This window comes from Lutjanus erythropterus, chromosome 13 (genome assembly GCF_056507025.1).
Source record: "Lutjanus erythropterus isolate fLutEry1 chromosome 13, fLutEry1.hap2, whole genome shotgun sequence".
NCBI classification, from domain to species: Eukaryota; Metazoa; Chordata; class Actinopteri; order Lutjaniformes; family Lutjanidae; genus Lutjanus; species Lutjanus erythropterus.
The window spans coordinates 27522265-27583368 of record NC_139329.1 but is presented as its reverse complement, the minus strand read 5'-3'; the positions used below and the strand labels follow the sequence as shown (position 1 = coordinate 27583368).

General features: G+C 40.4%; 1 protein-coding gene across 1 annotated transcript; it reads left to right on the top strand.

The window, feature by feature from the left end:
- Window positions 1–3249: 3249 nt before the first annotated feature.
- mctp2a (multiple C2 domains, transmembrane 2a) lies at window positions 3250–42708 on the top strand. The gene is given in 23 exon segments (XM_084733747.1): window positions 3250–3365; window positions 4712–5716; window positions 7371–7433; window positions 7522–7633; window positions 10296–10438; window positions 10839–10915; window positions 11019–11163; window positions 11228–11251; window positions 13561–13731; window positions 14464–14594; window positions 14700–14886; window positions 15967–16060; window positions 16156–16258; window positions 16364–16466; window positions 16572–16673; window positions 16801–16875; window positions 17149–17268; window positions 29646–29765; window positions 31650–31691; window positions 37097–37206; window positions 37310–37419; window positions 39566–39663; window positions 41829–42708. Coding segments are annotated over 22 exon segments (3183 nt in total). The 5' UTR covers window positions 3250–3365; window positions 4712–4723; the 3' UTR covers window positions 41889–42708.
- The last annotated feature ends 18396 nt before the right edge of the window (window positions 42709–61104 follow it).

Sequence of the window (61104 nt, the reverse complement as noted above, 5' to 3'; positions counted from 1 at the left end):
TGCTAGATTTAAGGCCTCAGTAGCTGGAGAATCCCTTACTTAAATAAAAGTAGTAATATTACAGTTGGGAGAGGAGGTTAAGTGTAATTCAAACAGCTCACAAGGACCTTCAAGCCTGTCCACTGCTCTCCAGGGTAGGGCAGTCTTAGAATAAAGTTTGCTGTGTGCTCCAGTATACTTTGGATTAAATTTCCAAGTCTCTAATAGTAATAATGTAGTGTAAAACACTTTAGCACAAGCAAAAGTCCTGCATTTAAAGTCTTCAGTAGAAGAGAGAAACCTTTTTTTATGTGTTTAACATTATTACACAGGTTATATTATTGGATTATTATACTGTTAATATCTAAGCAGCTTTTTAATATTGCATTTGGTTGTGGTGAAGCTTTTTAACTGCTTTATATAGTATAATATATCTATAATGATATATCACATTTTATTAATTCATCAGATATTTTGAATGAAAAATCTGAATCTGCAAAGTAGGTATTAAACTTCAGACCAACATTTCTTTGTAAAATGTAGTGTACTTAAAATATAAAGTGCCATCAAATGAAATGAATGAATGAAAATTATTTTGTAAATTACTTCAAACCTGTAAATATACTTTTATTTGTAACGTTATTTGTAACTTTTAGCTTGATTGCTGTCTATGATTTGGATTATGGACCAAATTCTCAAATTCAGTCTTGCAAGAGGACCGAATGTATTTCCACCATATCGCCAGCAGGAGGCACTGTAATACAATACATTACATGGTACTGTGGGTTACTGGCCTGCTGATACACCTTACACCGGATACACCTTGTTAGCTGGTAAAGGTAAGTTGTTGGCAAACCACGTGAAGCTAAGAGGTCACAACAGCTGGAAATGTTAGAAAATGAGCTCAAACTTTTGAATAATTTGAATTTGAACAGACTTTCTCACGGCAGCCGCAGATAAACACAGGTGTCACAAACGATCCTAATTAAGGTTTCGTTCCATTCAGGTCAAACAGAGTCAGGGTGCTGCCGCTGCGCATGCTGGCTCACTGGAAAGGTTCTACTACACTAAACTGAACGGGACCTTTGTTAATATCAACACCCAGTGGCATCACTTGCTCACCCAGCTATTCATATCAATATGACAGTCGTGGAATGGTTCATCGTTTCAAACGGAAATTTTTGTCATAAAGGTGAGAAATGTCGTTCATGTAAAGCACAAAAGTTTGCTACATCGACCAATACGTTAAGGATGTGAGGAAACTTTGTACTTGAATATTTCCGTTTGCGATGACTTCATGACTCTTCTGCATCAGGAAATGTTTTTACTTTTCACATAATTTTACTTTTCATATAATGGGTCTTCTTCTGAGTCTTCTTGTCTGACTTGGCCTTCCTCCTGATCAGCTCTCTCCTCCTCTTGATCATAAAATATGATGCATTGCTGCAGTGGAAACTCTATAATGGCAATTTAAAGTCATGCAAAGTCATGGGTCGAAGTCCACTATCCTATAGAAACGTTTTGAACAAAAAAACACAAATTAAGTCTCAGTTCTTTTACTATTTGGATTTCTTTCAAACTTTGTTATTTCTTTATCTTCACAGTTTCGTTGTCTTCACATTTTATTTTACGTTTCTGTCCCTCCTTTGTGTTTAACAAACCCAGCATTGTGACAATAAATTTTCAGATAATCCAGTGGGTTTTTTCAACTGATTATTCAGAAGAAAGACATAGAATTTTCTCAGTAACAACATACTGGAGAAAGCCAGTACCCACCCAGGTTCCCAAAAACACCTGAATTCCCTGAAACAAATGAGAGGACATGACCTCAGTGTCTTCAATCATAGCTGCATTCCTGCTTACAGTTGTTTGCTTAAATTGGATTTTGAATACTGAACTTTTTTTTTCTCCATTGTGATATTGCTAGTCTTATGTAGGCCTAGAAATAAATGAAAATAACTAAATTAAATCAAATAGAAATGTAAAACACTGCAAGACAAACAGGGGTTTTAGGTCAGCTGTGTAGTTGACAACCTCCATCTTTCATGGTTGTTTTCGGTGTGAAGGCTTGCATGTGCATCACTCAGTATATTTGTCCCCAAGTGCATGTTCTTGGCTTCCTGTCCGTCAGACCAGCTGTGCTGCTGGCTGGAACAGGTCCAGTGTGCATGTGTAGAGTAACCAAGCAGGGTTTTGGGCTGTTTGAGTTGTGTGAGAAGAAGGGCGACAGGCCACCTGCCATAGGGGCTTGCCCTGTTCAGATCCCCAGCCCTGCCTTTCAACTGGGAGCCAAGTTGGGGTTCTTTCATGTGGGCCTGATCTCCTTAAGACATCAGCAAATATTGAACAAGACTCAGTCCAGACTCAAACACATCTGTTGTCATATAGTCTCCAGTGTTCGGCACAGACAAGGAGAGAGAGAGGGAACACCAGTGGGTCTGTTGCATTGGCTTGTATGTGTGGACAGAAAGCTATAGTTTATACTTTGCAAACACAAATGCTCACTTTTGACGAGCTTAGGCTAAACCATGTTCCACTGTAAACAAATATGGGGCTGTGTGAAAGAAATGGAGTTTGGTATGACAAGGCAGCCACCGAGTGCCAGATCCGTGCTCAAGATCAGGGATGAGATAAGATGAACAGATAGCCAACATTTCATATGCCTCAGTCATGTTGTGGAATCCATCAGCAGTATTTTGGGGCTGTTTTGGACAGATAAGAAGGACAGTTGTATTGCAGAATTAGGATAGATTATGGCATTAAGTCTTTTTTTTTTTCAAACACTTGGACCTATAAGAGAACGCATATTAGAAGAAGTGTAATGCATGCAAGTCTTAAAAGAGACAAATAGCCTCAAATGCAAATAGATAGTCAAATATTCATATCAACAATAAACAGACTGACTGGCAGACAGTAAACAGGCTGTTCAACCTGCTGTACTGTGAGCAACTGTTTCATCATAGTTTCAGTGCTTCAGTGTGTATTTAATCTCTGACTACAGTGTCTTAAAATACTCAGTGTTTGTAGTCAGATTTTCTTTTTGATTCCACATACCTGAAGTCATACTCTTATGTACTCTCACCCAGACTGGAGGACTTGGGTTGGACTCAACACTTGACTGTGTCATTCTCAAAGTCGTTGAAACTCACCCTGTGAGACTGGTATGGCTAGTTTCACCCAGTTTGGCCTCTCCACCAATCACCTGCCTTCAGAGTTGTCTTCAACAGGAAAGTTCACTAACTACATGTTTTGTTGCCTGACAGTCTTCCTCTTTTTCATCATAGTTAGGATGGTTGAGCTGCCTTTCTGGAAATTTACTGTTGCTCTCGGTGGAGACTGACTCAGTGTGGATTTGTCAAGCTGTTCAGCAGAGGTTGATTGAGCAGGTATAGTGTGATGTTTTCTTTGTCTAAATCGTATTAGAGGTAATGTGATGTAAAATAATCGAGGTAAAGTAAACTATTCAGACATTAGACCTTAGCACTAATGGTAAGATTGTTCTATGATAATGGAGTCTGCCACCTACGTTTGGTTTAGATGATTCACATGTTGGTACACATTGTCTGTGTTTTATTACAGAAGGTCAGAACACAAAATTTGAAAAAGTGTGACACTAATTCAGATGTCAGATCAACAATACAGACACCTGTGCTAGTTTCTGTGTATGTTGACAATAGAACTACAACTATTACTTGAATAAATGATTAGTTTGTTAGCCCTTAAATTCCTCTCCAACTATTTTCATCCATTCTTCCATTAATTATTTTGAGTGTCCAAATGTCCAAATTCTCTGATTTCAGCTTATCAAATATGATTTTTCCTGTAATCTTTGCTCATCTATAACAGTAAAGTGAATATTTTCTGACAATTGAAGGACAAAACCCTAGTTAACAAATCTCTTAAAGTGCTTAATCTGCCACTTTGTGACTACATCTTTACCAACTGTACATTGTCTCGTCCTGTAAAAACATCACATACAGTAGTAGAGTCTCAATAGTGTGTCTGTGTGTCTTTCATTGGCTGTAGCGGGATCAGTTTTAAAGCTAGAGTGAAGATACTGATATCATATGAAACTAGATGGCCTAAGGCATTTATTGGTATGAACCATGTCATGCCATTGGAGGGGGTTAAAATACCATTCCAAAGTTAGGGAAACGGGCATGGCCATTTTGTGTAAATGTGCAATTTATGGTAATCCCATGTAGCTGTGTCACAATAAACTGCAATAAAAATTGATGATTAGTATTAACATTTCAAATTATAATTATCATGATAGCCACGTTTGCTTACAGTGCATTGAAAAACTGTAAGTGCAGGAGCAGCAGCAACATGGTTCTGTTTTGCATCAGTTAAAACACTGACATTGCAAAAGACATCATGCTATTTCAAATTTTTGAGAGGTTTTCAATATAAAAGTTGGTTATTCAACATCAGTGTGTGTATCAGTACTTTTTGAACATTGTCAGCAACTTTTAACAATACTGTGATAATATAATTGCTGTAATAATTTTGGTCACAATATGCTGTGTAAATGTTATTTTTTCCTGTTCTAAAACTTGTGTATTTGAATATTTCTGCATAGTCGAGTCCAGATTTGGAATTGCTGAGACTGTTTTGGATACAGTGAGCAAAATTTTATTCACGTGTGAGGACATTAGTCCTCATACTAGCGATTTCTGTTGCGTGTATTGCTTTAAGCATCTTGATATAACTTTCTTTTTTCATCCGAAAGGTATCAGTCAAGATGGATGCCAAGAAAAAGACTTTCTTGGAGAACTTGCGTCTGAAAACCAAGATGCCCAACCTGAAGAAGCCACGTAAGAAGCCACTTGACAAGCAGGCAAGGAGGCTGGCTCATCGGCGCAGTATTTCTGTACCAGACCTAAGGTTTGTGCCAGGTGAAGGACTTTCCACAGAGAGCGCCTTGGTGTCCGCTGCCTCTGACGCGATCTTCTTTGGCATTTCTCCCGGCATGAGTGATACTGATTCTATTGCAAGTGGCTGCACCACTGATGGGCCGCTTTTCACAGACAAACAAAGCGATTCAGTCTCAGAAACAGGACTCAGAGTTCCTGTAGATCACACAGCTGCTGCTTTGAACAGAATGAGTGCACCAGTGGAGCCACTGATGACTTCTGAGGAAATTGAAGATCTTATGAATTCAGGTTCAGAGTACAAGGCGAACATGACTCGAGAAGGCTTGTATGCACAAGTGAATAAAAAAGGCAAGGGCAATATACCGAAATTTACTTTTGACCCTATTCCCGCACCAAGATCTGTTTTTACCAATGCAGTTTCACCAAGGCCAGACGTTGCAGAGAGAGAGAGACTCTACGGTGAAGACAGAGTGTTTCCAGGTACAGTTTCCGCAGTGCTGGCCAGAGCAAGCTCACTTGGAGAACAACCAAATCCTTACACAGAAAAGAAGACTATATCATTTGAGCCAAGAGGGACATCATCTGACAAAGGGACTCCGCCAGCAATCAAGAAAGCTCCTGTAGATAGACTGTCTCTGTTATTAGACACTCCAGGTACTCCTTTGGAGAGTGCAGATGGCACCTCTCTGGACTCTGCCTGTGGTACTCCCAGTGAGGAGCGAGTCAACCTGCCCTGGACAACAGACTCGGAGGAACTAGAACGGGAGCACTACTCTCCCATTTTTATGAGAGAATGCTCCATAGATGAGAGCCTTCTGCAAGATGTTCAGTCTGAGGAGGTCCTGGAAGACACAGTAGAGGTAGGTTTCATTGCAGGTTTATTTAACTACAAAAACAGTCATCATATGAAAAAAAAAAAAAGAAAATATAAAATTTGAATTTGTATTAGGATGTCAATGTAGTGATTTCCCGCCACAGTGATAAATCAAACAGATGGAAATCCAAACTAATCCAGTTCTTACACGCTAACTTTTATTCTGTTAGACACTTAGATGAAAGTGGTACCAGAAGAAGATGTTGTGTAATACAGTCACAAAGGTAGTATAAATAAAAACATGTTAACAGAGGTGTAAACTCAAGTCATGTGACTTGAATCACAAATTTGACGACTTTAGACTTGACAAAAAAAGAAAAACACGTCTTGTGACATCACTTGGACTTTTTAGCCTTTTGACTTGGAAAAACATGATACCTTCCCCTGAGCCAAAAGATTAAAAAATATGTCATAGGCTTGCAACATTAGTCCATTAATCGATTAGTTTTATCAATGACTGTTTCATATCAGTAATCAGTTAATCAAAGTTAAGAACTTGGGACGTCTCAGTCTTGACTTGAATACAGACTTGATACTTACTTGTGACTGAAAAACAACAACTTGTTCCCACTTTTGCCTGATAAAATATGAACAGCACAATAACTAAGTCAATAACATCTAATATATTCTCACATCAGTCTTATTTGCATCCTTTCATTTCACTTTCAAATGGTGTGGTTTGGTTTTTCACACACCTCAGCTGTTATGCTGAGTTTTCCACAGCCTCTCTAATATGGTGAGGAGCATGAAATCGACATTCCTTTTGTAAGCCTGAGATTAGGATCGTAGTTTTATGACATTTTATCACTTGCACATATGTAGTCATTGTGTATATTCTATACATACCCACTGTGACAATAACTATTCAGTCTCCTATCAAAAGCATCCTCAGATAGTTGGTGTTAAATGTAAAGTGACAATCTGGGATTTGACTTTATGCAGCCCCTGGGTATAGCTGAAACTTAGACTATTGTGTTCTTTTTTGTCTAGATGTCTCCTAGATAGGGACACCAGTTGAAAAACCTGTGTTACTAGTAAGAGACACAATGTACCTTGGAGAGCTTGACAAAAAGTACAGAAGGAGACAGATAACATCTCACTTTGTTGTCTGTTAGCTGTATTTACATAATGTAGACATATTGGTTGTGTCCCTAAATGACATCAACTATAGTCATGAAGAATAGTTAAGAGTATGTCTTGAAAGGGATAAACACCCTTTTAAAATTAAAGTCATAAATATCATGTGGAGCACACACCCAGACATCTGGCTGGGTTACACCAAAAAGGATTACTTTTTAACTCCAATCAAATCATAGTTTCACTTTAAATTATGTTGCACTAAACCTTTATACTTGCCTAAAATTTACAAAGATGAAATTGAACCCCCCCTTTTATTCTTACTTTGTCCCAACAGCACTCAAATGTATTCTTATTTATTTTTATTTGAGTAAGCAAGAGATTGCTTTTGAACTGTGCAACAGAACTCAGCTTTATTTTAAATTTGGATTTACTCATTTTAAACCTAGTTTTGCTAATTGATTAGAACTAATCTTACATTAAATTAATGTTTATAGGTGCAACCTTGTGTATGTGTTTGCATTTTGGCATCTCATGAAATGTCATTACAACCTTCTATGTAGATGTCCAGTGAACCGTGTGATTTCTTTGATGAAAGCGTGATGGATCCTCTGGAGAACTCTGGAGTGAGTATCACTGGACTGCTGTGTTCATTGAAGTAAATCAAGCATGTGGTATGAGACAGCCTATAAATTTGTGAATGGTTCTCCACAGCCACTTGTGACCACTGGGCCTGAGCTCCAAGTACCTGCCGCAGTCCAGAGGTACCTGCTGAACATCAACCTAAAGCAGGGAAGGAACTTGGCCATCAAAGACAAGCGATCTGGTAGGTCAACAACCTGCAGGTGATCTATAAATCCTGGCCCTTCACAGCCTGTAAGACTAAGAAACTGTTTCACTCAGATGTTGAGAGGATAATTACTAACTCTTTATAAGCTAACATCAAACGGCTCTCTTAACTGTGGGACTTTCTGAAACACCCTCGGATGGATCAGTACAGATCAAGAGATGCTATATCAGATTTCTTGTACATCATAAAAGAATGCAGCTCTTTGTGTGTTAGCATTTGGCTACAGCTAAAGGGTGAGCCCTTGATGAAACACTGCATGTACATAAAATGCGTGTACATCTTGTTAATCTTGCTGTGTTTATGAGCCAATCAGACAACGCAAAGTTGGGAAGGGGAAATGTATCGTTGTGTGCAAAGGCTAGATATAGAATAGGTATGTAGAATAGGCTGTGTTCAGTTAATGCTGCTGTTTACTTGTGAGGATGACGTTTCTTGTCAAGTTGTGTATGAACAGAGAAGACAAAAAAACACTGGAGAAGTATGCAGTCAGACCAGTATGACAACAGACAGACTGGGATAAAGCAATCAGTTCTAATGGAGGACTACATGATCTGTACATGAAGCCACTGGTATTGCAACAACTGAGTTTGGACTTTGAGAGACAGTTTATATTTAACAGGTGAACTTTTGAGAACTGATTGATTTCTACACATGTTTTCAAAGTTTTAAGATAAGCATGCCAGGTGAAGTTTGCTGTTTTTAAATGACAGTGTTCATAATTCCTCCATAGCTGTTGCTAAAAAGCAAAAGTAAAAGCAAAGATTACTGTAGCTGATAGATTTGAAAGAGGAGAAGTTGTAATCACATGGCCCACAAATTATTATTTTAATTAAATAACAGATATCCCAACCATTTTCCTCTTAAATCATTTTACTAATACCTTTAATTTTTATGTTGAAAATGAGTCTTGATTTTCTATAGAAGAGTGGAGTGTCAGAGTCATATGATAATTATAAATGTTGTAAGATAACATAAGAAAACCTGAAAAATTTGTAAGATAATTTATTAATGTAATCATCTAAGTACATTTGGATCTGTGATTTGGTTAATTCTCAAGTCCAAGTATTAATTTGAGCCTGAACTTTGAAAGATGGTTTAGCTTTTAACGCATTTAAAGGAGCTGATTTTCACAAATGAGTGAACTTTTGAGAATTAACTTCCTGTTGACAATGATTTTGACCTGTGACACAGAAACAGGTAGAGAGACTCAAGTGTGAAAGACAAATTTTCACTCACGTGGCCCCATCCCTGAGGCCCAGGCTCAGTAGAGTTTGCTTTGGGAAAGCAGTGACATCAGGTGGCCATAAATGGAACTACAACATGTGAGAAAATTCATGTGTGGTCTCATTAAGTGTGGCTATTTCCTGGCAATGTTTTTGACTTATATAATTGCTTTTACTGAAAGTAGAAATAAGAATAAAACAAAAGTGGTCAGTTTAGAGTGATAAGTGCACTTCATAAAAAACAACAACAACATTGGGATATGACAGCATTTCAAATCAATGTCAATCTTATCTTATCAAGTTAAAAATTTTAACCCTGAGGCTATGCTGTAATTTTAAGCGATATTATACTTAGCTGTAGCTCCTGTAGCTGTACTGAACTAGTGAAAGGACTTTCTTCTTGTAATGATGCTCAACCATTTTTTTTCCTGCCTGGTGGCAGAAGACCCTCCAAGCCCAGTGCCCTGCTCCCTGCTAGTTGAGACCTTACTTTCCCTGACAAGATGGCACCGTGATGATGCAATCCCCACACGCCCCCTGTCTCTCCACTGTTTGCCCAACAATAAACACCGTGCCAAAGGCTCACCAATGGCATACATTGTCATTACATATTCTGAAAGGACCCACGCCACCAGCCCCCACTCCTTAGTTTTTGTTCTCCCCTTTTTTCCCATTAATTTCCATCGTCACCGTTCTCAGTCATGCCAGAGCTTTTCTCCTTGCTAGCTGCCACATTCTCCTCCTGTCAAGTTGCCTGGAGGTTTCCCTGTCACAGGCTGGCAGGGTGGAGCTGCTGTGGGTCCTGCCTGCCTTTGCGAGATGTTCATTTGGAGTGGGGAGCTGACAGGCCTGACAGCCCATCCCCACAGGGCCTTTGTCATGTGATTCAAGCCTCCCTGCAGGCTCTCTCAAGCACCCCTTTATTCCCCTATACAAATGAAGGCATGGGACTGGCTTTCATTTTTTGGCCAATCTGCATGCAATTGCAGAAACAAAGAAGTCCCATACCCCCACCCCACTCGCAGACAGACTTTCTTAACAGGCTTGGGAGATTAACACTGGTTGCTTCGAGATTTTGGTTTCTGGTTGCCTCATGCTGGCGAGTGTTTCTACTCTTTCACAATTAAACAGCTACATCCCTCTGTTTTTGCCATGTGTGGGGTGCACCTCCTCCTCACATATCTCAGTCTCTCACACAACCAGCATGGGGGAAGGGTGTGTACGTGTGTGTGTTTTCATACACAGTGTACATTTTTAAAGTGACAATATGTTCCACGTGAAGTAAACATAGTTTGCATTAAATAATAAATGACGCCATAGACAGTTTTAAAATCACTGTGTATACACTGTGGTTGTAACTTAACACTTACAGTAATTACATTATCTTGCTGATTTGCTCTTTTATTCAATTTTAGGTACCAGTGATCCTTATGTGAAGTTCAAGCTTGAAGGAAAACAGTTCTATAAAAGCAAGGTGGTTTATAAAAGCCTGAATCCACGGTGGAACGAGTTCTTCTCCCATCCTCTTCGAGACAGAGAGCATCCCGTAGAAGTTCGGGTAGGCATTGTCTGTTTGAATAGAAATGTGTTATAGGGCTGCAACCAAGGATTATGTTCATCATTGATTAATCTGTTGATTATTTTCTGAACTCATTAGTTATGCAGTCTATAAAATGTCAGAAAATGGTCCCAAAGCCCAAGGTGATTTTCTCAAAAGTCTTGCTTTATCAACAACCCAAAGATATTCAGTTTACTGTCACAGAGGAGTAAAGAAACCAATTTCTAAAAAATCAAAAGACTGATAATCTGATATCAAAATAGTTGGCAATTAATTTAATCCATTGATAATTGATTAATCATTGTAGTCTAGTGTATTATCTTACAATACAAGAGGTTTCTTGTGCCAGAACACACAAGTTATGTTTATAATCTTAACGCTGTTTGCACTTCTGTTGCAGGTGTATGATAAAAATCGGACTGCTGATGAGTTCATGGGATCCAGCACTATTTGCCTGAAAAATCTTGAGTTGTACAAGTGAGAAATATATTCATATTTTTTAATATTTTTAAAATTATCTTAAGTATATTAATAAATGGTCATAAGTTTCAAACTTCATATAATTTCTATCACTTCACAGGACCTATGAAATGGAGTTGCGTCTTGATGATCCAAAAAGTAAAGAAGATGACATAGGAGTTATTTTGGTTGACGTCTGCTTAATGTTCAGAGATGCCACCATCAAAAGAGGCCCCGTAAGAATATTTCTTATATGAAAAGAATTTGTCTGTCTCGAGTCTTCCCTGAGTTGTTTGTACTAAGTCATGTAATTCTTTTTTTTTTTCACAGAAATGGCCACCAAGGAAGAATAAGGTATGCATTTTCATATAATTACATCGCCTTTTCAACTTTAGTTTCTAAATTGTTTCAAGAATGGCATTCATATTCTTGAAACTTAGTCATTTCCATGGTAGTGCTCACAGTTACCCTGATATAAAGCACTAGGGGGCAGTAGCTCACTGTACTATGGTGCAACAAAGAATGAGGTGTATGCTCAGGACTCAGGCTTTTGTGTGTAACCTTGGTTTCAGCACAGCCTATTTCTTTTGTGGTTTTATAGTGAACCTTTTTTGCAATGCATATTATTTTCAGTGGTATCATTTGCCGTGAAAAAAGTATGGTACAATATTACATTCTGATCAAATCCCAAATAATAATATTGACTGAATATGTTGTCATGAAAGAGCCCTTAGAAGAGTATTATGGAGCAGTATTTGGTTTTGTAGTAAACAAAGTTCCATCTCTTCTCAAGTGGCTTTCAATATATTGCAGCTGTAATTAGATTCAGAGTGAAATAGGAGGGTTGCTGTTTGGGACTCACACTGCAGCGAGTGGGTTTATATTCACACCTATGTAGTCACTACATCTGCCACTGTTCAGTCTCTTGATGGTCCAGTAGACAATCTCAATTTGAAATTAGATGACAAAGGAATGAAGCCATTTTCATACACATTGTAGGTTACCCACTACAGATGGTTAAAGATACTCAAAGGGAGACAGAAATGTGTGATGGGACTCTTCACAATGTTCTGCTGCCTAAATCACAGTGCTAATTTAACAATGTAACAATGCCATTTTTTTCCCATTTCATTTTTGACAAACGTACAATATCTTATTGCATTTAACACCTATCCTGGAAGTGCTGAATACCCAGCTCTTACAGCTCCACTCCCCCTCTTTCAGAACATCGTTTTCTCCCTCTGTGTTACCACCACAGAGACAGGGAATGGCAAGTGCCTAAGTAAAACTCTGCTGTGTGATAGTGTTTCAAACAGGAGGGGGGCGTATGGGAGAAGCGGGAGGGGGGCCTCTGCTGTTCGAGGCATGTTGCCAGTGTGGGATGCCTAAGATCGGCAACGCTGATAATTCCCAGGCATGGCGGGCAATAACCCAGATGTTAGGATGTAATATCACAGCTGTGGATGGACAGTGCTGAGGTACCAGCCAAATGGACCTGGGTCTGAGCTCATCGTGCTTGTCCCCATGCTGTCCCACCATATGGAAGCAATCGCACAGCCCTTTTAGGACCAGGAATAGATTCTCTTTAGGGGCCACTTACAGTTAAGTGGAATTGTTTTATTGGCCGCTGAGATAGAAATGTGTCCAAGATAAACACTTGGGATGACTTGGCTGAGGCCTGTTTTATATCGCTCCTCCACTCCCTCTGTTCCTCTTCTTTTGAAGGGGCTGATATTTATAGGGCTGTGCCTGTGGTATTCCATGTTAATTCAGGTCCCTGAGATGTGCTTTGATCCCCTCCGGATTGGGTGGCAATGTGGGTTGTGACCCCGTAGTGAAGAGGAGGGGCCGGAGTGGCAGGGGAGTTGTAGTGGGGCTGTTTGAAGCAGCGTCGCCGGGGCAGTCGAAGGAGCTGGGCAATCAAAGAGGCTAGAGCAGATTACGGTCCTGCTCTTTAATTACAGTCAGCCCTACACAACCTCTCTGCTGTTTGTTTTTACAGCCCTGGCCTATCACCGCACGGCCTCGCGGGAACTCTAACATGGAAACATATCAAGGCCTCTCTGTCTCACTCCCTCTGTGACACACGGCAGGAGAAGTGGATTATTTGCTGGCCTTGTCCTTGATTTCCAAAGAGTTCTCGAATACACCACATCTCTGTTAGTTGAGTAGAAAACATTTGTTATTTTGCTGGTTAAATTGAAATCGGACGATTTTGCCAACGTGCAGTAAACTCTGATGCTGGCCATACATGCTGCATGTATGCATAATTTGCTGATGAGAGAGCTGTGTGGTTTGCATCATTACTCACTGCTGCCTGCTGTCTCTGGTGCAGTATGCCAAGTGTCCTGCCTCCCCACACTCAGTCTGGGAGCCAGTGATGAGTGGGACTGTCACAGCCAGGGACATCTGGCTGCTTGCTGACGTCCCTCTCTTCCTCTCTCTCCAGGAGCCTCCATGGTGTGGCTTGCCTGTCAGTAGAGATGTGCTAATGTGCTCCAACAGAGATGTGCTGTATACTGTAAACCTTTGTCCTACTTCCATGCACTCTGTGAACATGATGAGGTGCCAGGCCTAGGCAGGAGCAGGTAAACATAGTTTCCACATGCATGGTGCTTAAAAGAAAACTCTGCTAACTTTCTGTGTGTGCGTTTGCCCTGCAGCAGAACCAGGCTTCACCACGGCCTGCTGAAACACAGAAGAACCCGCTGAAGAACAAGATGTGGACTGGGGTGCTTGGTATCACCTTAGTGGAGGGACAGGACCTGCCGCAGTACGGTCATGGAGACATTTACGTCCGCTTTCGCCTCGGTGATCAGAAGTATAAGAGCAAGGTTGAACTTGTTTTTTAAAAGTCTTTATCTTCTCCCACATCTCCAACACTCCCTGTTCTCGTGCTCCTCTTTCTGCTCTTTTTGATGTCGGTGCTTTATACTTCAAATCTTTCTTCCCAGCTTCACTATCTCTTACTTCCCTGCTTCTCGCTCTCAGCAGGTGCCTATCAGTGACTCACCTCCACCTTGGCTCACTGGGCCGTGGCAGAGGCAGCTCATTAGACTGGGCAAGGCTGCCACTCACTTCTCCCTGTGCTTCGGGTGCTGGGCTTCATTGCCTTCATTTGCATACCCAGCATGCCCTGTTCATCTACCTGTACTCGTTGGCCTCCCCCCTGATGATTCTATGGTGCACTTGTCTTGTGTTGTCGTGTTATTTCTTTGTAAACCTCTCTGCTTTCCTCTCTGCTTGTTTGTTTGTTGGACAAAGCTGATTCTAATTGGAAGCTGTCAGTGTTTACAATCCCAGAGTGGCTACTGAGGTGTACACATACAAGCACACACAAATAGAGACACATACACACACAACACACCTCTCTTTCTCCTCTCCTGCCTCGTTCTGGTTGAACTGAATGAAGACTTAATCCACCTGTCATGCAGGAGCTGCTCACTCTGATAATGCATTAAACCTGACATTGCGTCAAAGTGTGTGTGTGTGTGTGTGTGTGTGTACGTCTGTGCGTGTTTCCACATTACTGTATGTGCTGAATCTGTGTCTTTACTGCCCCTCAGAACCTCTGCATTCAGGCCAATCCCCAATGGAGAGAACAGTTTGACTTCAATCAATTTGAAGATAACCAGGAACCTCTGCAGGTAGAGGTGTGCTCTAAGAGAGGGAGGAAGGGTGAGGAATCATGGGGGATGTGAGTATTTCCTGGTGGGTAGTGTTAATTTTGCTCACATTGGCTCCTCACAGAACCGGTTGGCCTTATGTGTTTCAATGGAACTATTTTCCTTTTGTGTCTCAGGTTTGAGATTGACCTATTGAGACTTCCACTTAATGAGAGGCAGCTCTACAATCATGTGCTGAACCCAGGAAAGGGCAGACTGGTGTTTCTGGTCACCCTAAGACCCTGCTGGGGAGTCTCCATCTCTGACATCGAAACAGCGACCTTAGAGAAGCCCACGGAGAAAGACTCAATAGTGGAGAGATTTGTAAGTTCTTTTATGGTTAGTTTAGTTTATCTTTATGTAAACTAAACTAAATTTTAAGACGGTCCCCAAATATTGGTATATAAGCAAGTATCAATATCATTTACTATCAGTGTTGGGAAGGTTGTCTTTTATTTATTTTTAGTTTTATTTAGGTTATTTGCACAGGACTCCTTTCTTGTGAAGCAGTTGTCCAAGAAACCCTTTATGTCAGATGTGCTTTTTCTTATTTGATAGAGTCTTGATTTTATCATTAAAATTTTTATTATAATTTTAAATTGACCACATTTTGAAAATATAATCAAGAAATGTAATCAAGTAATCCTTGACAATGTAACTATAGTCTAATTACACATTTTCAAACGTCAAATTGTTGCTTATTTTTTGTAATCTGATTATGCAACCTGTTACTACCCAGTCCTGGTAATATTAATAAGTAATGTCACTATTAAAAGTAATGTATTTTACTACCTTTGATTACTTTATGATTACTTAACAAATCTTTTAAACTGGGCAATAAAGTAGAAAAGTCCTAAAAAAATAGATTTAAACCAGGCCGTATAAAACTGACAACTTTATTTAAGTGATTCTGATTACATTAACTTACCTGTAGATGTTTACTCAGGCTTGAAGAAATTCAAAGAGAACCAATCAAAAACAATACTCAAAATTTGACTTCCCAATGAATGTAACATTGTAAACTATCAAACCTTTGATGACATTGTATTCAAAACCTTTTCTGTCAGAAATATAACAAAACAAGCTGTTCCTGAATCGCAAAAAGATGCAAGGCAACAGAATGAATCTTACATTGTATGCTGAAAAGAATATATTTGGAGTTTGCTCCTTTGTAATCACCAACATTTTGATGAGTAAACATAATTTAACAGATTAAAACTGCACTTCTTTTGCACTTTGATTACATGTGACTAATTACTACTCAGCTCTGTTTACAATAACATTAGTATAATCCCATTGTGTACTGGCTGTTAAGAATGCAATTTCATGTGGTACCTTCATTAATCATGCTCAAAACATTTGTATTAAATAACATGTTTTTAATTTTTTTCAATTTGTTTTCAGCACTTGAAGAACTCACACAAGTGTATGAGGGAGGTCGGCTTCCTTCAGGTCAAGGTTATAAGGGCGAACGATCTTCCTGCAACAGACCTCAATGGTAAACCATGAGAACGATTCACTTCCCTGTTTTTTATTCTCATGGTCAAGACATTTTCTTTACATTAGATAATAACACTTCTTTGTCATTTGCAGGGAAGAGCAACCCCTTATGTGTTGTTGAGCTTGGTAACAGCAAACTTCAGACGCACACAATCTACAAGACCCTCAATCCAGAATGGAGCAAAGCCTTTACATTGTAAGTAAGACATCTGGAGCAAAAATATTTCTTCCAGATTTATTTTTTTTTATTCCATATTTGAATGTGAATACCATGTTTTTTTTTTTAACTCTTGTGTTACAGCCCAATTAAGGACATTCATGATGTGGTAGAGTTGACTGTTTATGATGAAAATGGAGACAAAGCCCCAAACTTTGTGGGGAAAGTGGCCATACCATTACTGACTGTAAGTTTCTGATCAGCCGCTATATTATTAATGTGACATGATTTAGTTTGTAAAGGACGTGCAAATTAATATCTGATACACAAAATACGCTTTTAATTCTAAAAGGTTCAGAATGGCCAGCAGATTTGTCTGTTCTTGAAGAAAGAACACTTGGGAAGTGCATCAAAAGGAACCATCACACTGGTGCTGGATATCATCTATAACAAAGTAAGAATTGAACAGAAAATGTTCAGGCCTGTTAGAAAGGTGGTAACATTTTATATAATATACTGTGAAATCGAGAAAGTAGTTAAAATTGCATGTTTATTTATTTATTTTTATTTTTTTGTCCCAGGTCAGAGCTGGAATCAGAACCTTCCAACCACAGGAGACAAAATTAACGGAGGAAAACCTGAAGTTCTCGAAAAAGGTCACTGACATTTTTAGCAGAATTTAGCAGATGGAACAAAAAAGCTTGCCAGTGTGTTCTGCTCTAATGAATTAGCTGCAACCCAGCTACACACAGTCGTAGTCTGAATCGGACACAGTCAAAGTAATTTGTTTAATTGGCTTTAAAAATCTAACTTCCCAAGTACCAAATAAAAGGTTGCAAAGCTGATTCAACCTCATTGCAAAGTCATAACCATTATGTCCAGTATCAAATGATACTAACCAGTGTTTTGTTCCAATTATTTCCCATTAGGTTCTTGCCCAGAATATATATCGGGTTAGAAAAATCAGCACAGCAGTTCTGTACACGTTACAGTACATTAAAAGCTGTTTTCAATGGGAGAGCACGCAACGGAGTCTAATAGCCTTTCTGGTAAGTCATTGCCTCACGTTAATGAACTCTCTTTAAGCCTTGGGGCGAACAAGTTTTGTCCCATTTCACTGCAGCCCAGGTTTAACTCTTTCATTTTATGTGAATTAGATGTTGAGGAGAATCTTTGGTTTAGCCGTTTTCTCTCTCCGCTAGTCCTTTTCCCATGAAAAACAATGTCTGCCTTCTGTTTTTATCCCATGCGTATGTGATGGATGTGCTTTATCCTTTAAATCAAACCCCACTTGGCTTTCCTTCAGTTCTGATGACATTAGAGTGTATTTGAAGGGGTGGGGTTTGGGCGTTTGTACATCTGACTTCTTAGCAAAGCCTCCTAACCCGGGGGACGGTGTAAGGAGGATCACAGTCTCAGCTTCCTTGGGTGGAGGAGTGACAGTCTGCCTCCGAGATTTGAACCTTGTTTAAATGTCTCTGTTTAGCTGTTTTTAATGAGGGTATGTGATCTAAGGTCCTAAGCTTAAATAATCTTAAATCACCCTGTGAATCCCCCTCAGTACAGCACATGTAATGTCATGATTAAGAGTGTACACTTGCCATGAAAAGCCCTGCCAGCGCCGTGTCAGGGTGAGGAAGCGGTCACAGACAGGGTGTGTGAAGAACTCTCCTTTCACCGCCTTTCTTCTGTCTGCTCTGTCTCAGAATGACATGCAATTCATACCTGGTGTATTCTATAAGCCCTTCTCACTGATCCTGAGGTGCAAATCCCCCCAGGCAATGGCCGGGCTCAATGTATCACAGCCTTTAGAACAGCAAGGCACACAGACAGGCAGGGAGACATGCAGACAGGAAGATGGAGAACAATGCAGGCGATTGTATAAGGATAGAGTGGGAGGCAGGCTACTATCTGGGAAAAGAAAGTTGGAGCGCAGGAAGAGTAAGACAGTTCGGAGAGAGAGTGTGGTCTTCTACGAAGGCAAGATAGCGAGAGACTCGGAGGCAGGGATATGGGCAGGAGAGCAGGAGGATAGGCAGGCTGACAGGTGACAGGTCAGCGGGATGGGGCCATCTTCTTCCACCTATAATTAGATCCTCCGCAGGCGATGGGAGTGTGTGGTGGCACACTCTAATCTTTCATTTCCACTTCTACTCCACCTGCTGTTTAGGAGTCAGGCACACAAATAGAGATCTTAGAATGAAGGAAGAAGACTCACACATTCAACGTTTTCATCAGGATCATCATTGTTACTGTAGTGTATGTTTGCCAGTTGTGTGTCACCTGCTCCCTGTAAGTGAAGATGGTAATTCCTGTGATACTGTAGCTGCATTTTTGTGGCTTATGTTTCATTTTATTTCCCACAAGGTTTCCAGGTGTACATCAACAAACAAATTCGGCCTATAACGTAACATATAGGCATTAGGCCAGACCGATACTGCATTTTTTGGACAGATGCCGATACTGATTCTAGAAATCCCTGAAAACTGGCCAACACTTCTGACAAAGATATGTCATGGAGGCAGGATGTTATACAGTCTAGGAATAAACTTTCTTTTCCAAAATGACATCAGGGCACTGAAACAGAAAACGTTCACTTTATTATTAATAATTATTAATAACTAAATAACTATAAATAGAAAAAACAAAAAATAAAATATGTGAGTAAAATATGTGTATGTGGGCTCTAATAGCTAAAGCAAGGTATTGATAAACAGGTAACAGGTAAACTAGAAAATATTAAAATACAAATTTTAAAAAGTACTGTTTTCCCTTCCCTTAATAAATTCATAACTTAACACACCGCAGCCCTACTAGTATGAGTGTGACAGTACAGGATTGTGTACAAATCTCCATTTTGATTGCTCGGTATCCCAACCTTCCCATCCCACACGAGTCTTTGTCAAAATCCCATCATACATTCAGGATATTTTATAACAATGTGTTGCATAGTAAATAAAAAATACAGAATAAAACTAAACATTTATATCATATTTTAAGGTGTGATGAATGCTTCTGTCCTGGCCTTAAGCATAACCCGGCCTGCCCTGTTCATCCCAGCAACAAAAACCTCCATAGATAATATCTCTATGAGTGAGTGATTCCACTGATGCATAGAGTGTGCGGTGGTTGCCCCCTGACCGCCAACATCTTTTTGTGTCTGTGTCTGTCTTAAAGTTTGGTTAAATTTGTGCCCTGAATCATCATTCAACAACACACATTTAGCAGAGCAGTTGATGTCTGAGCCACATGTTTCTGATAGACATTTTGTTATTTGTTCCCAGAGGAATTTAATTGATGGACATTCACACATGATACGTAAAAATGTCCCTGTTTGGTTGAAAATTAGATAATTGATTATATTCGTATTGAAATTGTGTCAAATAAGTTTGATATATGAAGTTAAAATGAATTCATTTGTTATTTAGATTTTGTGAAAAACAGGAATCATTCCTCCAAACTCTGGATAAGTCTATAGATGATTCAGAGAAGTCTTTGTCCTTTTATTTGAAACAACCGCTCTGTTTTCAGACACTAGCACTGGCTCACTGGCCGATATTTTTAAAATCAGACACTAACAGAGTAGTCAGAGTACGCCTTTGTCTGCGATGAGGTGTGCTTCAAATAGTCTAAGAGTCAAAGGTGCACGATGAGAATTGCCCAAACAGAGTGAATCTGCCACTGTGTATTCATCACCCACTTATCAGCAGACTGAGAGTTCAACAAGTGAAAAGTTCTTTTTTTTTCAATGATTCATTATATTCTCAACAAGTAATCACGCTCAAACATGCAAATCACATGTAAATATGGTGTGTAATTGATAGTAACAGGAAAAACTCTGAACTTCTACCGTCTGACAGTCAGCAAGGGCAGCAACGAGGTCTTCTTCACCGACTGTCATAACAAGCCTCGTGCCATGCCACTATCCACACTAGTGCCCCTGCCCACTCCAAGGCTAGCCACTGTACAGCCACTCCTCCTCCTCCTCCTCCTCCTCCAAGTCATCATTTGCAATTAAGTTAGTGTTTGGAGCTGTCTAAAGCAGCATGCCACCATGTGCCTTAATGAAAGCAGCTCCCACTCCTATCTTTATATCTTTAGGCAGTGGTAATAAGGTAACTGATTCAGACATTGACAGATGGCCTCTGCTTGCCTCTCAGATGTGCATAATTATACCACTAGTGTCTGCTCTTTTCCACAGTGGCAGGCAGCGCAGGGCTTCTCAGGGTATGCCGGTAGGAAACGCTGCAGTGGTGGGTCTAGCTTTAATATACATTACAATACATTATTTATCAAGCAAGCAGACCAGTCCTACCCTTTTACACCATATACATCCTGTAATGCATTACCGCTGCTGTGGTTTCTACTGGGACTGCGGGACGCTCGCGTAGTGCTTTACCAGGAATACTTAGCCATTATATCACTCAGTCCCACAGGCCAATTTTCTGACCTCCACACAGCATGCAGTCTACATTTGTATCCTGTTTATGTAGATTCATGTATGCATTATGAAGTGGTTGTTGGTGTGTGGTGTGTGAGGTATTCAAATTTTGCATGAGGGATCACTGCTCCAGTTCACGTTAACCAAATGAATAGGAATAGGGAAAAAATTATGTTTTTTTTTTTCTTTTTTTTTTACTTGGAGAAGTCTTCTTTGTTCACATCAAGATAACTTTTTCCTCGTGAGTGGCAATCATAAAGCTGCAAATCCAGGAACATTATAAATTTAGCGTTTACAGATTGATGGTTTATTTAGTTTTATGCTGTTATTGAGTGTTGCTGTGTGAGAAAACTCAGTAAGGAATGGAACCACTTGCAGTATTGTCACTGTTTGCGAGTGCAGAAGGTTACTTGTTTTGATTGTGCAATCTCATCAGCAGAGTCCACACTGTTTGAAGTTTCTTTCGATTTTCAACCAGTGTGCAGCAGTTTTAAAATAGTCTCTCTAATTAGGTAATGTAACAAAAAATGAAAAAAAAAAAAATCTTTCTCACGCATTTAAACAAAGTTCTGGCAAATCCTCATAAACATTTTCATCAGTGAATGGAAATACAAACAAGAAATTTGGATTTTTTTCCCCTCTTCTTGTTTATGCTACAGTAATGAGCCTAGGATCTGCGCTTTTCAAGAGTTTGACAACAGCATGTTCCTTTCTGTGAGGGAGAGAAAATGTGACAGCTAAAATCTTCATAAAATAACGGCCGTTAGATGTGCTTTTCACTAAGACTGAGCGAGATGAATGTGCTATACATCAGCAGTGACTGCAGAGGGGTCACCCAGAGTTCTTTGCTGCACACAAGATTAGGGCCTGTAGATGGAGCTACAGCACTGCTGGAGACATGAACGGAGGCGCTGAGGAGATCAGTTACTTTTCCCAACAGGAGCCATTTGTGGGAACAACTTGGAGTGAAATCCTCCATTCTGTGCATTAGACCAAGAGACACAAGTTTCTTGCACAAAAAAGAAGAAGGAAAAAAAAAAAAGCTAAGTGAGCATGTATTAGCCAGCCAAATTAATCTGCTTCAGAAGTTTAAAGTTGAGAACAATTTTGATTTAGATGAAATGGATGAAAGTTAAAAAAAGAAAAAGGGATCATTTACACTTGAAAGCTGATTTTGAGCTTTGCTGTCATTAGACCGCTTTAAGTATTTAAGTAGAATTAATATTTTAACATATGAGGTACCTCATCTGTCAGGAGTTAGACTAGAAAGAAACCTGTATACCTTATGTGAGTATTTGAACCGTTTTCTTTTTGACACTGCCAGGTAGCAACCGCTTTAGACATCATTTGACAGCCTGTGAAATGCTGATTGCCTCACATCACACACTGTAAAGATGGCATTTGATGAATGTTTGATGCGGTGCAGCTGTAAACACACTTGGCAGCTGCAACGGGCACTTTTTTGGGGGCTGATAGAATCATCGTCTCCCCAGATGAGGGCAGGACAGGGTCAGATCTGGTTCCAGAGGTCTCGGGAGACCACCTGTGTGGAGCCACAGCAGTCGGGGCCATTAACCAGAACACCAGCCTGGCCGAGATCAAAGCCATAATCAGAGTTGTCATAATTGTTCTTGTTAACACTGTCCCTGAAAATGAGATGCTTTGTGAGTCTTGGATCTGCCTGTTTGTGGTTTACTGCATTGCAGTGTGGCCGTGCTTTTTGTGAGAACAGCGAGAGGACTGTGTGTGAACGCCTGTGAATTGTCTCCTTGTTTCTGCTTTGCATCTGTTTTGTCTCTGTTGGAAAAAGTTGGAGGCCTTAAAGGAGTGGGTTTCTTCAGTCTCATGGGGGTTACACTCTCCATCTCTGTGGCTGTGGGAGTTCTCACAGTCTGCGCAGTGGGAATGTGTCTAGTAAGAAAAAAAATGATGGCAGTGATGGGGATGTCTGTATTCATGGTTTCCAGTCTGAGATCTATTAATTATTAAATGATAGGCTATGACTACTTGCAAACTGCTCAGCAGTGCCTCCTGATTTAACACAGTATTATTATTTAGCTGTCCTGAATGGCTGTGTGTCACTTGACAGCTCTTGAGGTTGGCTGAATGCGATGTGTAACCTTGAAACATGTCCCCTTATTAGTGGGATTAATAAGCTTCCTCTGCTAGTATTCACTTCATTAGAGCTGTGAAATCGTTCCCATTTTTATATGTTTTAGGACACTGATTTCAGTTTTGAGAACACGTTTGATTCAAACCAACCGGATTCATTGTTATTTATTTAGCATTATTAAACAGCACAAAGTACGAACAAGTAATGTGTGCTGACTCCTGAGAAGGCAAGGTTTTATCCGTGCATCTGTTGTACTTGTCCTGTTCTCATGCTTTATATTATTCAGCCTAGATGAAGTATGCTCTGTGTTTAACCCCATTGTGTGTGCCATATCATAATGACTGCCTTTAACATACTTGCCACCTTCCTAGTCACAGAGGACACCTCTCCCCAGGCAGCTGAGGCGGCGACCTGTCCGCCCTTGTGTGTGGCTCTTCCGGGGCCGGTCTTGGCCCCGGCGCGTTAACGTGCGTGTGAGCCGAGCTGACAGGGAGAGAGAGTCCGTGCCACTCCCTCCCCACCTCCTCAGGGGAAAAGGCTCGCATGGCAGATCTGTCACCCAGGAGGTCGCTCAGTGTTAACGCTCCCGACACGGATTAAACACTAGTGGCCAGTGCCGGAGTGCGGGGTCAGTGTAGCCACCACTGACAGGCACCACAGGGCCCCCGCTGACTGCCCCGCTCCAGCCTCATACTGGTGCTACTCTGGCCCTGGCATGTGTCAGACAGTTGGGGAGACAACGGCCAGAGCTGGCCCCGTGAGCAAATGCTAATGCCTCGCCTCGCACGGCTGCTTTTCCTCAGTGCTTTGATAAAGCGCTGCTATCACTATTGCACAGTACTGTGCAAGCATCCTTACAAGTTGTGGTCATCATTTTCTTACAGCTAAGCTTTTGTCTACAAATCAGCAAAAACAGTGAACACTGAATTAACTGAAACATCATTTTATTGGTTTTATTTTTATTTTCGAATTTACCCAAGGAATACATTTGTGGTTATATTAGGGCAGGGGAATATAGTGACATTATATAAATATTGTGATATGACAATAGATATCAACTTAGATTTTGGATGTTGTGATTATGGCATAAGTGTTTCCTGGTTTTAATGGCTGCAGTGAAGTGATGTAATTTTCTGAACTTACCAGCCTATTCTGTTCTGTTATTTTACCCACTTATTGGTGATCATTCATTAAAAAACTAATTGTGTTAATATTTTATGAAGCACTTAAAACCATGCCTACATATTTTCACAGTAGAGATAATATATCAATATTGAAGTATTTGTTTAAAAATAGTACCCAGCTGATACTGGATTTTTTGGGGCTGATGCTGATATTAGGGAGTAAAAAAAAAAATCTGATATTGATATATTGGCTGATATTTAAATTTATAAAATCCAAAATGACATCATGGCATGGACACAGTAAACTTTCCCTTGTACTTTTAACAATTATAAATAATTGTACAGTAAAAAAAACAAAAATAGAACAATTAAGAAAAATGATCAAATATACATAAAATACTGCCTACAAAACTAAAGAACTCTGCATTATGATCTGTAAAAAAAATACTGGAAAACATTTATACCAATACAGATATACACAGGTATAACTGTGCTTGGCCAATATTGGTCTGATAATATCAGGGGACCAATATATCAGTCAAGATGTATCATAAACATTGGTTTGAAAAAATTATCAACATTTCAGAGAAATAAACCTTTTGTGTGAACAGAGGTTTGAGATCTTTTACTTCAGGAAAAACATTATGTTTATGCTTTTTTGAGTATGTACATACATCTGATAACGTATAAACGTACACCTGTGATAGGCCAATACTGGCTGACTGATATATGAGTAGGGCTCTAGTCAGAACTATCATGATATTTAATTTAGCCCATATCAATCAGCCCTACATTATATTTATATTCTCCTGAAATGTGTACTTTTGTTGTTTTTTTAATCAGCAATTATAAAGCAAAATAATCGCAATACTTGTAAACAAAGTGGAAAACTATCTACTTACCTTAAATCACCTAAGTACAGTAAATATCAATGTTCCTATGTCTGTATTGGATTTAAAAATTGGATGTAAATTGCATCACACTCAACAACTGTTACAACTGATTTCGGCCCGCTGAAGAGGGACATGAGTTTCCCCATTTTATTGCTCTCACTCGGATACAGCCTCTCTCTGTCTCCCCCTCTCCCTCTGTCTCTCTCTCTCTCCCTCCCTAGTCGATAAGACTTGAGCTGAGCATATGTGAAATATTTATTCAGCGTTAGCTCAGAGCACCATAGCTGCCCACACACTCTACCTGCCCCGAAGAGAAATCTTATCTGTGCTTCCTCTGCCTCCGACACCCCCTGAAAGCCTGTCCCCACACTGGCCCAAGCTCAACACAAATTACATGTCTCATTGCTCTGCGTTTACAGCTACTTTAAAGCCTGCCGCTCCTGTCCCCAGCAAAAGCCCTCAGCCAGACTCTGTTTCAGCCCGGCTGGAAAAAAAAAAAAAAAAAAAAAAGACCTGCGTGAGCTGAGCTGCTACTTGTGCCTTTGATTCATTATTAATCTCTTTTTTTGTGTTTTAATTGAGGAAGTAATGCAGATTAATTTTTACTGCCCTTGATTTCACCCAGAAAAAGAACATCTCCATCAGACTAAAGACTAATCAAGGTTTTTGGAGAGGATTCCTATTCATTTTTGTAAAATAATAATAATTTTAATTTATTTTCTTAATTTTTTATACAGCCCATACTTGCACATAGTCATACGCGCGGATTCTGTCCTTTTTCTGTCTGTTGCGCACAAAAAAAGACACGTATACACACACACACAACCTCAACTTTCAACTTTATTTTGTCCCCGGAGGACAATCACACACACATACACAAACCCTGCAGCCTGTAGTCAGCCTTGTTAAACTCTTTCAGTATATGTTCACGTAATCTGGCATCCATCCACAGCCCCCATGACTGACCCTCATAATGCTGGCTGGCGCTCTTCTCGCTTTGTTTAGCTTTCCAAGTGGAGTGCAACTGAAGAGTGTAGTGAAGATATAGCCAAGATTAAATCTTATGTGTTTTTGGATGGTACATAGTCTTAAAAATAGGGGTATTTTTGAGATCTACAGCATTTAAAAAAACAAAAAAAAAAAAACATAGTGGAAAGGGTGTTTTTAGCGAGCTATTTTGCAGATCTTGTATGGGCCCATGTGCTGTGACATTACATTAAAGCTACTAAAAGGAGTTTTTAACTGGTTATGAAACAGTTTCGATTTATCACTGATGCCTCTATATGACCAACATAAGCAAAGGAAACCATTAGTGAAAAGCTTGGCTATGTCTATACAGTTATTATTAACACCTGCCACCGGGTGGGATTCTCTGTGAAATCAGATTAAACAAGTCTGTGTTTATATTTTCCCAGAGTGAGTGGTATGTTAGCCAGTTAAAAACAAGCAGGAGATTTTTATTCAGATAATTTTATTTTTGAGTTTATATTTTGTGTTTATTGTGGTGGAATCGCTGTTGCTTTTGTCCACGGGGGCTCCCAGAATCAACAAAATATGAAAGTTTCATGTAGTAGCTTTAATCATCAACAGTATTATATGTGTATTATACTGATGTGATGCCTATATTTATAGCCCATTGTCTACTGTAGTGTATAAGGAGAGCATTTGGCAGCCTTACAGTCTGGTGGTGCGTCTGCCAGTCAGTAGTTTGGGTTTGTAGACTGGGCCACCCCCTCCTCTGTTAATCAATTTACAGGATGGTAGAAACTCTTATAGAGGGTGTCTTTGTCCCTTTGTTCCTGCTACGATCCCTTCTCCCTCTCCTGGGAGAGTGTGGGTGGTGGGAGCTGCCATGCTTGCTCAGCTTTAAGTTATTTTATTCACACTTTTAATCGCTGAGTGCTTTATTATTAGGTGCTGGATTCTGCTGGCCAGGGGATCTGCATGAGAAGGCGCAGAATGCATTTAGTGGAATCATATTAATGGCACTATAAAACAAATCTGTCAGGCCGTTCTTAACCCTGCTGGCAGAATTGCTCTGCCCAGGGTTGCCCCCTTCTCCAAGCGCTTACAGGTGGCTAAGGAGAGTGCATCTCCATCATCTACTCCACCGTGTGCTAATAGTTTTATTAATTCATTATTTTTTTTTCTCCCTAGGCACCCCGTGCATAATCATACAGACATTTTTCAGCTAAATGGTGTTTGTCAAGGGAGGTTTCCTACATTAGAGACACTCCTCCCAGACGTTCGTACTAACACGTGTTCAATTACAAGTCGTTCGTTATCCAGTTCTGCTGTGTGTAAACCTAAATGCTCAGGTATATCATTAATTATTACCTCCCTTGCCTTTGTTTGCTGCTTTACGTCCTTTTTGGTTAAATAAATGACTGTTTTATGGCCTGTGCAATGTATTAGCATTGTCGTGTTTAAAAAGTTCAAGGTTTTGCTTGTCCTGTGTAATTTGTTGACGGAGAAAAAAATACGCAGTCAGGCCCTTAAAGACTGCAACGGAGCCCATCTTTGACGGCAATTAAAATGTGGATTATTTTTTTATACAAATTTACACTTGCGCCTGAAAGGTTGCAATTTGTCCAACATGTCCTTTAATCACTCAGATGCTTGCTAATAAAACATAAACCACTTAGAGGGGAATTAGTTCTGTCTCAGTTTCACAGAAGCTCCGGAGAATGCGAGGAGACAAGGGGAAGGTATAGTCCTGCCTCTGCTCATTACCGCGGGATATCTGACGGCTAAGTCTCAGTCTGTGCACCTGAGTGAAGGAATCTGAGAGGTTTTCCCAGATGTTTCTCTCCATCGTTTTTATTAGTGTTAAAAAAGCATGTAAATCCTGAACACATGGGCTGACATACCATGAGGGAGGAATTGAGAAGATATTTCTGACAGTTTTGGTTTATACCCTCATTTAAGCACTCAGTTTAGACACAAGGCATTGTATTTCTGTAGGCTTTTATCTTGTCCACTGAGCCAGAACGCGGTGAGCAGAAATTTGCATTAGTGGGCGATTATGAATACCTGTGACAGATTCTCTCTGCCGGCTCCCTGGGTGGAAATGAATTGGCTCCCTCTGTTGACTTGCACAGGAAGACAGAGACCAAGCAATTAGACTTTAGTGGTTAATGTAGCAGCTTTTGCAGGGAGGGCAAGGAGGTTCAACATTCCTGCTGGGCTCATGTCAGTTTCCAGGCACATTTCCCCCTCTTTTCTTTTTCCTTTTTTATGAGAATACTGGGAATATGACAAGCTACCTGTCCACCAGCCAGCTGAATTCCTCTGGGGTGAAGGGAGCGTCGCTTTAGAATCCCCTCATGGGAACTGAGGTGACAACACATGACGTAGGTTATTCATAACACAGAGATGTACTGCAGCTACCTCTGCACATCATGCATATTCATTGTTTACCTTTTTTTTTTATCCCCCACCAGCTCTAGTTTGCTGCTGGATACGTAATTCAAATGAGCTCTTATGAAAAATAACACTACATATTGTTCATTTCTTTATTTCTTGGTCATCCCGCCATGTTTCTGCATGATGTTCCGACTCACCCACTGACTTCCAGGTTACACTGAGGGATAATAAGCTGTACAGCGGTGAGGCCTGGGGCGGTCAGGCCACAGTGTTGTCTGCATTACTCATGGTTCACGTTTCCCTGGTGGCCATTTGAACCTAGGCCTGGTGTGGCAGTAGGTAGACCGGCCCCCAGAGCAACATGCACGGACTCTGTACGGTTGCTATGACAGGAGCAGTCTGCTGTTTACAGGCCTGCTATTGAGGCCTGAAGGCCCCAGTGCTTCACATCCTGTCTCTGGCTTAACTCGAACATATTGTTCATACTGTAAGCAGCCTCCAGCTCTTTGAGCCTTGACTGTGCAGCGCTACCATCGTGTGGGTTCAACTCAGCAGCTATATTCAATATTTTCAAATGAAGTTTGCAAAAAAAAAAACTTGTTAAGAAAGTTGGATGAATCTCACTGTTGGAAAGGATGCATTAATTAGAGAAAATGTTGTATAGAAAGTATGCAAAAGATTTTAAATTTACATTGTGAAAGATGTCTGTTGTCAGTAAAAGTGGACCATATGTCGGGTGTATTGGCGCATAATCACGCTATAATAGATTTTAAGATTCAACTTGCTGTGGGGGACATTTTTATTTCATCCCTGTCAACCTGCTGGTGTGATCCTCCTCACACATTCCTGATAATTTCAGTTGGAGACAGACTCATTAGGCTGTCACTAAATGGGTTTAAATGCAGCCGTCCAATTAGTGCTCTGCTGTGAAATGCAGTGGGTGTTGTGCAACGTGCTTAGCACCACTTCTTTACAGAATTATGAGGGATTACTCATTCAGTGTGATCCATCTTATTTCTACCAGGGGTCTTGGCTTTTCTCAGTATCATCGCCACGGAGGGGGTAAATGTTGCAAATGCTTCTCCAGTTGCCATATGCGCCTCGTCAGAGAGCCTCGCTGCCTCAGAATCTAAGAGGATTTGATGTGCTAGTTAAAAGACAGCATACCATGCCTATCCATGTCATACTTTCTGTTCTGCAGTAAGGCACTTTGCCAGCACAGTGTTATTGGTGTATATAAATAGGATTTCAAGATATTAAAAGTTGTCCCTGAATGTCTGTTACTTTCAAACCACTAAGAGTAAAATCTGTTGCCATCGGCTCTAAATCTCTGAGGCTTTACAGTCTGTAGTGCTTTTCATGAGATTTAGGATGTGGTTAAATCCATTATATATTTTGTTTTGGGAGCAGGCTTGCTGAGATGTGAAAGCTGAGTCCCTGCTATAGTGTGATGGGCTTTGCGTTACACTGTCATGTCCTGTCTTCTCAGATCTTCCTCGTGACGGTGTGGCACTGGGAACTCTTCATGCTGCCCCTCTTCCTGCTTCTGCTCATTGGATGGCACTACTTCCAGCTCACCACGGGGAGGGCCAGCTCCAACCAGGACCTAGTGAGTGACAAGGCCTCCAAACTCAGTGTTCATCCATACATATCTGTAGACGCATGCTGTTACAGTGCAAATTCAATCTATATGTTAAGCCAACTCCGGTCACACCCCGATGGAATTAAATCCTTAGGCTCACATTGGGAAAATTGCAGTTTTACAGTAATGTCAATTAAAAACTTGGTAAGTCTTTATAATAACCATCATTAATGAATGGTAAATTGATTGATTGATTGATTAATTAAACTTGAGTTTATAGTTACTCCACTGTTAACAAAACAGTACTATTTGTTAATCATTAACAAATGATTTGTAAACCTTTAAGAAGCCATTACATAGAGACATGGACCAGATATTGGTGCCGCTTTGTTAATGGTCAATGGTCAATTAGGAAACCATCTATAAACATTATATAGGTGGCTATTATAAAGTTGCAAAGGATGATTATAATATCTTACGTAACATCTGTAAGTTCCATGAATTTATGTAAGTAACTTACTTCAACCCAAAGCATGATCTTTTCTTAAAGCTACTCAAGTAATTAAGTAGTATTTGTGCCTTTATTTTAATTTGACAATCTACCCAAGTGTTTCATAATTATCATTGCTAACTTGATCATGGAGCCTTATATGTGAAGAAAATATCTCAATAGTTATTCTAAAATTGCAAGCGATGTTTATAATACTTTATAAATGGTTAATAGATTATTATAATGTATATTATAAGTTTAATTAACTGTCAATTTACCGTTTATCAATTATGTTACCCAGTCAGTTATTTATTTTAGAATTGTTTAATAATTGTTTAATAATTGTTTAACATATTAGAGCCATTTTTAGGAAAGAATATCCAAGTTCTTTGATTTCAGCATCTCAAATGTAAATATTTTCTGGCTTCTTTTGTCCTCTAAGACAATAAACTGAATATCTTCTGGTTGTGGACGAAACGAGTCATTCTAGGATGTCACCTTGGGCTGTGGGACACACTAACCAACATTTTTCACCGTTTTCTGACATTTTATAGACCAAAACAGTTAGCTATAGTAGCATTCCACGTGTTTTATGGCTATTTGAACTAGTTTCTTCATTGTTTTCAATAAAAAGAAGCAGTAAGAAGCCACTAAAATGAAATCAGAGTAAATGTATATATAGCCTACAGTCTGTTGATATAGTCCCCTCACATCTGTAAATACAGGACTGTAGTTCTCTTTCCACAACGTTCCACTATCTCTATCTACTGTTATGGAAATTATGTTTGCCCTACACATGTCTGTGAAGGTTAATGCTGTTCACACTTCTGACTGCCCCCCAATTTCACTGTGTTGTAAGCCTTCTCACCGGCCAGCCTGGGGCCTGGCCTGCTCACACACCCTCCCCAAAGCAACATACCCGGCCCGGTGATTGTGTTTATGGCTGCTGGCAAAGATGCCGTCCCTGGGCAATGTTAAAGCCCAGGCTCACCCTCATATCCAGTGTGGAGACTCTGCCACCCCTCTGTGACCCTCTGGCCGGCAATGACACAGCTCTGTTCCCAGGCAATGTCACAGTGTGCACCACATTGGGGTCAGGGATGACTTGATATAAAGTGATCTAGGCAACAGCATCCAAATTAAATGTGTTTTTTTCCTCCTCTTTCTGTTTTTCTGTGTGCTTATGTTGTGGAGAAATGAGATTGCTTTGGTGTGACAGTGCTCTTGTGAGGAAGGCCCTCTTTCACCTCTCCTTTTGTGTGAGGTCACCCCTGTGATGCAGTCTCTATGGAAACAAGCCTCTCCCAATAGGGGTGAATGTACTCAAAGAAAATTTCATTACTAGGTGTTTGTTAAAAATGCTCCAGTGCCCACATGTCCCATTCGTTTGAAATCACCCACTACCCTTTATTTTCTCTTAGGTGAACATGAGCATGGGTGACGACGAAGAGGAAGACGAGAAGGTATTTTATCTTGTCTCTTTCTAACATTTCAAGGGATAATATGTTTTGGTGGCAAGTTATCACTTCTCAGTTTTCACTATAAATATAAATATATCTGCTAAGGTTAACCATAAACATTTCATAGTGACATTACTCATAGTGACATTCTGTGAAAATCTTTTTTAGTATGAACCCTGCTAATATTTCTTTGTGAATAACCAAGGTTAAATCAAACACATAACAATGTGTGCACTGCTTCTGGTGAGTACGAATTTATTGTTCAGCAAATGGCTGTGATTCTTATATAAATGGACACTTGCTTCTTAGAAAATAGAAAATATTTTACCAAAGAGCCACACAGGTTCTAGTCTGTATTTTAGCACAGTCACAATGACAGCTACATCTCAGAGGCTCCTTTCTAACTAAGAATAGAAATATTTTCATGCATCCCAAATGAGGGCAACATCTATGAAACAGTTGTAGCATGTAGCTCTTTATTCTGTTCCTCTGGGTATTCAGTGTCACTCTGCAAATGTACTCCACTGAGATACTGCAGCCCTTTGAAAATCTATAAATCAAATTTAAACAGCAGCGTCAATTAGATTTTCCACAGCTGTTGGGGACAAAATCGGTGGATTTTTTTTGTATCATCATTGTTAAGATGGGAATGACCTTTTACAACCAGAACAAATGAACAAAGTACAGAAACACGGCAGCAAACTTATTCTTTGCCCCAAAGGTTATCAGTCATTTTCACTTGTTCGTTTGCGAGAATTCATAAATGATGTTTATTAATATATCTCTCTAGTGTCTCCTGCAAAACAAAACAACAGGAAATCTTTAAGTAGCCTGAAAATTATACTTCCCCACAGCACATAATATTCAATTACACTCATCCCACTGTTTTCTGTAAAGAAGGAAGAGTTAACAGGGATGTGTATTATTGCTTTATGGCAATGAAGTGTGGAGCTAACGCAAAGCCTCCAAGCAATGACCCTTGTGCTGCGTGTCTAGGCCCAGGATTCATATCCATAATGCACTCAATATATTCTGTTGTGATGACCTGGGGCTGCAAGAAAAGCCAGATTCTTTTAAAAACACAGGCACATCCACCAAATCCTGTCTGAAAGGATGGGCTAATTCACAGATGAAACTCGCATGATATGTCTGCACACACAAAGTGGGAAGCTGTACTTGCTATCATCGCTAGGAAAACAGACAAACTGGTGCTTAAACAAACAGCAGTGATATGGAAAATTCAGCGTATTTATGAATATTGAACTGGACAGGATTGTTTAGGCACTGAATTTAATATAGAATTGTTATTACATTTGTCCTTACCTTGAAACTTCAATATATAATAGAGCAATGTTTACTTTTTTAGTGTACAAAAAATGTCACTGTCTTTAGAAAGGTTTAAGATTGTCTCAATACGTTGCACGTGTTTCTGAACCCAGCCTTCGCCTCTTTAAAGCTTTTTGAAAGGTTTTCCATGAGCTTCCCTAAGCCCTTTCACACTCCGTGGAAATGAAATCTCTCCTTTCATTTACTAATTAAGCAGTCACCCATGTTTGTTTTAAGCTGTCAGCTTTAATTTAAAGTGGCTTATTTGAAAGTCTTGTTATGGTCTTGCTGTCACTTGAATGTGATATCATGCAGTTAGATCAAGCAGTGTAGCTTTACACCTCCTATCAAAGTCTTCTTTAAAAATATTTGGGGTTAAAGAGTGATCAGTGTTAAATTTGATGACTTCAAAGCCTCTGCTTTTTTTCCCCGTGGTCTTTCCTGTAACATGTGAATAAAGGCTTTTCCCTCTGAGAAGGTTATGATTACCACTCAAATATGTTTTTATCCCCCTTTTTCCCCCTTGAGGAAGGAAATATTTAAACCTCAGACAGAGCAGCAAGAATGTGAAGGCATGACGTTAAAGAGAGACGAAAGGCAAGGCAGTGTTACAGCAGGATAATACAGAACAGATTCTCTGCCTGTGAACAAATCTGTCCTCAGGGAAAGAGACAGCTTACAAATTATGTGTGGGCAAAGTGACTTCCCTTTGGCCTTAGGTATCAATTGTGCAGATAGACAATATTTAATCATAACATAAAGAAACAGAGAGGCAAAACAAGTCCATAGATCTCCAATAGAAATGAACAGGGAAGATGAAACAGCCCTTTCATTGCCCCCCGGCTGGCAGCGCTGGTCTGGGGTTGACTTGCTCCCAGAGCTTAGCCCAAGGGAGCTGAGAGGAGGGAGGGCGAGGAGGTGGTTGTGGGGGTGCTAGACTGGGCTGGGGGGTTACTCCATCTCTCACCCGATAGTCCACAGTCACCGCTGGGTCTCCTTGAGCGCACCAGTCAGACAGACTGCCCATGTCATGATCTGTGGCGTGCATGATGAGGGTTACTGCGCACGCACCCACTACCAGCACATTAAAGCCTCTGAGAGCTTTTCTGTGTTTCATCCCAGCAAATTGTTTGTTAGCTTATTTTAGTTCCATGTGAGATAATTTGCTAGGAACACAGGTGTTTTTCATTTAGATGCAATTCTTATCTTTGTCAAAAAAAAAAGAGTCACTAGAAAAATATTCAGTCTGAGAATTCAAATTTGGCACCGTTTATTCTAATTAAAATGATGCTAAATGAGCTTTTTCCAGCCTTTGATAACACACCACGTGTCTGTGAGAGTATGTTTACCTTTGTGCAGGAGATCAAATTGGTTCTCCATTACTGCACCTTAAAAGGAAGCTTTTACAATTTTATCTGAAATGAGAATATGATTTCACACAGGTTTTCTAATCAGCAGACATTTAGGATTCATTTAGTCCATCCCCCGTTTGCCCATCCTTTTCCATTTCAGAAGGAGATCTTTTATTTATTTTTGTTTTCTCTGCACTCATGAGCATGCTAAAAAGAGAAATGAACAAAGATAAAGAATATCATCAGATGATTAATGTAGGAAGGACTTCAGTTTTGGTCGCTAAGGAGATGGAGGATTTCAGGAATCTTAAAGCACATGAATAATGATAATCATGAGAGCTCTGCCTCTTGATGCATACTTCAGAGTACATCTATTTGTCTGTTTTTCCTTTTAGAAATGAAAGCCAATATGGTTTCCTCCTTTATTTCCTGCCGGAGCTGTATTTCTGGCAAAATTTACCTTACATGTGTATCCACTGCAGTTAAATAATGTCTCACATCTCTTATTAGATTTGAATTCTAAATCATGTAATTGGGCCGCTTAAACTAGTTGCAATGAAAATATGAAAAGGAATGTGAGCCTAACTGATGAGGCTCCATATTGAGTGAGCTATAATTTCCCAATGCATGTCTCTCTGGGTCCATCAGGAGCTCAGATTGTAATGGCTTTTAGCAGACTGTAACAGTGTTCCTCGCTTTCAAAATAAACTTAGGATAAAGAGCTCAATTAACACCTGATGTGGAGTAAAACCTCCTACTCCTACTCCTCTCAATGCAACGGAGTGGAGTAAGATGATGCACAAACACAGATAGTCCTCTTTCCCCATGATGAGACCATGAGATGTTAATCTCAATCGAGGCATATTTGTGATAGTTTCTCCTTTTTTGGACAGTGCGGAGCCTCCAGTGTGTGTGTCCAGATCTGAGCCCAGTGGGGGAGGCTCTGCTAGTGTGGGAATTGCTCTCTTCCTGCGCCTTTCGTGGAGAAGAGCAGGCCTGACAGTGGGGAGTCTCTCTGTGCTGGCAGACAGTGTGTTCCCAGGGGCTGCCTCATGAAGCTCTGATAAAGGCATTCTGTCTGGACCCTGTCAGTGCACACAGGCTGCGGCTGCGGCTGACTTGTAACATAAACATATAGACATCCTCGAGCCTCCTGTTAGGGTCCATCAGAGCGCCCTCCCCCAACACTCCTGTTCCCCTTCTCCCTCTCAACTCTTCCTCTCCCGCCCTCTGTCATCATTCCTGTCATTATTTCCTCCTTTTGATGTGAGGCTTCTCAGCCCTCTTTAGCTTGTGTTACTTGTGTTATCTCTAGTCACTCCTCTTCTTCTGGAAGGCTTCACGCCCGTCGTTATTTCCAGCTTTCATATGATCATTTCATTTTGAGACAAACCCTCCAACCCCCCCTCACATATTGACTTATTGCTTTGCCGCATTCAGTCATTATTATGTCAGGGCATTAAAAGCAAATAATACTTTGTGTGCAGTGTTAGTTGTGTACTCTCACGATTAAGGGTCTCAAAGGGTTCTTCCTGAAGGGCTGTGGGCTGGTTCTAACCAGAACTATTTGCTGCTGAAGACCCCTTTTTAGAAGAAAGGGTTCATCGAGTATACTTTGTCAGACTAGTGGTTCCATTAAGGACTCTTTTCACCCAGAAAACCCTTTTTCGAAGAGTTCTTCAAGGATTGTTGAAAGCATGAGTGTTAAAAAAATGTTTTCTCAACTTAAACAATGGCAATTATAAATTGTTAATATGATGGATGACCACAGTATACAGTCTGTGGGATTCAGTATTTTTTTTTGACCCATCTGTATAATAAAATGTGGTTCTTTGTAAAACCCTCAGAAGACAAGAGGGTAGTAGGTGAAACCTTTAGAAAATAAATTTACGTTAAGTCCCTCTGGGTGAGTTCTATATGAAATCCTTGGAATATACAAGGGATGTTGGCAGAACAGCCTCAAATGGGCGGGTTCTAAACGAAACAGCTAAAATAAACAAAATGGTGGTTTCTAGGTGAAATCCTATAAGAGTAGTAGTAGTATTAAAGAGTTCTTGTTAGAACAAACTGGGTGGGTTCTATGCCCTGGGAATATAAAATATCTGTTATGAAAGTTTCTACCAGGGATCAAAAAAGGTTCTCCTATGTGGACAATCCAAAGAACCCTGCATGGTTCTAGTTAGCACTTTTAAATCTAAGAGTGTGACGAGAATGATCCACGTGAAGGAGTGAGCTGGCGTTCTAAGCGGGGTGAAGTGTTGTTCTCATGCACAGAACATGTTAGGATAGCCTGACAGATCTGTAAAAACATGCTCAAACTTGTTCTATGCAGGCGTCTGGAATGGAATCTTTCCTAAGTTGTGTGAGGCCCCTGCACTTCTTGTCTAGGTCGTCTAGTCTGCCTGATTGCGGATGGCCATTTTGTGTACTTTTCATCTACCAGAGAGTCTTGATTGTGCTGCACTTGTGCAACAGCTCTATTGTATGTGGTGGACAAAAGCTGAAATCTCTCAGCCATCCACATAACAGCTTCTGAGCACTGAGTCTGTCTCATCTTCAAAAGCATAGTCTGAAGATGTACAGTGTTTGCTCATTATGGGCCATTCAATAGATAAATCACACATAATAGCACAGCAGAGATAAACTGGTCTTTGTCTACCCTGCCCAACAATTGACATACAGTGTACCTCATCAGTGTCTGTGCGTTCTTTTTTCTTTTTTCTTTTTTAGGAATCCGGTAAAAAGGGTTTGATGGACAAGATACATATGGTGCAGGAGGTAGTGCTGGTTGTCCAGAACGTTTTGGAGGAAATCGCAAACATCGGAGAGCGAATAAAGAAGTAATTTGACTTTTTATATTTGTTCTACAAAGCATCTTTATTTGAAATTATTATTCTTTTATATAGAAGTTCACATTTATCTGATGCAATCATTCTTTTATAGCATCTTCAACTGGTCTGTCCCTTTTCTGTCCTGCCTGGCCTGCCTGGTGCTTTTTGTGGTGACAGCACTGCTATATCTGATCCCTCTGCGATACATTGTGCTGATATGGGGTAAGTTCTACAAAAAAACACTATTTAATTCAGAAAAATTATACATGGAAAAAAAGAAAAAAAAAACATTTGTCTAACTAAAAGTGTATTGGGCGAATAACAAAAGCTAACAAACTCCCACTTTTTGTTTTTGATAGATCCTTCATTACTATGACCAAAACATCCTAACAATTTGTATAAAAATTTGACGCCCATGCCACTGTTGCAAAACACAACTCTTATTCGGTCTTCCTAACTGGAAATCCATGATTTAATGAAGTACAGTAATGTAAGAACTCTGCCATCTCTACACCTCTGCAGATGCACAGAGATCAGACAGCTGCAGAGGTTTGCTCTGCTCAGTGTGGGCTGATGTAGCAGAGCCCAGCAGAGGCGAGGCCTAGGGTTTGTGTGAAAACAAAGCAGAGGTAGAGTAGCAAGCTGTATATAATACATGATGTCCTTGGGCAGTCTGTAGGCTCCTGGTCTAGCCTCTCATTATCTGCTGTAGTCATACAGAATAGACAGTCATCTCAGTGGTCAGGGAGATATGCTGCCCTTAACAGGCTCTCCTCCTCCAGCTGTAAGCCCACAACCACTGTACATCCACACTGCCTTCAACACAATCAATACCAAAAAACCATCATATCAAACAAAAAACACACAGTCTGAGACACTCCTCTGCCTCCCCAGTTAACCCCCATCTCTGTGGTTGCGAGGCAAGCCTTTCAAGTTGCTTGCACATGTTTAAGTCCTTAGGTTCTTTGTCTGCATGTTGAGGTACAGGCAGTACCAAGCTGTGAATATAATGGTCCCATTACAAGACCCCAGAGATAGTTTTCTTCTCTGTGGTATGCAGCCATGTGCAAAGTAAATATAGATGTGCTAGAAATGATCAGATTGAAGCAAATATAAGTGAGCAAAAGTTGTCATGAATGTGTGCCTGTTTCTCAAAGTAGAGTTACCATTATTCATCTGCTTTAACTGCTTAAGTGTTTCTTTATGCATATTAGGGCATCATTTCACTACATGATTATAATGGCCGAGAGAATTCATGATCAGGGACAGATTTAGAGAAATATTCATGCAACGGCAAAAGGCTGCCATTGAGTCTTTAAGGAGTGGCAAAAATATTAAATCCTGATTTAATAGCAAACAAGTAAATATTTCAATAGTTGCTTGGAAAACCCCCCAAATTAATATTATTGTGGCACATGAATAGGGGGCATTAGAAATAAATACATTATATTTCCAAATCTGCAGGCATTTTTCCAATTACAGGTTTTTTGCATTGAGCCTAAGCCTCCTATCACCTAGCTTCACATGTGTCCAGAACAGCTCATTAAATACATGTCTTACTTTACACTCCTTAATGTGTTATTTTTGAAATTAATCAAAATAAATGTGACCCTATAGTAGATAAGATGTTGCCTGATAAAGGGACAGCTAGTGGAGCTAGAAATCAAAACCTAGGAAAGCTCAACTCTTGCTGCATTCAGATGCACTCAGACACTTTACATTTCCAACCAGCCACAACTTATCATATATATTATCATATATATTTTTTGATAAAGATTTTTCAAAACGAGGGTGGCAGCAAGAGTGGCAGCTCTCTCAACACATTAGTAAGATCGTTTATTGTTGTGTCTCATTCCCAGGACTGATGTTTTGGGTTGGTAAAGTGACGCATGCACAGCAGAATAATGAGAAATACTGCCAGAGGGCACTTCTAATGGCCACACACTTCTGATGGGTCATCAGTGATGACTGAAAGGGATTATGTTCCTGAGTCTCTACATTAAGAAAAAATAGCATATTACGGCTTTAACTTTGTTTACTGTTTAAGCATATGGTATGTTTAAGAGATATATTATCATATGATTAACATGATATTCATATTTCATTTTTTAAATATCACAGTTATCGTCAATATCAGTATTTTACCCTAATCCATACTTGTCTCAACTGTATTGATCTGGCTTGAATTTAGTTTGTCTGACAGGGATCAAATGAAATAGCATCATATAATGCAGTTACTGACACACTGGTGGGAACAGACAGGGTTACACAACTCTTTTTATTACTCTTATTCTTTACACTGTAAAACTGAGTGAAAATATGCTGGTTGGTGACACCTTTATTTATTAATGTGTTCTTGTTTTCACAGGCGTTAACAAATTTACCAAGAAGCTGCGCAACCCATATACTATTGACAATAATGAAATACTGGATTTCCTCAAGAGGGTGCCTTCTGATGTTCAAAAGGTAAGGGTCCAATTTTACATACAGATAGGGAGGGAATTCCCTGAAGATGTCTGCATTATTTGCTGTACCAGAATTCCCAAGTGTTGCAGAAATATATCCTCTGGCTTTGTTTGATTATTAATGGACTCTCGCCTTTAAAGCGGCCCTGGCCCAATTATTCCTCAGTGCAGCTCCATGTAGTCGCCGTAGCGCCTGAGTGAGGAGATGCTCAGATCTGTCCTCAGCCATATTGCCGCAGCCTCGTCCGTTATTAGCAATTTTGTCAGTCTGATTGAAGCACTGTGACATTAAAGCCGGTGATTGGCCGAGGGCCGGCAGAGGGCTCCTGACGTCTCTGGCTGTTGTGTCAGCACAGAAACTCTGATGTGGCCTCAGTCACTTCAGGGTGGTGGAGTCAATTAATGTAGTCGTGAGCCCCAGTCGTCTTGCTGGGTGCCATATGTGATTACATATTAGCCATGGCTGATATGTCATTTGCATTTACATCACAGAGCTGAGGAGAGCTGTCAGGGCGTTGTAAGTGGCGCCGGGCGCTCGCCGTTCTCTGACGGAGAATTTTGCTCGGCCAGGAAATGAAGTGCCACACAGTGCCTTCATCTCCCAGGTAACTCGCCAGACGGAATTCAGCGAGAAATCCTGACAGTCTGGATCTGGAAAGACACTCTCACCCCAGTCTGTTTCTCTGCTGCACCCTTGATGTCCTCCTGCAGCAAGCCATTCCTGACTTCTCTGTGATGTTGGAGGGAGCCTGTGTTGTTTGAGATTTGGCTGACTGAGTTGGCAAAACAAGGTGGTGAATACATTTTTGATTCAGAATCCTTTGTATGTCTTCTTCCCCATTGGGATACAATGTTTGAGCTTTGAAAATGACTCACTTTCAAATCTCATGGAAACGATACTTTTTAGCCTGGTTTAAAGGAGAAACTACATCTTGAAAATAGCTCCAATCATAAAAAAACAAAACACTCTTAAGATTCATCATAAGTGTGTTTCATTATGTGCTGTGAAAAAAATAACCTTAACATCATATACACAGGAGACCCAAAACAATAGACCACATACTGTATTTTGTTTTTGTTGACTTAGAACTTCAATCCTCAGATAGGTGTGGACACAAAAAACACCACAAAGGCTGAAAATTGACTCCTGTCTTTCTTGCAAATGTGACTTGGCAATTAGTGCCTGTGCACATCTACAAAGTCTGCCTCAAACGGGGACTTCTGACAACACTGTGTCTGTCCTGAAATAAGAAGCATCTGTCAGTTCTGAGGACAGTTTCATGTTCTGATGCAGGAGGCAGTCACTTTGTTCCCACATTCCATCTCCCATTCTAATAATGGAGACCGGCTAATTAGCATAGAGTTCTTACCTTTATTCAACAGATTCACCGTATTGTTTGAGCTCAGCAAGCATGCTTCAAAAGCAAGTTTTCAAATTCCAGCTCTTCTCCTTTTCAGTTTATGATCAGTCCTCTTTGGATTATGGTGACAGTTTTGGAAAAGAAAAAGAAAAAAAAAAACTAGCGGACAATTTAACCAAATTTTTTGAATGTCAAAGACAACATGATTCTACAACATAAATTTATTTTGTAAATCCATTCGAACATCAATGACTTTCTAGAAACAGAAATCTATCTTAAGCATACTTCTACATGTATAACTAGCAGAACAAAACAAGGTTGTAAGTTCAAATGTCACATTTCTCGTCTTGTTTTTCGCTGAAGAAATCAAAGTTAACTGAAGGTCTGCAAAGCTGTGAAGAAAATTATATATCAACCCATGTTTGGTTACTTAAACAACACTCACTTTGTACTATTCTCGGGCTTTAACAAAGTTTTCTTTAGGGGACATAACTTACAGTGAGTGATTATGCAGTTTGCAGCTCCCTCACTGGCCTGACAGGTCATCTCAACAGTTGATGTCTGTTTCTAATATTGTGATTGTGGTGCAGAATGAGGGGGGCGTACACTGGTACGGAACCCTTGACTCTTCAAATCCTTCCTCCCTGTGATTAATCCCCTCTGCTCCTGTGTTTAAAAAATGATTCATTACAGGCGAGCCCGCCTCGCTTTCCCCTGCACCAGCTCTCCTCAGGGGAGCCATTACCGTGCGCTCCACTGAGCTCGGATTACCTGCCTCTGACCAAACTCCTGTTTGTTTTTACAGGTGCAGTACAGCGCTCTGAGAGCGCCCACCAGCCAGAGCCAGCCACGGAGGAAAAGGTAAGCTCTGCGCTGGACACGCTGGATGAAAGGCTGCTCTCCTTTTGAATATGGCACGACGCAGTCCACCTGACAACAATGCTCCAGTGTCAGCAGAGCCCATGACCCCATGCACCCCACCGTACCACCCTAACTCTGCCCCCTGCCGCTGAGGGGCAGCCAGCCGCTCTCTGGCTTGTGTGTTTGCCACCCCCCTGACAGAGGCTGTGAACTGCAGCAGCAAGGAGGGCAGCACATGGCGCTGTCAATCACAAGCCTGGAGGTAAAGAAAAGAGAGCGCTGCAAGGCTCAGCCTTCATCTTTGGATATAATTTAGAAAAGAAATGAAAAGCGTCGGGTTTGGCTTACCTTAGACCTCCGCTGTTATGCTTTGTTTTTGAGTTTGTGAAACTGAGAAATTTGCCTTCAGGTAAAGTTAATACGAGCTTAAGTTTATGGAAAACAAAACATGGCGATGGTTTTTTCTTTATCCATTAATATAATTAAGGGTCAAAAGGTCATATTTATCACAGTCCATTTGAAATGAAAAAAAAGAAAAATTATATTTTTTATCGCACCTTTGAAATATTGGTATATCTGCATGTTCTGTTTATTTTTTTTGTGGTAAGGTTTTACTGTATATAAAACAATTCTGCCAGCTTTCTTTATTTTATCTCAGCAAAAAATATATATTTATACCTATGTGTATTATTTCCAGCTGACTTTTGTAAATTTCTATCTTACTGTATGTTAGACTGATTAATTTGAGAGTTTTATTTTTACTCAGTATCGTGTGCATCATCAAATTTGCAAGAATCCTGAATAAAGAATCTTGATCAGTTTGAGCTCTTGTTTTCGCCCGTGTTTTTTCAATAACTGCACTCTAGTGAGGATGGATTACACCACTTCTTTACTTGAATACACAGTAAACACATCTGATTACACAACACAGCCATTGGAACAGAGCTCACACACCGGCCACCGCTGCGCCTTGGTTACCGAGCTCACATCAAAGCTGTGTGGCTCCAGTGTGCTTCCTAATGCATTGCTTTGTTGCCTTCTCACAATAACAGGGTCCAGATGAGAGAGAAAGAGCTCATCTCACAGAGAGTGCTCTCTCCATCCTCAGCACTTAGTGCTTTACATTCCCACTAAAATCACCTGGCCTATCTAATGGTTACACACACACATACTCTGCTTTTTTTCCATCTGACTCCCCACAATAGTTTTTCTAAGTAGAGGGATATAGTATATCCTCTGCCAATTTTCTCAGCTGTATTTAGTTTACATAAAGAAAATCAGTTATTGACACCTCTTGCCATTTTGATTTTTGCAAAACTGTGTCAATTTCCTTCAAAAATTTTGCAATTCATACTGCACTGCAGGACTCACCGATAAGGATTGGCCACTTGTCCAGGCAAAATAAAATCCCATGTCAGGCTAGTAAATCTAGCAACTAAAAGAAATATTATTTGTATGTGATATATATGCGATATAATATTTTGTGAATCAATTAATTGTTAAAGTAATCGTCCTTGCAAAATGACAGAAAATGCCATTTTCAGTCTCTCACATATGGATTATGGATCAATATTTGGATTTTGGACTGACAAAACAGGACAATCAAAGACATACCTTGGAGTTTAAGAAACTGAGATGCACATTTTTTCCCTGTTGTCTGACATTTTATAGACATAGCAGCCCTAGAATCAACATGCCAAGTTATTCCTTTATGACTGCTAATAACAAAAACAAACCCAACAATTTGTACAGGGGCAAGTAAAAAGTGAGTTCAAGCAAATAGATTTCTGACTCACTAAGTGACAAAAAACAAACAAAACATTAACGTCAAACCCTGCCCTGATTCAACATATAAGGTAGCCCTCATAAGAGACAGCTAAAGAAAAAAAGCAGGTAAAGAAGGAAACTCACTTTTCCCTCCCTTACCTGCTTTCTGATGGTAGAGAAATGGCAACTACTCTGTTTTAAAATATACATAGTTAGAGCTGAAGTTGAAGCTGAACTGAGGCTTGGACCCCACCAATGGGAGTTTGTTCTAACTGATTGGGGGACTGAGCATCGCGGCCGGGTGCCCCCCCCCCCTCCTCAGCAGAAGCACGCTGGTGAAAGAGCATCCATCTGTGCTTTGTGAAGAGTTTGATTGGCTCAGGGGGACCTGGTGGAGCCCCGGGCTATCTCTTTTGACAGGCTGATAGAGACATCACTGGGCTCTCCCAGGAGCTGCCACCAGGGGTCCATTTCAAAGTGAGAGGGTGTGGAGGTGACCCTGAGCTTCTGACGAGCTAAATCCCACACACTGGCTGAAACCCTCCTACATTCTTGGCTCCATCGGGGCTGGGGGGCTGGTTGTGGCTGCGCTGAGAGGAGGGCAAAGCTGGGGTGGGGAGGGAGGGGGGGCGGAGGGTGCAAGCAGATCACTGGCAAGACCCGATGAAGTGTCCCCAAGAGGTGAAACCAATTAAGCAATACTCCCAGGGTACTTTTAATCGACATTTCAGCAAACAGCCAAATTGCCGCACCAGGACATCTAAATCTCAGACAGAACACGTAAAATAAGAATATGACAATTAGCGGGCGCATTAAGCCTGATTTAACTAATAAAAAACTTTGGTGAAGAGCAATTTTTAAGTTGAAATAATACAGGCGGATATATTATTGAGGCAAATGCTGGCAGTGACATTATGAGAGGTCATATGGGAATACGGTTGCCTGCCTCCAAGCTGTCAAATCTTTGGATCTGTGGCACTGAGGTTGTGGTCTTGAATGTTCCCTGTATCATTCATAGTCAGCGGATCACACAGACGAGTCTGACAGGGTTGCAACAATTGTTGATTCGGGTCTGCATGCTCCAATGCACACTCATGCCACACACACACAAACACACATAAGCTCCTCTTCAAAGAGGTGTAATCATATTTAAGGAATTATTTATCAATGTATTTCCTCCTGGGAGGGCTGCGAATCTCAGCAGAGGAAGTCACTGTGCAATATGGTCCCTGAATGCAGTGGGGAAAATCCCTGGATGTTTTACAAGCTTGCTAATGAACATTTGAGCCACACAGCAGTTAACATTGTCTGATCACATTTTTTCTCCAGTAGTTGTTGTTGTTGTGCATGGTGTGGCAGTGATGTCTTCATCAGGCTGTCAAAAAGGAAGTGCCTGCAGCTGTGGCGGATCCCCCCAGAGCCTGTCACACTCCTTGTTTCCATGGCAGTCCTTCAGGCAGCACCACAGGCAGGCTGTGTGCAAGGACCCATACAACCTGTTTTTTCAGCAGCCGCTCCTCTGATGTTCAGCCCCGGAGCGGGCGTCAAACTACCAAGTGCAGAGAGAGAGAACACTGCAGCCTTTCTCTCTGTTGCAGTTCTGCGCTGCTTTACAAGGAGATGCATAGCAAAAGAAAAAAAAAAACCTTCCTCATTTGAATAAGCCACTATTCTCAGCACCTCCTTAGTAATTGTTACATGTGCAATGCCGTTAAGGTTCTCTGACCTCCTCTCTGAGAGACATAATGCTCACAGTAGGACAAAGTAACAAAAGCACGACTCTTAGTTGACTTACATGTGTTGAAGCTCTTATGCACATGTTATTTGGTCTGCTTGTACCACCTGAGAAGCAGGTCATGGAGATCAGCGGCTGCGCTCCAAGTCCCAACTGGCCTAAATTAAAGGTGCAGAGGTTACTGTCTGCCTCCAGACACAACCCTGACACCAATAAAGAGCAGAATTTGCCAGGCATCAACACAGTTGAAACACAATCCAAATGATGGAATGCACTGATTGTTTTGCTAATATGAGCACAATTATCTGAGGTGGCTGCACGAGGGGCTTTTAAAGGTATAACATGAACAAATCCACATTAAAATGCTTAAAAACATTAGATATGTTATAATTTATATTTTGTATAGTTAAATTATCCAAAATCTGAGTCCTGTACAGTTTTGCAAACCCACACCTGCCCAGACCTGCATCAGAACCAATCCGATATCTGCACTTCTCTCCAAGTCAAATCTGCACCTTCCCAGAACCTTTAATATAAGTCCTGCGATCCAACCCGTACCCGTGATTAAGCACACATACACAGTCACTCCCTTGTCACTCATTTGTGTTTCCAACTGGGGTAGCACCTGTCGATGTGTCTCCATAGTGATCATGAACCCAGCTTGCTGTTCTCAAAAGCTAATAGCAAAGTCACTAACAATATTATTCTCGCAGTCTCTGATCACAGTAAATTTCTCCTAAACATCTGACTTACTTTTCAACAATGTACTATCCACAATTTGGTATTCTCCACTGGTTATTTCTCCCTTTATGTTATTAGTTCTAGCTATCATCAAGCCTTCACTGCTGTCAGATGAAATAGTTTGGCAGGATGTGGGGTCAAAGATTGTGTTGTAGATGTTTACAATAAAACCCTGTTGGCTAATTATACTTAATAGCAGATTTAAATGTCTCAGGACTCAGGACTCTATCCCAAATGTTTCCAGCAATGTCCAAATGCAGAGATGCAGAATTTATTGAAGTTAAGAGTGTGTTTTCTGCTAGCCGTTGCTAGCTCATTGCTACAACTTCCGGGAAAATACAGGATACCACAGATATGTCAGAGTGAGGAAGGAAGTCGGTGCACATGACTAAATGTAACTTTAAAGGTAAATATGTTTTCATTAGTGAATAATTACCTGAAAATAGGAATTGCGTTTTCATCAAATTAGAATGATCCCTTTTTATCTACAGAGGAAGCAGGCTGTGTTGCACTACCACATTTCCACAGTAGCCCTGAACAGACAAACCAAATACTGGATCTAGTTATGGCCTCTCACATTTTTTACAAGTTTTGCTAATGCAGATGTTTCTTCCATACACTTTAAAGAGGAGATGAGGCGAGCTTTATTCAGCTGGGTGCAACATGGAACTTCACCACTAGATGCCACTAAATCCTGTACACTGGTCCTTTAATATTACCTCATTAATGAACATGATGTCCATAGATATAGAAAGAGTTTCATCAGCTGCAGTGGTTGTTTAAAGGTTAAGATAACAATTCCCATGATCTCATGCTGCTTCACAAATCATCTTCTTCATCAGTCTTTTGTTATTGTTTAAATGTGAGAGAGACCCATATCGGCAGAATTTACATATTGTGCCTTTAAAATTATACTGTAGCCTGCTTTTGCAGTTTTTTTCAGCTTGTAACTAACCATACAGCACATTGCTTTAGTCTCTCCCACTGATAGAAGATATAAATCATGGTAACCAGGATTGATGTTGTCTCTGGGAATAGGGGTGGGAATATGACTGTGATAACAACAGAGAGAAAAATGGCCGCTAATAGCAGCTGTTTTCAGTAGCTCCAGTTTACTAATAATTCATTTTGTGGCCCACAGTACACGCTGGTGTTAAGACATGGCAAAAGCCATAATTCTTTATAGCATCAAGAATAGGAGATGGCCTTTAAGAGCTGAAATTAAATCATTGGCCTTTAAAAGCATCTCTCTAAGGGGCAAGCTGCATTAATAAATTCAACTGATTCTACTTTAATATTATTCAGAGTGCATTAAAATGAAGACAACAGCTGGGATCATGCCCAGTCTCGGGAGTATTGCTCGGGCCAATGAGGGCCGGCGAGATGCAAAGCATGTCTGAGCGCAACCCCGCGTTGTGGACGGGGGGGACACAAGGTCTCGATGTTACAGGTGCAGGCCTGACAGAGGTTGTCGGGTACTGACACCGGCCACAGGACAGCTACGGCCTGCCTCAGAAACAATGTCACATGGGAACAGACACCCGGCCACCCAGCCAATCAGGCCAGCTACTGCCACAATCATGACAGTACTGCTTATGAGAACTACAAGAACCTTCAAACTATTAAATGTTTTTATAGCCGCTGTGAGGAATAGTTATGGGCTTCCTTTGTTATGTTGAAAAATGGATAAACCATAGAAAAAAACTGCGCTGTAGCTTTGAAAAAAAGAAGAAATAAAGTGTTAAGCTTCCTAACATTTGGTGTTACATCAGTGCTCTATAGTTAGCACAAGCACATGCGTCAGGAAACAATACAAAGAATAATTGAACTGCATATTTCATTCTAATTAACAGTGATATAACGCAATGTGACTCTCAGCCTCCTGAGGAAAGAGCACCATATTTTGTTTGATGAATCTGCTAAAGCCACCGCTAGTCTCGCCACTAACCCCCGGGGAATCAGGTATCATTAGAGATATGAACAGATCTGCTTTTTGTCTCGCTGAAAGAAGGGGAAAACACATTTCCTCCACGCTGGCACATGGGTGAATGTGAAAGTGTTCAATATTAATAGCCTTTCATCAAGGACACAATTAGGACACCTCTATTTGACACATTCTATAGGTTCTGAATGAATATGGATATATGGTCCCAAGGAAGGAGCCACTGGCTGAATAACAAAGTGAAATCTCCAGCAAACCCAGCAGAATGAAGAATGCACAACATGACAATCGGGGGGGAGCTGATGTATTTTGATCCAATGTGAATTTAAAAGAAGCAAGAGACTCTAAGTGTATTATTATTAGCCCGATTTATAATTCACGGCCAAGGGCAAGTTGTATATTTATCCAAATTAGCATACTATGCAAACACAGAAATGCAGCACACATATTAAAGAGGCCACATTACTTTCATCTGGTACACTTGAAGTATTACTCCACTACTTGTGTGTTTCAGTATTTCTGCTCCTTTCAAGAGAATTAAAAAAACGATTAAACTTTAGCACCGGTCACGGATCAGTCAGGGGTTCACACGGAGCCGATTTGATTAGAGAGTGCAGTTCAGGATATGTAATTTTCTCCACCAGAGGCTTGTGGTGCTGACTGCAGAGCTAAGGTGTGAAGAGGGCTGTGGTGAAGTGAGGAGACTAATCACATGTGTATCACCCCTGAGCACTGTCTCCTCCAAGCTCTGCCACATTATGACACCGGAGAGTCATGTAGCACACGAGCACAGTTAGGCCCATTAACCAGAGCGGCTAATTATCGGCTCCTACAAGGTCTTCAAGCTCTCAGGCATTGCATGCTCTCATTTCTGATTAAAAACATAAATGCGCGCAGAAAAAAGAGGATCAATTACAGCGAGGCACAACAGATAACAGCCCCGTACCAGAGTAATTAGGCTGGGTGTTTCATCCGAACCGCTTGCTCTGTGATGAAGGTTTAAAGAGTCCAGTGGCAGAAACACCACAACTGTGTTTGTTTTATTTATGATGCTGCAGTGTCACCCACCGGGGCCCAATTAGCCTGCGACTGATGCCTTGGAAAGCAGCTCTCTGCTCTTCTTTGACAGGAAATGAAAGCTCCACTTGCTTATGTCCTTCTGGTGACCCGTGGGCTTCAACCTGTTAAGGGCAGTGTGGCCAACAGCAGTGACTTGAACATGCCACCACAAGCTCCTATCTCCTTTCAGGCCATTTGCCAGAATATTTCATTCCATTTGACTGTGTCAACAAGCGATGTGGGCGATTAGTCGACTTAACGATTAAACGCTGCCACCCGCGCTCAACACATCCTCATACCTACACGACACAATAGGCCACTTACTCTAAAAGTGACATATATTACTGGTTAAGAGTACTTTCAGGGACAGGGTTATCAGACCTTAACTACATTATTAAAATCATGTGACATAAATCACATGACATTACATAGGGCGTTTACTTACTCAAACGAACTTGGGTAGGTTAAGGCAATACATCTCATTACAGAAATGACATAATTCATGCAAAGGAAGTGAATGACGGAAGTCACATACATATTGAAACTTAAGTAACTTTAAACTTAAAATAACTCAAGCTTGACTTTTTGTCTCACACAGTATTCAAACCCCAGACGTCTGGGTGAAAGTCCTGTATTTGTTTGAACCATCCCTCCACCCCACCTCCTCAACACGAGGACTTTCTTGCTCTTTATACTTCTGGTCATACTTACTGTGAGTCCAGACTGCAGCTTTATAGTTGTGGTTTGGACTCTGCCATCCACTTGAGTGATTCTAGAACTTTATTTTTTATAGTTCTTGGTGTTAGCGGCCCTTTCGATGTTATTAGCCACCTAATGGCCACACGTTACTGTGGAAAGTGAAAAGTGGGATAGATCACAACTTGTAAAACCAGTGCGGTTTGACAGTATTTTCATCTAGAACATGAAAAAAGACAATGTCAGAGTAAACATGGATATAGGCTCTCAACTGGAGCAACGTGTAATCACATTCAGCACAGACGATGCAAACCTGTGAGGACAGCAGGCTACTGCTGCTAGCACTGCTAATATTAGCAACAATGTGTGGCACTTACGTACAGAAAATTTAACATGCAATTTTCATGACCTAAAATGCACAATACGTGTTTTCTTACTTTATGAGTAGTCAGTCAGCCTGAATCAAAATTTCCAATTAGTCACCAGGAACATCCCTAGTTCCACAGAGGATCTTGTAGGGATAATGTGCCAGTTTTGTAAGTATTTGGGCTACAGATTCACTTCCACACGTCCACTTTCTCCAGGCTGATGCTGTGTAATGTATGTGACAGCATTCTCAGTGTTCCTTACCCACATGAGGGAGCACCACCATAAGGAATGAGCCTGATTGCGATGTTGGCTTGAGCTCTTACACCAGCTTCAAACCATTTGTCAAAGTAATTTTCTTAATTAACTGCGATGTGCTCTGATTAAAATAGTATTTACCAATTTACATCATATCAGCCAGCACTGGTTTTAAATTGGCTTTCATGGACGTAATGCATATGTTTTACGACAAGAGAGAGAAATAAGACAGTAAATGATCTAGTGGAGCTTTGGTACGGTATTATAAATACTCTTAGATTTTTTTTTTAAGGACATGCTCATTTCAGCGAGCAGCCTCTCTTTAAATCTTAATAACAACAACAGCAGCCATTCTTAAAACTACTGTAATAGCAGTCCTTCACACCTTCCTCTTTTCTCCATTAGAAGTACACAGCGCTTCATGTAATCCTTGATTTAGCACACTCACACACTCACAGGCGCACAAACACAGACAGACATAGTTTATTAGTTTCAATAGGCAAATGAAAAAGAATGTCTATGGTCCTTTAAGCAAGCAGCAAGAGACCAATTAGCAAGTATCTCTATTCAATTTCTCCATATCTCTACTTAGCGAGTGTGAGGGAGAGAGAGGTCTGGGGGGAGGAGTTTGAGCAGCACAGACAGGAAGAGAGAAAACAAAGCCATCATCTCCCAGTGCTTGCCCTCCTCTCCCCTCTCCTCTGCAGCTCCAATTACTGGCTTCTCTCCCTGCCATCAGTATGCAGCAGGGCCGCTCCTCTCCTCCACTCGCCCCAGGCCATTGAATACGTTACCTCCGCTATGGGGCTCGGGGCTCAGGGGCACTGCGCCCCCTAACCCCCTGGATAATTTGGGATTCCTGCTCCTGCCTTGGAGAGCTGAAAACAAATAAAACACCCAGATAAATAAAGAAATAAGGTTGCCTCACAAATATCCAGAGATCTACTGATTTATTGATTTGTTCATTCCTCTACTTATTATTTGTAAATCATTACTGATCCGCAGCCACCCACACCTCCATCCGAAAACCTACGCAAGAGGATGAGAATGCACTTCACTCACAGCCGAAGTTTTGAGCAGCTGAAGCAGAGGAAATGTGATTTTTAAAAGTTTATTTCTTGACCAAAACAAATATTAATATTTGTAGACTACTTTATAGAGTAAGATTGTGTACAGTTGTGTATATTTTTGGGGGATATCCAAATTTTAAATTGATTACTTCAACTGTAGTTTTATTAAGATCCATATTTTGCTTTTTAAAGTTCTCTTTATTCATGTTTGTAAATTATACAAACATTTTCTAACCTTGTAACATTTAAATGTTGATTTTCCATCTCTTTGTTTCTCACAGAATAGAAACAACCATCTCAGACCTCTTTTATTTGAAATATTCAGCAGAAACACAACCCTTTTTGTTTTATGCGAAGACCATTGTCAGGTGAGAATAACCATTTTCATTCTTTTGCACCCCAAAATCTGCGCAATGCACTCGAGGCGAGTCTATAAAGCCGTTCAAACTAGACCGCCTTTGGCTTAGATTTCTTTTCCATCTCCCTGTCTTTGTCCAAGGTTTAAGGTTTAAGATAGCTCACAGCTACAGACCATACAATTCTTATTAAAGCACTTCAGGTTTCAGGCGCAATACAGAAAGGTGTGTTTTCAAATCCCTTTTTGAAAAACGAACAAAAATATTTTATGGAGAACTTGTCAAACTATAAAAGCCCCATAATCTAGCCCCCTACATCACTACTTGTATCGTATCACAATGCTTAAGTGGAGCTGAATGTAGTGAAAATGCATGCAGTCGTGAGGTGGAATGAATAACAAAGCAGTGCTCCAGTGCGGATCTAAAAATTGTGAAAGAGTATCTGTGTCTGTCTAGAGCCTTTTATGTTGACAAACACCTACACTGTAGTTCTCATGCAGTGGTCTGTGTCCACAGCTGCTCTTCCCACTCACCTGTGAGCAGATGCATGCTTCACTCTTCTGGGTTAGAGCCTCATGACTGAGTGAATTGTTTTTGGAGATAGGGATAACAATGAGACGCAAAGAAATGGGGTGGAAATGGTGGCGTGAAAAGGGAGATCTTCCACTTCATTGTACAGCTCGAGGAGGCGACTGAGAGTGAAACCCCAACGCGGGCCGTCCAATTCAGATAGCGCTCACATCGCACCCAGGCTCCTCCATTGTCCTCGTAGTGACGTTAATGCCTGTTTAATATGCTTCTATTTCTCCAAAAACAGTTGGTGTAAATGATTACTAGATTACTTAATGTAGCGCTGAATCAATTCTCAAATGTGTCTGTCCCTGCTATACGGAGCAAGCGGGCTGGGGGAGCACAGTGAGACAGTGAGCGTGATAGAGCCATGGGGGAAATTATGAGACTATTAAGGAGACACTGTTGTTACTCTTGGCTTCTTGTAGGATTTTGTCAGAGGAAGTATCCCTGTTTTAATAGCTGGCAGCAACTGGTCAGGCGTTGTTAAATCTGCTGGCTGCATGATTTTATACTGTGATGTTCAGAGGTGGGAAGTAACTAAGTACAAGTACTCCTTTACTGTACTTAAGTAGGGTTTTCACGTATCTGTACTTTATTTGAGTGTTTATTTTTCCGACAACTGTGTGCTACCCTGCTCTGAGTCTTTTCATTTTACACAAATATCTGTATTTCTACAGGATTTGTGTGCTTTTGCCACCTCTGGTAATATTGTCAAGTAATGAGATCCTGAATTTAAACATGATGTAATGTTCCGTGAGGTAATCCACTACAATTATTAAGAGGCCCATGTTTTTCTTCTTTCTTCCGCCAGCAGACTTCCAGTGTCGACTTCAAGGTGGCTTGTTGGCTGTAATGAAGCCGCTCCATGACGGTCCATATGCAGAGAATTCGACTTTTGAAACAAACCACATACAAGGTGGAATTTGACATGCTCATAAAGTATCATCTGCTTAAATGTCTTATGACAATGTAAGATTAATGACGGTCCATTCGGTGCTAAGCAGCCGAGCTAGAAGAGGCACCTGCTCCTCAAAGGCCGGCTCTAATCATTCTCATCTGGACTCCCCGCTGACATACTAACCTGCTGTTCCTAAGGAAAGGAGATCTGCCTCCCAGATCCTCAAACACTTTTCGGGGCCCGCCGTATTACTTTCCTAATTCAGCCCAGATGTGACGTCCCCACTCTGCCATCCTGTTTTTTTTTTCTTTCTCCCGCTCTGCTTCATCTCATTCCCACCTGCTAGCTGACCCGGGGACCCAAGGCCCAGACTCTCATTTGGTTTGCCTCTCTCAAAGTAAAGTCCTGTTCTTTGAATTGCAGCAATCTTTTTTTTTTTTTTCGACTCAGCCTGGAGGGTCTGTAGTGAAGTCTGTACACTATAGAGAGTACTGGAATCTTCCCACTGTCACACCGTCACACGCCTTTTGTTGTCTTAATAAGAATCCCCTTGTTCATCGCAGAGTGGTCAGTTGTCCGTGTAGATGGCTAACGACTGCAGCTGCAGTACCTGCCCACAGACTCCAGTCTGTTAGGACACATCCATACTGTAACAAATATACATATACTTACATATTTTTGGAGGCAATAGGCTCATTTCTTCCCCCTGTATGTACAAAAATACATCTACTACCCGTGTCCACATACTTTCATGTGTCCTTTATGTTGGCGTGAATGTTAAGCAATACGTCCGCTAGAGGATACTGCTCAGACTCAAAAGTTGCCCCAAAGAAGAAGAAGAGTCAAAAGTTTCTAACAACAACAAACACAACGATGCTTTTAATAATGTACATTTTGAGAAAGGTACAGATCATGGTGGTCTATGCAGTCATTAAATACATTGTGACATGTGGATTGAGAATTCTTTTTGCTAAACAACATAATTTATTTCCCAATAGTTTATGATTTTTAAAACATTGTGTATAGGTTTTTTTTAATTGGTTTTTGATTGAAATAAGGTCTGTGGTTAACACAAGCTTAAGAGATTTTCATGTTTTGTTCTATGACATAAAATATGCCATTCATGAATTTTGAAGGTTTTACGTGTCTCAAAGAGGCAGTTAAAAGTGGCTAAATGAGACTACAGCAGTTGTTGGGGACATTAAATGTCATCATGCTGAACACTAGTCACTTAATGGGGGTGATGTTTTGTCATGTGTTGGTTTCTAGCCTAACGTTACGTTTTTATCCAAAATCCAATGGAAAAATCCCATTAGCTGGCTGAGGAAGGAACCAGGGCAATGCTCGATGCAAAAATGCGTCATACCTTCAGCACTCATCTGACCAAAAACCCTTTGAGATGAGGGAACCAGAAGTACTAATATGCTAACTCTGTTTTTTAGGACTCACTGTGGCAGCACTCCATTATGAGTGCAATAAATATCCTTTGGACCATTTTAGGGAGGGTCTTCTTCTGTTCTCCTTACACACAACTGATGATCTTACATATTTTACACCTAAAAATAAGTGTTTTGCCCTTTCAATAAAAAATGATTAAAGCAATGTCATTGCTGGATGATGAACACCATCGGTTAGCACTGACCGCCTGAAAGATCTCTACTTTAATTGGATTGCTTTGGCTTCCCCAAGCTGATGGACATGCTTGTCTCTCAGGACCACTGAGCGTCTGTCTCCACTGGATGGGCCCCAGTAAATAATCTCTCTCCCCTAAACGCTTACCGTTAATTGTGTTTTTTTTCCCTCCTTCTTCTTGTTGAGATGTGGTGGTGGGGGTGGGCTGGGGAGTGGGGATAATTAAGACAATGCCTTTGCGCTTCACTTTGGAGCGGGGGATCCCACTTGGGCTGAGGCAGGTGCCTCTTACTGGAAGAGACTTACTGACAAGGCCTGCCAATCAAGCCCCGTAGAGCTCTCCATTTCTTCAGCTCTTAGGTGCTCTATTCCCTTTAGTCCGTTTATTCCAAACACAGTTTTAAAATGCCTGGGATTAGGCAGGTAGCAAACAGGCCCAGTCTGTCGGAGGGAATCAGCGCTCCCCAGCCTACGTGCACATCGTCTGTCTCAACCCAGCTACAGCTGCACTCACGGTGGAAGGTTTTATCTTACAATTGATTAGAGTGATAGTACTTTAGAAGTGGAATTGTTACAGGGAAAAAAAAACAGTGCAACAAAGTTTTGATAAAAGCTACTGGGAATATTGATGTCACATCACAGTACAATCTTTTTATTTCTTTTATTTGCCCACTACAAAGGTTGTTAAGGAGGAGGCGCCAAATAAACTCCTTGCTTGTACTCATCTAATGCCAAACACTGTTCCTATATTTTCTCCGTTTCATAATTCCTGCTGAGCATTTGCTCTGAGAGAAATGCAACTATACAAAGATTCTTTGAGGAACACAGAAGGAGACTCCTTTTTTGTTATTCTTATACCTGACCTGGAGGGCATTGTCAAACTGTGCAGAACAGTGCGGACATAGCACATAGGATAATAACATAATCAAGGCAAAAACGTAATGGCTGTTGAAAAAAAAAAAAAAAAACACGTTGTATCTCTTTAAACTTGCTCCTCATCTAGTAGACAGGCTGGAGAGAGGTGCCAGCAGCTATTCACAACAAAGCGGGAAAGCAGGTCATGGAGTCACGGCCACTAAGAGCCGCTGTGCTATAGAGTGCCACTGACAGGCTCGTACAAGGCCAGGGCCTCATCTGGCTGCAACGCCAAAATGTGGGCACTGAATATGGGCTACTGTTGAGACGTAAAAAAAAAGATATCCTTTCATGAAAAAAAGAGAATATCCATGTCCAAGCAAGAATATTTTTCACACTGTTGAAAATAAACACGTTTCATAAACGACAGAAAACTTTCCAGTGAATTCAAATCAGAAATAAGATGTTTGACTCTCATACATGTCCTTTAATTCTCATTTTTTGATTTTTTTTTTGAAAAATGGGCAGCCACTCACTTTGTGCTAAATGTGATATGGGAGTTAAGTGAATGGGAGAGTGGGTCTGAATTCCCCAGCAACCATAGCCACTCGTCACACACAGACAGGAAATGGACAGCCACTTTGGGGAAATTCAATTCAGTTGTCGTCCACTGTGAAAAAGATTGAATCATGTAGACATTTGAGGTGATTTAATGGTGTTAACATACGCACAGCGGAGCTCCATGACTTAAGCTGCACAGGCTTCGGATTATTGAGTTCAGTGTAAAATCAGTCACTTCTCCAGAGTCCATTTGACTGGGAGAAATGGATGGACATTAGCAGGAATTCTGAAAGTGATCCATTTTTGGGGGGGATAAACTAGTGACGGATTTTGCCTCAGGCGCTGTTTTAACAATCGCTTGAAAGTCACCGGATCTCACTTCTACTTTGTCTTTCTTCAAATGCATTTGGGTAACATCAGATTTGAACATTTTTTAAAGTTATCATGCGAGTTCTGATGTGACACGTATAGCAGGGGGCTGGGCTGGAGAGCTTGAAGCTGCTTTTGTCTTTCCTTGATGTGAAGGGCCAGGAGGTCTGGCGCATTGGTGAGTCTGGCCAATGAACATCAGAACTTTTTTTTTCATTTGAAACACTGATAAATTGTAAGCTTTGTGAGAGACTGTTAAATCAGAACTCAGAGGACAGGCCCCTCTGTGACGATGGAGGTACAGTACAGTGGCAGCATTTTCACCATAAATGGACATAAAGGCGCCCCAGCAAATTGGTCCCACTCAATAAAAACAATGTAAATCATTGTATAAATGTTACTGTATATGCAAGATAGACCAAAAACAGTCATCCAATGATGTCATCCTTGACTTTGACGTTCTTTATGGACATAATGCAGATTCTGTTTTCCCCTGCCAACCTCTCTCCATTAACTGTTGTTATGTATCTTTGCTAGATAAAATATGGCCGAAGGTTCCTTGGCTTTAAGCGTGGATGATAAATTTTCCTTTGATCAGTGCAGCATTTCTGCTGCTGCCACTCTGACAGTATTTGAATAAATATTTTGCACACAGTCGCTGTAACCCAAGGATAGAAATATAGTTGCTTTGGTGTTGTTGACCAGACCAAGTCTTTCAAAGAATTGAGACGCCTGTTGTAGGGCTGCAGATCGTTTAAAAAATAACAACACCTGTGCCAACATCAATAGACTACTTCATTTGATTTGACTTTTTTTCTGCTTCATTTGATACCAATCGAGACATTCCTGAAATAATCCTTCCACTTTTTACTTTCTAATATTTTGGTGGCATCTTGGCACACTGAACAGTCAACTCCGTCAAATTCTCTGCACTCGACTTGAACACGCCGCAGACTGTGAGGGTTATAGCTGCAGTAGTGGGCCAATCACAGGTCACATTAACTGAAGAACTCTTGTGGTGATTGGCTTTGAGCAAAACCATGCAAATAGTATTTTTTTATGGTGTTGGTTTTGTTTCACTGAGTTCAGTATGACTTGGCAATGGGTTATTTTGGTTGCCACCACCCAGCCATATAGTGCGTTGGCTTGTGTTCCATCCAGAATTGTTCATTCCTTCACTATTCACCAAAATATATATTGTGTTGACACTAAACTTTATTTCTGTGATGACTTTTGGCCAGTAGTTTTGCATATTGACAGGGAAATATCCTCCCTTTCAACTCACTGGTGTAACACAGCATCAGTATGTGAGCTACTGCTGTCAGTGACCCTACTAAACACCTGTGTTGGTCGCAGTACCTCGGTCATTTTAAATACTTACTGCCATGTAAAAAACAAAAACAAAAAAAAGAAAATTTTGCACAAACCCACAGTTTGCCTTGGGTTGCTTTGGAATGAGACTTGCCTTTTGGATTTTTGATTTGGACTATATTTCACCAGTGCAATGAACCCATCGCACGAAGGAATGCATAGTGTGTAAACTGTCAAAATTAGAAAATGGTATCAGACAATTTTCAGTTTATTCTGTTACTTAATCCTTGTCGGCACACTACAGGGCTGCATTTCTATTAATATATATGCAATACGTGAAGTTAGGCTTGTTCGCATTAGTTTTGTTGTCATTACATGTCCATTACTGTTTACATTGTCAGGTCAAAAGCCCCAAAATATAAATAACAAATTTACCTCAGAGGGCTTTAAAATCTATACAGCATACAACACACTCTTTCCTGAGACCATTAATTTTAATACACTTGACTGGACATTGTTTGGTGGGATGATTTGAGTACACTGTATACTTCAGGATCTAATGTAACAATTTGATGAAAAGTAAACCATTTCAGACATTATCACAGTTTCAGTCTCATTTTGTCATCACAGTATCGTTTGCAAATTCATTTTCTATAAATTAATTGATTAATTGAAATTTTCTTTCCCAAATCATTTTTTTTTTGTCAGTAACAATAAAAAAATATAAATTTGGTAATTAAAGATGTAAACCTTATATTTGAATAAGGTCTAAAAAAAAATTGAAAAAACTCCTTACAAGATAAATTGAACTTGCAAATATTTAACTGAGTGAGCAGTAACACAAACTCCTCTCAGTTTATATACTATATACACATATAATGTCATTAAGACTCCCACAGAATTTTTCCTGAAGGACAAACTGTCTGTTGCGACATGCAAGTGGCCGGCGGGCTTGACCTTGAGCTTCACATTGTACACTGGCAATAAATAAATATTACTAAAAGTGGAATGAACTCATCCTCTTCTCTCTGTGCTTGTTGTTGTTGTCAGTTTAAGTTTTGTCTCGTGTAGAACATTCACAGTTTTTGTCCTCCTCACCAGGAGAGATATGAACAATGTCCGTTTCTAAAGACTTCCTCATCAGCTGCAGAGAGCGTGGGAGTGCTCGTATCTGGAAACAAGCTTTAGCTGACTTTTTTCAGACTACAACAACATCCTCCTCCCTGTGCTCCGTGCACATGTCCTCTCACTCCGTGCATTATAACCCTGATGAGCTGACCACATCCTTGGAACACTTCACAAGATAAATAATTGAACTCTCAATAGCCCTTGATGGACAAAAATTGCTCCTCCAGCTGCCACTTCTTCTTTTGCTTTGTTCTCAAGAGCAACAACAACAAATGGGCCTTTGCAGAATCCCACACTAAGAAAACACATTTCACAATGATAACACATAAGAGCTGGGGTTACATTACTCTCCTGCTCAGATGATTTGTGCCATTAGAGGTAGCCTATGTGTTGTACAAATAGTAATAAAGAAGCCTTCAAAAGAGATATGTGATCTTAAAAGAGTGTTTTATCCCAGCACATGACTGATGTCACTATCATCAGTTATCTGTTACCAGCTAACTTGTCTTTTCAGCAATCAAGAGAGGAGGCAGACAAAGGTTTCAGAGCTCGAGATGGGGACTTTGAACAATAGGTGGCAGTGTGCTACCACAGAAGGCGGCCACAGTGATCTGCAAGTTGTCTGAATCCAGTCTTGGCAGAGGAGGGCTTGAGGCTGTTCTGCGGATTTAATTAGACAGAAACAGATACTCACATGTTCATTTCTCAGCTGCCTCCCATCCATTTCTTTACAGTCTGTTGGGGAAAAAACGCTTTATGGTCCAATTGTAACTTTAACTGTGAGCACAGAAAGAAGCACACATTCATAGTGAAAAGCCAAGTGTTAAGACCTTGTTTCACACCTCCTAGAGGCAACCATTACAGCAGGTAGAGCTGTCAGAATCACAGGCCAACTGTTAAAATACACAAAAGAGAGGGCAGAGACTTTCTTCCATGGACAAAGAAAGTATTTTTCCATTTTTTTTTAAAGTCTTGAGGTATCCTCCTGGCTGGAGACCACACCCATGCTACTCAAACAAAGACCTATAGAAACATTTGTATTTGCAAAGATGGAAATAGTCATAATTCTTAAATTTACAATGATACGTGCTCACAATTTTAAAATTTACTATGATAAAACTCCCAATTCTTAAATTTACAATGGTAAATACTCAGAATTTTTAAGTTTACAATAATACATACTTACAATTCTTAAATTTAGAATGATAAATACCTATAATTCTTAAGTTTATAATTATAAATACTCAATTCTTAAGTTTACAATAATAAATACTCATAATTCTCAAATTTACAATATATTTTTTTCTCATTTTCCTCCTTGTTTCATTGAGTATAACTTTTTAAAACTAATCTTAACTATTGCACCCAAGTATATTATTCAAGACAACAAATGATGCAATGAAAAGGATATTTATTCTACCAAAATATTTGTCATCTCCATGATTACCTCGGCATAATTAAAGCTACTACAAGGGGTTCTGAACTGGTTATGAATCAATCTCAGTTAAATTCTGACACATTTATAGAACCTACATATGCAAATAAAACCATCCGCAAGAAGATCAGCTGTTTTTGTATAGTTATTCATAATGCCTGCCATCGATTCTCCTTAAATCAGATGAAACGAGTATGTTTACATTTTTAAAGTCGAAGTTAAAGTGTGAAGTAAGTTAGTAAGTTGAAAAGAAGCAAGAAGAGATTTTTATTGAGATAACTTTATTTTTGATGTTATATTTTGGGATAACAGTGGTGGAAACAATACCACTTTTGTCCACAGGGGCCTCGAAAAATCAACAAAATAGAAAAGTTCCTTGTAGTAGTTTTAAAAAAGGTTGCATCTACCTTAATTATCACTGATATACTGCACCAATATTATTCCCTTCAGCGGAAAGATATTTTTATA